At 45.6% G+C, this 62851-nt stretch overlaps 6 protein-coding genes across 10 annotated transcripts; all 6 read right to left on the minus strand.

The window, feature by feature from the left end:
* Positions 1-13658: 13658 nt before the first annotated feature.
* LOC120696119 lies at positions 13659-14412 on the minus strand. Its single transcript, XM_039979266.1, has one exon. The coding sequence runs from the start codon at positions 14251-14253 to the stop codon at positions 14002-14004; it is 252 nt and encodes an 83-aa protein (XP_039835200.1). The 5' UTR covers positions 14254-14412; the 3' UTR covers positions 13659-14001.
* A 6405-nt stretch (positions 14413-20817) lies between these two features.
* On the minus strand, positions 20818-25356 carry LOC120684042 (transcription factor RF2a-like). Of its 2 annotated transcripts, XM_039966148.1 has the most exons (5): positions 25196-25356; positions 24391-24958; positions 23407-23539; positions 21679-21763; positions 20818-21525 (listed from the first exon to the last, which is right to left on the minus strand). In XM_039966148.1, exons 2-5 carry the CDS (start codon positions 24948-24950, stop codon positions 21164-21166), a joined length of 1140 nt encoding a protein of 379 aa, XP_039822082.1. In that variant the 5' UTR covers positions 24951-24958; positions 25196-25356; the 3' UTR covers positions 20818-21163. The 2 variants fall into 2 exon arrangements, with proteins under 2 accessions (XP_039822082.1, XP_039822076.1); XM_039966142.1 differs by having other exon boundaries at positions 24391-25276.
* A 1140-nt stretch (positions 25357-26496) lies between these two features.
* Positions 26497-32656, minus strand: LOC120684058 (flowering time control protein FPA-like). 2 transcript variants are annotated; one of them, XM_039966166.1, is made up of 7 exons: positions 32207-32654; positions 31446-31688; positions 31274-31351; positions 30426-31165; positions 29700-30333; positions 28997-29576; positions 26497-26941 (listed from the first exon to the last, which is right to left on the minus strand). In XM_039966166.1, exons 1-6 carry the CDS (start codon positions 32537-32539, stop codon positions 29016-29018), a joined length of 2589 nt encoding a protein of 862 aa, XP_039822100.1. In that variant the 5' UTR covers positions 32540-32654; the 3' UTR covers positions 26497-26941; positions 28997-29015. The 2 variants fall into 2 exon arrangements, with proteins under 2 accessions (XP_039822100.1, XP_039822092.1); XM_039966158.1 differs by having other exon boundaries at positions 28997-30333; positions 32207-32656.
* Positions 32657-33807: 1151 nt separating this feature from the next.
* On the minus strand, positions 33808-38202 carry LOC120684071 (3beta-hydroxysteroid-dehydrogenase/decarboxylase-like). The gene is made up of 10 exons (XM_039966175.1): positions 37700-38202; positions 37422-37583; positions 36507-36623; positions 36350-36429; positions 36067-36265; positions 35763-35880; positions 35388-35562; positions 35107-35263; positions 34297-34363; positions 33808-34201 (listed from the first exon to the last, which is right to left on the minus strand). Exons 1-10 carry the CDS (start codon positions 38162-38164, stop codon positions 34050-34052), a joined length of 1692 nt encoding a protein of 563 aa, XP_039822109.1. The 5' UTR covers positions 38165-38202; the 3' UTR covers positions 33808-34049.
* A 994-nt stretch (positions 38203-39196) lies between these two features.
* LOC120684123 (probable hydroxyacylglutathione hydrolase 2, chloroplastic) lies at positions 39197-43496 on the minus strand. The gene is made up of 8 exons (XM_039966179.1): positions 43274-43496; positions 42717-42902; positions 41810-42013; positions 41310-41433; positions 40641-40741; positions 40068-40142; positions 39893-39991; positions 39197-39656 (listed from the first exon to the last, which is right to left on the minus strand). Exons 1-8 carry the CDS (start codon positions 43352-43354, stop codon positions 39510-39512), a joined length of 1017 nt encoding a protein of 338 aa, XP_039822113.1. The 5' UTR covers positions 43355-43496; the 3' UTR covers positions 39197-39509.
* A 787-nt stretch (positions 43497-44283) lies between these two features.
* On the minus strand, positions 44284-50522 carry LOC120684086 (proteoglycan 4-like). 3 transcript variants are annotated; one of them, XM_039966176.1, is made up of 5 exons: positions 49846-50522; positions 47883-48856; positions 47312-47581; positions 47095-47186; positions 44284-45476 (listed from the first exon to the last, which is right to left on the minus strand). In XM_039966176.1, exons 2-5 carry the CDS (start codon positions 48828-48830, stop codon positions 44549-44551), a joined length of 2238 nt encoding a protein of 745 aa, XP_039822110.1. In that variant the 5' UTR covers positions 48831-48856; positions 49846-50522; the 3' UTR covers positions 44284-44548. The 3 variants fall into 3 exon arrangements, with proteins under 3 accessions (XP_039822110.1, XP_039822111.1, XP_039822112.1); XM_039966177.1 differs by lacking the exon at positions 49846-50522 and adding an exon at positions 49521-49693; XM_039966178.1 differs by lacking the exon at positions 49846-50522 and adding an exon at positions 49190-49362.
* Positions 50523-62851: the final 12329 nt, after the last annotated feature.

Consider the following 62851-nt stretch of genomic DNA (forward strand, 5'->3'; position numbering starts at 1 on the left):
TCTATGTGTTTTGTTGTTGTTGAAGTTGACAATACCTGCATCGACCGCAAAATCTGCATACCTCTACTTTTCAATGCATAAGTCTGTTCAAGTTCATTTACTTTATTATGTGGTTGGTGCTGAATGCATAAGTCTTTATTTGGGGCCGACGAAAATCCAACAGAGCAGGCTTGTGGTATTCATTGCACTTTGGATACCCTGTAATCCCGGTTTGGTGGCCCCCTCGATGCATGCAACCTCAGCACCTACCACTATTTGCACCCTAGCTTGATTAGTAGACTTCATAGTTTTTTCTCGCTGTGGCACTCATAATTCATGGTCTTCTTGCAAGCAAGAATTATATGTGTTTTGTTGTTGTTGAAGTTGACAATATCTGCATCGACCGGTGAATCCGCAAATCTCTACTTGTCAAAATGATATGTTGCTGCTCCAAATCTACATAAGTTACTTGAGTTTCTTAATAATATGTTGCTGGTCTAATTTGATTTCCTGAATGTAATTAACAGGCCTCATCTGATGAATGGACAAATTCTAGCGAAGACGGTGCTGAAACAGAGGAGGAATATGATGTTTGCAATAGTAATGAAGAAGATTTGGTGGGTGATGGGTCTCAGGGTCAACAGAAGAGAGCTAGGACATCAACAAAGTGGCCAAAGGACATGATTGTAGTAACTGGGATTGATCGAGGGGGGATGCCAATAGAAAGGAACCAGAAGTTGAGGTATACGGACGCTGGCTGGTCTCATTGCAAGACAGAGGCTATCTCTAGTTATGCCATGTTTTAAATCCCTAAGTGACAAACAGAATTGGTTTTTGTTCGATAAATATGTGCAGCCTTTTTTGGAGTTCCCACCAGAGATGAAGCCATTTGGGTTTAGGCAGGTCATGAAGTCAACAGCCAAGACATGGAGAACCCACAAAAGCAAGCTCAAGGCACAATTTATCAAGAAAGGACTGACTCCATATCAGGAGCACCCATATATCGAACCGGAAGACTGGAAAGAGTTTGTCCAGTTCACAGAAACATAAGAAGCCAAAAAAGAGAGTGAAAGATACAAGTTGCTTCGAGAACAGTACAAGCACGAGCACTGCATGGGTTCGTGCGGTTATGAAGGGATGCAAGCACAATGGGATGAAGAGGACGCAAAGTTGGCTGCTCTAGGCATCCCCAACCCATATGAGGAGTACCTTGAAGGTCGGACATGGAATTGGCTGCGAGCAAGGAGTAAGCTGGTGATATCAGAAGGTGTTGCTACTATTGAGTGGAAGACAGATGCAACTAGGAGACTTTCAGAAGAAATCAAAGAAAAGTATGCAAATGCAGAATCTTCAGGTATCACTTGGATCAGGGAGAATGATGTGCTTACACAATGCTTGGGCCCCGAGCAACCTGGACGCGTGCGGGGTGTCTCCAGCTACAATGGCTGGAAGGAAGCATGGCCTGAGCACTCGGATATGTACAGGAAGATTAGAAAGATCAGCTTAGCAGACTTGCTGGCAATGAAGGAGACAATGAAGGAAGAACTCAAGGCTGAGCTGACCAAAGACATCCTCTCCATGCTTGCAGCACAGGGTTTGCAGATTGTGCCAATTTCTAGGAACACAAGCCCCGCACCCGGATGGAGGAGCAGCTGTGCGTCTGCCTCTGAGGCTGCTAAACAGCACAATGGTAGTCCTTCAGACCAGAAAGATGGAGATGGAAATGGAAATGAACATGAAGATGAAATTCCAGACCGGATGGACACAAATCATGATATTATAAGTGGCTTGAGTGATCCCACACCATGTGCCCTAATGCATACTGTTGGTGATCACTGATCTGAGGTTCTATGGGGTACGGTTTATCCAAGATAACTTGAGCTACATACAGTTCTGATTAATGCAGAATGTGCAGTGGTCAAAGTCGAGTTTGTAGCCGAGTAGCCTGATATGTTGCTTCCATTCCCTCCTAATGTTGAGATCTCAACTATTGGAGAAGCTGTCTTACAAAGGATACAGTGGCAACGGCGTGATATTGTGCTAAGGTTAAAGCGGATTTTTTCACAAACTATGGCAAAGGGAAACAAGAGGAGTGCATCAGATGCAGCCAAGACCATTGTATGTCACACTCGGTTTTAATGACAAAATCAAATGCATAACTATATGTATGTCAGGATCAAGTTTCATACATATAGAGACATTATAAGTGAATTATCAATAACAGTATCACGAAAAAAAGAATTAAAATAACTAAAAGACTATTAGAGTTATACAGCTTATCCTGGAAATGAAGGCTTCAAACTTCACAGGCAATCGACTGGGGGTTGCGTACGCCTAGAACTCAGCAAAATCTTCAATAGACTTCACCACAACTTTCTCCTTCCGAGCAGCAGTAAGCAAGGGTGAGTACACTTATGGTTGGTACTCAGCAAGGCCACAAGAAATAACTAGAAAATGATTTTAATCCATCTTTAAGTTAAATTAATCATGTGAGGGTCTAAGCCGCTCTTAACCGTGAGCACGGCTGATATATCAGTTTTACACTCTGCAGAGGTTGTACACTTTCACCACAATTCGCGTAAAATTTCCGAAGAACTTTGAACCCAACCACGCATATGTGCTGATCAGGCACAATACCACACTTTCGAGGTGTGATTACATAGGGACGCTACGAGGCCTTTCCAAAGAATCTCTATATGTACGCACTGGTCCCTTGCTTTCTGCAGTACCTTAGAAGACGAAGCTTTCTTCACACACTCCTCAAATTTTGGTAACCCAAATTCCACCAATCAAACGCCCCAGGCACGACATATAGATCATCTAATTACTTAGCCAAGACCAGAGCCATATGGTACTGTTGTTGCACTGTTTTCTTGGGTGGTTCTCCATGTTCCAATTAAATCAATTATTCTTGTAAATAAAGCATAGATAAAAGTATGGTTAGGGTCACTTGCCTTTCTCCAACAAAAAGCTACTCTTACTGCTCTTCAGCTCTGGCTCACTTGCAAATCTTGATCTTCAATCTTCAAACAGCGATCCTTCTACTCGAAGCAATCATTGAGCAAACATACAAACAAACAAGAAGTACATATAAGAACAATACATCAAAACAAAGAAAGGCTTTAAAAGAACGCACTAAAGGATAGGACTCGCTGCTACGGTTACGAGAACACAAGTAATGCGAAAAAAATGAGCTAGGATACGGAAACTATGAGATAAACGGTGAGTTAGGAAATCTAGACACTTTAAAGTGTGCTCACAAAGGATAACAAGGTGATAAAACTATTGCACACGTAACAAGGATCACATGAGCGCAAGAATCGATAAAAACGGAGCTAAAACGAAAAAGTTATGGCTAAAACAGGGTTCTAGGGGCTTATTTGTAAAAGATTTGAAAAGAACAGGAGCCCTGGGTGAAGAAACCAGGGACTAAAACATAATTAAACACTAAACGCAGGGGCTAGCTGGCAAAACTGTAGCTTAGGGATGGCGGGTTCTATTTTACAAAAGGACATGGGTTAAACTGAAAAGAAAAGGGCTTTTACAAAATTATTTTTGAACTACGTGGACCGTGGGTTGATTTCCAGATAGCTGAAGAGCTCTTTTGCAAAGAAGCCATGGTTGACTGGTATGGGAGCTGTTGACTCGGGCCAGATCCGATTTGGATCGTCGGATCCAGATCCGACGGCTCTGAGCGATCGGGCGGCGGGGCGGCGACGTTGTGATGCTGGTGGCGGCTTTCACGGCGGCAGAGCTCACCGGTGTTGGCCGAAACGGCCATCCGGGCTGGGTTTCGAGCGCGGGTCGGCCTGGGAGAGAGCGCGCGTTGCGACGAACTCGTATAGGGCATCGAGTGCGCGAGTTGGAGACCGGGTAGGGGCGCGCGGTGACGGGGCGGCGACACGGCGCTCCGACGAGCGATGCCCATGGCGAGAAAGCGTGAGGGAGAGGGAAAAGAGGCCGGCGAAGGTTCTCACCACAACGCGAACCTCCGGAGGTGACTTTTGGAGGCGAGGGAGCGACGAAGCGGCGAGTTGGCGTCGGCACCGAGCGCCACGAGCTCTAATGGCGGCCGCGGATAGGGTTTGAGGCGGCAAGAACGACGCGGGTCAGGGGAGAGGCCAAGGCGGGGTTGCGGCGCTATTTATGGGGCGGTCGAGGGTTGCCTTGGCGTACGGGCCAAGGAAGGCCGCAGGCCCGCGGCAGAGCGGGCGGCTCCCGGACTCTGCTCGAGTCCGGCTCCAGCACGGGGAGGAAGAGACGCCTAACGGGTGGGGCCCACCTGGCGGTGAGGGTGAGAGGTAGAGAGTGGAGCGGGCTGGGCTGGGGAGAAGGTGGGCCGGCGGGAGGTTTTCTGGGCCGCGGAATTGGGCCGCAGGGAGAGGAAAAGGTGGAAGGAGAAAAGGGAGTGCGGGAAAACAATTGGGCTGGGCCAAAAGAGAGAGGAAAAGGAATTTGGTTTTGCATTTTTTTTATTTGTAAATGATTCAAACACTTCAATTCAAATTTGAATTCAAAGAATTCAAATTTCAAATTGAAACTCAAACTGTAAAACCATGCGAGGCGACATGAATGCAACACATATAACAAATTAATTTAATTTATTTAGAAAACAACAAATTGTTTTAGTATTCATATACTAAATTCCCTGTAAAAAAATAAAGTGTTTGGAAAATTTTAAAATTATAAGAAAATTGTTGTTTTATTTTTACTTTTAATCATATCCTGAAATCCAAAAATTTCAGGGTGTGACAGAACTACCCCCCTTAAAAGGAATCTCATCCCGAGATTCACAAGGCTAGCAAGAGATAGAGGTTTAAGTGGGTAGCTTCCGACACGTATAACTTTCTTTCTAGGTCGTTCATTCTTACAATACCTCCTCAAACATGCTTCTTTATTCTTTGCAACTCACATGAAACACTTTATGGATACTTAGTCTACTTTAACCATCTATTCCTTCATCGGCTTCGTTGGCCCTTCTCTTGGAGATGTTCCTTTGTATCTTGGTAAAGTGATTTGAATAAAGCTGGACTGATTCTCTCAAGTCCTCATGATAGAGTGACGATCATAAACCAACGATAAAATTCCGATTCTTCCCAAACATCCTTAGGCATGCGCTACACTATGGAAACATGCTTTTCTTACTTTAGTATCTTGGCGACTCGCGGTGGCATGAGAATTGGACACTGACGACATTCTCATCTGGCTGAGGTATCCTGGCCATCCATCCTGGCAAGGGGACCGTCTGATGACGTCTGACCGAGTGTATGGCTATTGGAGCTTCAGTTCTTTGGTTGATCATCATCCTCCTTTTCACACCAACTGGCAAGGTGTCCATCTTCTCCACACTTGAGGCAGTATAATCCAAGATCACGTGACCTAGTCTTCTTACGCTTTGTTGGACATCTGTTAGAATAGTGGCCTTTTTCACCACATCTATAGCACACTACTCTTTTAACACGTCCATCCCGACTTTCTTTCTGCTCTATCTCCACTCTTGATGGAATGGATTGTGCGTCAGGATTCTTCTTGATAGAGTTGTCATATGGAGGTTGAACCACTTCAGTCTGTAGTTGGTTGGAACTGAGTTGCACACTTCTATCTGCCAATGGTTGTGGTAACTCTACCTTCTCTTGGCTTGCTTTACTAATTTACTCCTTGGACTGCTTGCTTCTTTTAGGCTGAAATTCTTTGAAAGAGATACTCCAATCCTCAAGGTTTATAGTCTGAGTACGGTCTTCATCTTGGGCAACTCTTTCTAGAACTGAATCTTGGGTAGATAGCTTCCTATTGATATCTGTATGATAACATTGTCTTGCTTCCACTGACATTAAGCTGTCTTCTTGGAGACATAGATGACCATAATGCTCGCAGCACTGACATGTTCCTGGAGTCTTATCAACCTGTTGTTGTTCTTCTATCAACGGGTTTGGTGCTTCATAGTTCCTCTTATGTTTTCCATTGTTCCATGCTTCAGCAACTTGCCTTTTCACTGGTTTGGTAGGAACCTTTGCTTTGGTCAACTCCATGCTATGAGGTGATGCTATATTAGGCCGCAACCTTCCTTGTAAGACACGAGCTTGCATAGCTAACAGCTTCTCTTTATCAAACGGTGGCAGATCGGTTGGGATTGGATGGTTATCACTGTTAACAGAGTTGTCGTCCCTGGGGAATGAGGTTTGCGCTGTGACATGCCGTTGGATGTTGACCCTGATTGGAACCATTGCTTGTACTCCCTGAGTTTGTGCTAAAATGTTGAGGTCTTCTCCATTGGCTCTATCTTCTCGATTTTTGTCCGGACTCGCCATCTGGTTGGTGGTAGGGATAAGGTCAGTAGAGAGAAGAAAGATTGAATAACAAGGCAAAATCCATGATATCCTCTTCACCAACTCTTAGTGGTCACAACTCAAATAAATCAAGGTGGAGGAGAAAAAGACATAGGGGTAACAGCAAGGAGAAGAGAGCATTCTTGTCTTCAACTTCTTTCATTTGTCGATCATTGTAGACGCTTGGGGATTTCTACTATTGCTGTCAATGTTGCCATGAACTCCTTTCTTGACATCCAAAGGATTAGGTAGAAAGACGAAGGATAACAAGGAGGAGGTATAAAAGAACCCATCTAGGCAACCGATGTTATTGTAGGTAGAAGACCCACAATACACCGACAATCATTACAAAGAAATGAATCAAATAAGGTCATAAAGACAAACATCATCATGCAAACACCGAATTCCACCAGTCAACACAGTCAAAGAACGATGCTAAACGCTGTTAATAAAGCTGCAAGGGGCACTCCTAAGCATGGTTATATCTTCCAGCTTTGTCATTAATGACACGTGACTCCTTCAATTTATCCAGTGTTGACTCCACCTTCGTGATTGTAGTGGTAATGAGAGTGTCATAACCTTGCTCGGTCTTGATTCTTTGGTGGTGCTCTGAATCTTTCATCCAACTTGATCAAAAATGTAGGCAAGTGATACAATTTCCAATTACTTTGACTTGACTCCTCATGATGATCTGGCAGCTCCAACCTTCAGATGACTTGGACGGACAATAGGATACGTGCATGGATCATCTAAATAATTTTGAATCAGAAGAGGTACTTTGGAATCCAAGTCAAGGGATGAATCCAAAACGATATTTATTTGGAAGGAAGAGGAGAGGCTCAACGGAGAAAGCTAGATAAAATAAAGAAAAGAAAGATATATTCACAAAGATAAATTTTTAAGAAAATCAAGGAGTGTCCAGGAGAGAGAAGAATAAACCGCGTCTCTTATTTGAAGCCTCCACGTGAAGCCACCTAAGATCTTAGGTGGACACCCTAAAAATTGAGTAACTCATAAAAAGTCTCTATATGAAGCAATGAGATAAATCATAGAAATTCTGTAAAAAAAATATATCTGGCCATTGGAGGCTCATTTGAAGCCTTCACGTGAAGCCACCTAAGATCTTAAGCGAACACCTAAAAATTGAGAAACTCATAAAAAAGTCTCTACATGAAGCCACCTATGATCCTACGTGGACACCCTAGAAAATGAGATAAATCATAGAAATTCTGTAAAAAAAATATATCTGGCCATCAATCTGTATAATGTAAACATAGTAACCTTTGGATCTACCTTGTAGCAGCTAGCAGATATGTACCCGTACGTACAGGTTGGTGAGCCGTTCATCAAATCATATTAGATGCAGGCACCTAAGCTGGACGGTCAAAAGGGAGAACCGATCCCCAACTGACGGATCAAATGGTTTTTATTGTGATCTCTTCGTTATTTAAATATCACAGAGAATCTTTATCTCTAAGGCTCGGTAGCTAATGCAACTAAGAAACAAATAAAGAGAGTTATAGCATCCTTCCAAAAAAAATCATATCTCTGCTTTGTACTGCTACTCTCCCTAAACCATATCACATATAAGCTAGCGCACCACTAACCGTTCTCACGTCGACTCCGCCGGCCGGAACAAACAACGGCCGTTCTCACGTAGAACCGAGGGTCCGAGGCTTCTGCAATCAATCAGGCCAGCATGTTGATCCCTAACCAGAACTAAGAATCAAAACTGAACGAAGGACCTATGCAATCAGTTTAGTGTCAACTAACATAGCTTGCAGTTTTAGATTCGTTTCATCATCTTAAGAACTAAAGCTTGTGAAATCTCATATTTTATATTTGTAACAAATCTATTTCACATTGTCGTTGTTTCCACCATAACTTTTGTATAGAAAAGCAGATCAATTTTATATTCATTCCAAATCTACTCTGTATAGAAAATAGTTTCAAATTTGTATTTCTTCTGAATCTATCTCGCAATATCGTTGTTCTTCTTGAATGATAGCAGCCCCATATGCTTGTATATACAATACTTATGTATAGAAAAATAGATGAATTGTATGGAGCAAGTCGCGATGAAAGTTTCAATCACAGTATGCACTACTACTGTATGGAGCAAGCTACCAAGAATAAAATAATCATCAATATATTATTTACTATTAAAATATTATGGATCTATGTTGCAAAATTTTATATTTTTAAAGAATTTAATGTTAACATCACCAACAGATGGTAGCCGTGCAATAGCACGGGTTGATGGACTAGTTTAACCTCTAATCATATTTGCCTTTTTTGTTTTTCATGTGAAGTTCAATTTTAAGTTCGGATTTTGTATAATATAGCGGTAGTGATGTCCTGTGTTACAAAAATATTGCTGCCCTGTGCCATGGGAGTTGGGAGCTAAAGAGTGCTGGACCTGGCCGGCAGCTAGCCTTGCCAGTTGCCACAAACATGGCCGCCGTCTCCCTGGCCTTCACCACCGGCGTCAAGCGGCAGGACCCGTGGCATGATGCCATGCCAACAACACAGTTCATGCTCGTGGCTGTGGCGGCGATGACGGCAAGCACAGGCCAACGACCCATGGCGCCAGCCACGAAACATTGCATTAATTTTGACCTCACCAACCGCATTCAAAGTGCACAGTAAACCTGGTTGCCTCGTCTATATATGCATACCCTCCTTTTGCCTCTTCCCGTGGTGGTCGAATGGTTAAACTCTAATTGCCCCCAGCAACCTTGCGGCAGCTAGAGAGGATGCCAGGAAGGGTGAGATGAGGGGAGAAGATGAACAAAGGCACAACTTCTGAAAACATGTTGATCGTAGGAATGGAAGGCACAAGGAACTTTGAGATAGCTATTGATGCCAAGAAATCAATTTTTGAAACCATGACTTCAGAATACAGTGATGTGTCTTCCTCTAGAAAATCCAAAGAATGGGTCACTGATGGAGAGTAAGAGAAGAAGGCGTATTCCAGGCGGGAAGACGCCTTTTCCTTAGTATTGGAGGGGAACCATTCTGGACCGTTCGAATCAAATCCTACGGCTCCGACTACTTACCGTTATCTAATCTAAATGTACTAATTGAACAGCCAGAGTGAGAGCTGTAACTATTTTTCAACCGTAAGTAGCAAGGGGGTATATCTGCGCTGGTGCCCCGGTTTGAGAGACAAGACATCAATATCATATCTGCTCATTCTTCTTTTCGCCTAGCAATAGAGCCCTGTTCTTCCTTATTTTGCATTATTGTTAATTAAGTCCCAGTAATTAGGGTAAGTTCAGTTGGGATTCTTCGGGATCTTGACAGACGGCGCGTAGTAGTCTAGTAGAACACCTAGCAATTGTGGCAAGGACAGGAACTGTTGAGCGGAGGATTCCACTGTCTCAGGCTGATTCCGGCCGCGCACCCGGGACGGCAACGACGCTGCGACACGCCGGTGCCTGATTCCCCCGCCGAGAGTGCGTCGCGCCGCCTGGTCAAAGTGCAGAGCAACAAATTTAATGCTCTAGTCAAATAGGTGTTCCTCTCCCTCTTATTCTTATAGGTGCTGTGTTTAGTTTCAAAATTTTTCTCTCCAAACTTCACTATTTACATATCACATCAAATCTCTTACCTTATGTATGGAGCATTAAATATAGATAAATAAAAAACTAATTATATAGTTTTGATGTACACGAGACGAATTTTTTGAGCCTAGTTAGGTCATAGTATGACAACAATTATCACAAATAAACGAAAAGTGCTACAGTGTCTGATGTGACTCTTTTTACCACTATTTTACGGATCTAAACACAACCAGGATGAAGATTGAAATTTGGAGCAATTTCTTCCCTTCTTAGATAGGTAGTAGCCTCTTGTTTTTTTTTTGTTAGATTCTCCATTCCCTGTGCTCCTATGTAATCTCTTCATACCTGTACATTGTTATTCTCTATATTCAATAAAGTTCAGGCACCCTAAGGGGTGTCATAGTTTCTTAAAAAAAATATTTCGTTTGGTGAAACCAAAATTACTCCATTATATTTTATTTACGACAAAATTATAATAAATGATTGTTTTTCAATATGAATATACAATAATCTTGTGTCAAAAATTTAATGGTAGAGTAATTATTGGTTGAAGGATCATCCTAAAGAAAACGAAATGAGCCTTATAATTTCAAAAGGAGGGAGCAAGCAAAGAGACTTTAAATACGCGCCCTTTGTCCCATATTACTAGTAGTCCCATATTTTGTAATAACTTCATGCAGCAACTAGTATACATATTCATCACTAACTCCAATACTAGCTAGGGCTGTTTTACTTGTCACAGCACCACCTGTTGTCCTACTGAACGTCTAGAGCACTGACCATATATATGAGTATGGGTATGGCGTGACAGATGTGTAAAAAGGTCTGAAGAAACAATATAATATATTTTCAGTCAATGGTTTCTCAAGAACGGCGTGAAGTGTTCTTGTTTCCTGGGAATAGAAGACACGGGGAAAAATTCATGAGAAGGGTGATACACACTGACCATACATGTATATGCTCAAAACTTTCGCTATTGCTCGTGATACAGATTACTAACGTCAAGTAACACCACCATTTGCAGTTGGTACGCGTCTACTTCAAAGGGGGCGATGGCTGCTGATGAAATGCCGATATGGAAGCCAGGTTGTGGTTCTAGCAGCATGCATTTTGTTCGTTTTTGCTGTAGTTCCCGGGGGCCTGGGGCGGTGGGGCCTGGGAGGTGGGCCATTTGTTTGGGTGTCATGTGTGGAGAAGGTGAACTTTTCTGTATTTCAGAGACCACAACCTGGCCGCTCATTGTCTGCTGTTGTGTGGCAGTAAAGATCAGTATTTAGTTCCTCACAAATGTTGAACAGAAGAGTGCAACCAACTGAGAGAAAAATTAATGGCCCGGGATTCGAATCCCAAATGTAATAACCTCATTTGTCCTGCAGGCTGCAGCTACTACGTAGTACTAGTACGTACTCCTATACTAGCTAGCTTGTTTACTTATTGAGCTACTGTCCACAGCACAGCTCCTTAGCTTGCCCTGCTGAACGTCCAGGAGCACTGACAGATATGTAGAGGTCTGTAGACCTGAAACAGTTCTAGTCGATAGTCTTACTAGACAGTTACAGAGATTTTTCGTGATAGTTCCTTTTTCCAGGGAATGGAAGGCACGCGGAAAAATTCGTGCGAAGGGTGACTACACTTAACCATAGGATCCAAACTTCCGTTATTTTGCACGTGATTACGGGTTACAATGCCGTCAGGTGACACCACCACTAGCAGATTTGGCGCATCTGCAGCGAAATGGCTGACTACCGGCGGCGAAACTACGATGTGGAAGCCAGGTTGTGGTTCTTGCCACTGCTGGAGACTGGAGAGGCCTGACTGCATCGACCATCGATGGATCTGAAAGCTCGGTGATGCTACCAAGAACGTGGAAACCCATGGAAAAAAATTAATATCTTGATGGACCTAGCTAGCACAAGGATTTGGGTGTCGAGATCAATTGATTTCCCGTGCAAGAATAATAAGATGATGCAAAAACGCTCAAAATGGTGTGCTACTACAGAAGACACCCTGAAACTCTCTGCAAGGAGACGCCTGAATTCCCTGAACCTCCCATCCCATGAATCCATCCATGATCGCCAAGCCCGGCATGTGTATATCGAAATCACAGTTCGTAAACACAACGAAAGAATCAATACAGCCGATCGAATCTTGCTAAACCATCCCCGCTTATGTACAAGACCCGAACGTACGGTCGATCCATGGCGCGCAGCTCGCTAAGCGCCTGGCATCAGTGCCCCGCGCCGCGGGGGCTGGACCCGGCCGGCAGCCTCGCCAGGAGCATGGCCGCCGCCGCCTCCCTAGCCTCCGCCGGCGGCCGTGGTGCCAAGCAGGCGGCGGCGGCGTCGCAGGGCGCCGCGCCCACGACGCGGCTCATCATACCCGCGGCGGCGGCGGCGAGAACGGTGGCAAGAACCAGAGCCACCACGGAACGAAGCGTCCATCTCCTCGGCGAGCCCATCGGCGCCGACGAGCCGGCGCCGACACCAACTGCTCTCTTGGACGATGACGACGACTAGCCTGCTATTTGTAGAAGCGCCCGTACGTGCGTTTGGTTGAACCATTGCTGCTGCACCGCCATCACCGTGTGGCTGCACTGCAGTACCAGGCGACGGGTTTAATTTCGAGGTGATTGAGGGTGCCTTGCAGCTAATTAAGCTCGTTTTTCTCCCCTCCATGTCAGCTTAAGATGAGGTGAATAGTTTCCGGATCAGCGAGAAGCAACAGGGGAACGAAGAAGGCGATGGTGAGGAAGATGACAGTAGCTCTTCACCGGTAGGACGGAGAAAGGATCGGAATGGCTTTCTGATCTGCGGGCTATGGTGGGTAGTTTCCTTCAGACCTTGTATAACCTGCAGCCGTGCGAGGTCCATGGTTCTGCTGCATTTCTACTCATTTTCACGGTACGCGATTTCTCAGGATTAATGTTATATGACACTGAATTGAAGGAATGAAGGGAATGCACGCAATATGTATGCAAATATGCAATGCCACGTGCCAGAGATCTCTTGTTTCTAGAGTACATCATCTATTTTTGTTGGTACCTGTTTTCTGTTGCAATGCAAGTATTATTCTGCCAGTGTGCTTGCATAGTATATATTTAGCAGCAGAAACGCAAGCCACATTTCGTCACTGGTTGGTGCGTGTTGAATTCTGCATTCTGCTGTTGCTGACTAGATGGCATTAAGCTAAATATTTAAGCTCATGCACATTTCTGGCGAGGTGGTGGTTCGTGTGGCTGTCATTTTTAAATGTCATTTTTAAGTTGCTCAACTTGGCACATGGATTTCACGCACTGAAGAAGAAAAAAATGACAGAAAACTGCAACCAACGCGCTCAGCATTCACATGGAGATCTTAAACAAGAGCTAGCTAGCACATGAAGACATGCTTGAAGCAGGCTAATAAATCGTACCTGTGCGTGGTGTAAGCACTAGTGCTTGGCCGATTTCACTGACCAACTTTTTGTACCCTTTCTTACAAGTCATCAAACTCTCTCTCTCTCTCTCTCTCTCTCTCTCTCTCTCTCTCTCTCTCTCTCTCTCTCTCTCTCTCTCTCTCTCTCTCTCTTGCGAAACAAGTCATCAAACTCGTGGTCAGCTTTCGGTCATTGGGTAATGGGTATGTAACTCACGATTTTCACGAGCGGCTGAGAGTTTTGCACGTCATCAAAGTTTGACGAACTACTACACCAATGGCGAGTCAATGAGGAAAGAGACGCATCTTCTGTTGATCCGATCGGCTGGTCGATCTTGCTGAGTAACAGAGTAGAGAAAGTTAGGCACGCAGCAATTGGGAGAATAAGAATTCCACCTTCAAATTTAATTTATACAATCTCATTGAGCAATAATGTGGAATATTGAAATGGAAGTTTTGTGCAAAACCTATGCTAGTACAGTACGTAAGTAGTAACCAAGAACTAAAAAGAAAAAAAAAGTGTCTCAAAGAATCTTGTAACCAAGACAAGACACCAGTGCAAGTACATGCCTCGGCAGCAGAGTATATACAGTTTAGTATGGCATCATCAACCTATGTATGTATGTATGTATATGCCACGTTCTCGTGTGGCCTCTGTATATACATCCTTGTAGTGATCGTAATCAGCCGCACACGGATCCGATATCCGAAGATCCCCTAGTGACCGGGGCCCCTGGGGCTGGGCCCCGCCGGCAGCCTCGCCATGAGCATCTCGACCGTCTCCCTCGCCTTGTCCACCACCGCCGCTGCCGAGTCCACCACCAGGTACGCCGCGGCCTCGCCCCCGCCGCCCATCCCGCCACCGCTCGCCGGCGCCGGCCTCGCGGCGCCGGCGACGCCCGCGAGGAAGACGACCGCGAGCACGGCGAAGACAACCGCGAGCAGCCGCCTCGACGACGACGAAGCCATCAGCCGATGCCGACACCGATCCCAGTAGCCGAGCTGCCGCGATAGATCGAGCGCGTCCTCCAGAGCCGATCGAACAGCAAGCAGGTGGGTGCGTGACCGTGCGCTTGTGTTGCTTGGCTGGCTGGATTGTACGCGAGCTCGCGCGGGTCTGGCAGTGCCCGGTCGGTGTGCGCGGCTACTTATAGAGGCCGTTGGGCGCCGGCCGGGTCGGTGGCGGGATGGGGGGTCAGTTGGATTGGATGGTGACGCGTTTGCTGATGCGATGCACACTATGCTAGAGAGTGCGCGGACGGTTGGTTGGTGCGGGATCGGAGGGTGCCCCGGTGGAAAGCGCAAAGCCGGGGGCCGGCCGTGGGAGCGCGTGGGTCTGCCGAGACGAGACGAGAACAGCTGCGTACGAGAGGAATCCCGCGTAGAGACATGTGTGTGTGTTGACCGGGGAAGCGGAGGGGAAAGAAAGCGAGACGACGGGGACGGGTCACGGGCGGGTTTTGGTGCGCTGGGAGGTTGCAGTGGGGGCGCATGGACTTGGACTTGGCAGATACGTTCGCACGCACTCGCCGTCGTTTCCAAAAAACCAAAATTCCAAATGGTCGTCGTCGAGTCAGATCAGACGGGTCATCACGGAGTTAGCCGCATTGGTTTTTTTTTTTGCTAGCGAAAACATGTCAAAATCGTGGGGGTTTTGTGATGAATAATTCATTCAAGCAAGCAGAGTCGGCGTGTCCAGTTTTCGGAGATCGGGTGATTCGACAGCTCTTGGGGTTGTGTTTCAGCTAGCGTCCGTCTGCAGGCTGGTTACTTTCCTGATTCCCCTGGAAAGACGTGGGCAGAAAGGGCGTGTGATCGCCTCGTCAGTACCATCCCATCCGGGTGCTTCGGTTTTGGATATTTGTGATTCCTTTCTTCTCATCGTCTCAAATCTGATTGTAAAGTGGCCAGACCGGATCTAGCTAGCTAGGAACCGAATTGTTTTTAGAGCATGACCGGCCGGCGGAGCAAGGACGTACGACGGAAGTACCGAAAGTTCCAGGAATTGCCAGGGGCCCGGGACGGACCACGACCGGCCGGCAGTGCGCTCTCTACTCTCGTAAAAGCCATGTCATTTGGAACAATATTGTTCACACATTTCCATGAAGTCATGTGTTAATTTGAAAGTTGTATATCCACATGACATATTTCTTGTAAAAGGATAGATAGTGATGGTTGTATTTGATATATAAAAGGATATGTACTAACGAAAGGATGAGATGATTAATGGATGTGCATTCTTAGTTGGAAAAGGATCTATGCTTAGCTCAACTCTGTGTTTTTCATAAATACATAAATAGATGAAAGAATTAGAGACTAGATAAAAGAATTAGAGTTTTGATAAAAACATAAATAGATAAAAAAAATTAGCTCAACTGAAAAAAAGTGTGTTTTTAAGATCAGCAAATCTGGATAGTTTGTTAATTAGTATCACTACAATTATAATACATATTATCTCACAGACTCCACATCATACAAATTGATAGGCATAACGTGTTTTGATTCTTTGTTTAGTGACTACAACCGGAAATTTAGAGGATTTATTATTTTTGTTAGATACATTGTAGTCCGAAGTTTGAGGTTCTATACCCCTGCGAGCAAGTTGTTGATCTTAAAAACACAAAGAAGCTACTACGACTTCCCCTTTGTGCAGGATGACCCTTAGGTTAGTTATATATAATAGTAGAATTTTCTAATTAATTTGAGTGTGGTAATTGTGGATTTAGGGTGTTAGTTTATGGCTCGAAGGCTAGAGTTGCTCATTTTATTTCAATAAATGTAGTAGTGCTAATCAAGATAACATTTGTTTGATGCTCCGAAAACATCTGGTACTTGTAGTGGCAGAGCTGGGGGTAGTGAGCAGCGGCTCTAGCTTCTTCCTAAAAAGAAACTTTTACCTCTGTCTTGCACTTTATATGTTTAGTATTGTTGGATCGAACAATCAATTTCTTCTTGTTTACATTGTCTTAAAAAAAATCGTTGCTCTAAAAAAAGTCCTTTACATGCTACTTGGGACTTGCCGGAGCTGAGGGTCTATCCAATATTTTGGTTTACGCATAACATGATCTGCTAGTCACCTTTATGTCCTATCTCCCCAAATTCTAAACCCTACTACAAGTCAAGACCTCACTTCACTCCAGTTGTTCAGCTTCCGAGTACTCTTGGCCTCCACTTGTAGTCCTACATGGCGACTGTAGGTCATCGGTAGCGAGTTAGGCCAGCAATCGTACATTGGTAATCTCTCCAGTCTCTAATCTCTCGTGAGCGCAAAATGCTTCTAGAGGTGATTGGTGATATCAATGATGTAGCTCTGATATATCATTGGGTCATCGGTCGTTGTTATAATCGTTTGGGAGCTATCCTTGGGTCTGATTTGTACAAGAAGGTGATGGTGTGTGTGACCCCCAAGGATGAGGAAGGGTTCAAGTGTATAATCTCATAATCAAGAAAGACTCAAACATCACTGTGAGCATCACAACACTGATGGTATGTTTCAATGCTCTTTATATTGTGCAAATTTTTATTGGATGAAATGTGGAATTTGATTTGTCTTCATCGCAAGTCGAGATACAGTACTCTATATTGCACAATAAGACATGGCGTGCTGTAGTTAGACATCACCCTCTATACAACATGTATCCCTTGTTCCTTAACAAGGTACAACCAGAACTTATACTCACTGACTCACTTTGACTTTTTATCAAACATTTGGATAGTAACTTTGCTAACTCATTTGTCATCTTTCAATTGGTAGACTCAGTAGCTAAATTCTCCATCAACCTTGACCTTGCATGCTTCTAAAGGTACTACTCGACGTCGAGCTTTCAGCTTCTAGTTTTTGCAGCAGTAAATATATCATACATGGTGATATGTTGTTGTTATCGAACACATGTCATGCCCACCCATGATACAGAGGATGGTGGAGAATCACGCTCTAGGTGTTGTGCGCCCGTATGAGGTTCTCTTGGATTTCTATGAGGTTTTGTCCTCTGGCGAGCAAGCTGCTAATCCTAAGAAGACAAAGGAGCTGCTGATGTGTTATGATATTCTTATGTGTAGACCTTGAGCCTCAGGTTAGTGACACAAAACAGTTGAGTTTTCTAATTGATTCAAGTGATGTTACTAACTTCGTGTATTTGCAGGATTATATTTTCGGGGCAGGTGCTATTGATGCTAAGGATCTACTACTTTTGTTCGGGGCACGTGGATTTAGGGTGTTAGTTAATGGCTGGAAGGCTAGAGTTACTCATTTTATTTCAATAAATGTAGTAGTGCTAATCAAGATGATATTTGTTTGATGCTCCGAAAATTTTGTTATACCTCTCGTAGTGGCGGAGCTAGGGTGGTGAGCAGTCCTAAAAAAATTTACATATGTCTTGCACTTGATAGATTTAACACTGTTGGATCTATACAATTAATTTCTTCTTGTCTACATTATTATAAAAAATTATTGCAATAAAAAAGGTCCTTCATATGCTACTTGACACTTGCCAGAGCTGAGGGCCCATCCCATTTCTTTTTGTTTACGCACAGCATGAACCGCTCATCACATTTGTGTCTGTCTATCTCTCCCCAAATTCCAGACCCTATTGCAAATCACCTAGAGGTGGGACTTGCCGTGCTATTTCTTGGCGGGCCGCGGCATGATCGTTTGGCACGACTCAAAACACGGCACGACACAAAATATTTTGAGCCGTGCCGGCATAACACGAACACGAGGGCCGTGTCATGCCTAGGGTCTCAGCACGACGAGCTGTATGGCATGGCTGGCCGGCACGGCATGAAAACAGCCCATCGGCCGGTATGTAGCCCATTGTTCTACTATGGTAGTTAATCTTTCTTTCTAATTAACAGCAATCATGGAAGAAAATATTGTTGATTTAAGAAAATCATCCTACCATCAATAGTTTATATGCTTCCTAATTGCAATAGTATCATTTCTGCATCGATACATATAAATCCAATTGCAAGTATCCGGAGGGCCGTGCTTAGCCGGCAAGGCACGAAGACGTGCCGGCGTGCTGTGGGCTGTGCTTGGGCTTGATAATAAACTTGTCGTGGCAGCACGGCACAGCATGATGTGCCGATCGTGTTTAGAAATCTAGACCCAACACGGCACGAAGCACGAGAGGGCCGGGCCGGCACGGCACGGCACGGCCCCAAGTCCCAGCTCTATTCGTGCAGTGTCAGTGCATCAAGCCGTCTCCAGGAAGCGGGTAGCAGCACAAGGTAAGCATAAGCAACCAGTGCAACACCCAGAACAAACATGTACCAAGTACTACCAAAAGAATCATAGCTGCATGCATATTTTCATTTATAAGAAAATGTGATACACCATCTGAGAAACACCGTAGGCATGAATTGATCGCTTACATCATACACCGTGGCACCGTCGCTGGTCATATACTCAAGCGTTGTATAGGTGCAGCCGTGCAGCTCGTTCGTCATGTGCTCACAAAGTTTACTCTGTACACAGCGCATATACACCACGCCTTTGCTCGTAGCAGGTCACCGCTTAACGGCAGGCGTAGTAGCACGCGCCCATCACGCGTAGCCGTGCAGGTAGTACTTGCGGTGGTGGTGGTGCCCGGCGCCGAAGCAGCCGAGCAGCAGGGGATGGTCGGCGGCGCGCGGCCTCCACCCGCGCCACGCCCTGGCCAGCCCGGCGCCCGCCCACCACCGCGCGCGCCCGGCCGCCCGCGCCACGGCCCCGCCCGCCTCGCGCAGCCGCCGCAGCAGGCGGCCGCGCCGCGCCTCCCACTGCGGCCGCCGGTCGTCCTCGCCGTCGTCCACCGAGAACCGGTAGCTCTGCAGGACCAGCGCCCGCCGCTGCCGCTCCGCCGCGCCCAGCGGCACGTACCCCGCCCGCGCCGCCGCCTCCGGCATCGCGAGAGGGTCGCGCGCGCGCCGCCCGGCCGTGAGGCGTGAGCTGCTAGCAGGTGCGGGTGCACGAGCGGTTATATGGCGGGTCGGGGTGGTGTGATAGGACTAGTGGTTGAACCAGAAACTGTAAACAAGGGCTTGTTTGGGGGCGATGGGTGCACCCGGCCGCACCAACCCGCGCCAGGATATTGCTGGTGCGCCCCCGGTTGGTCCAGTTTGGTCGGCATCGGCAGCGATGTGGTCAGGACTCTGGGCAACCTGGGTACGTAGACAAGTTACAGTCCTGGTTAACACAGAGCAGCGGGTGGGAGTGGAGCTGGATCGGAGCTGGCAGCTTGATCCTGGTGGTTGTGGAATATCTGGTGGATGCCTCCAAACGGATCTAGTTCCTCAGAAGTAGCTCAAGCTACCTCAGAGGGAGATAAGTTGTTGCTGGGCATTCGATTGGCATCCAACGGCCCCGTCGTCAAACATGGGACTTGCTTCATATATTCAACGCATATTGGTGAGTTGGTCATATAGCCCGTGAACAAAATAACCCATCTGTTTGCCAACACACAAAAGAAAAAAAACAGCAAGAATGGAGGGAAATTGTGGAACGACACGCGAGCGAAGATGACTGACTATCGTCTTGCTGGACGGAACAAGCTTCTCTGCACGGCAATCTTTGGCAAAATCTAAGTAATATAATATTCCCTTTTGAGGCTTCTTTTCTCGTAAATGACTCATTGTAATTAATCAAATTATCACTCTCATATGACTTGCTCCATATATTCAGCCCATGTTGATTGGCCACCTATCCGGACCGGGGCGGATCCAGAAAAAAAAAGTAGGGGGCTGAACATATTAAGAGTAAATGACGATCATCAGCTTATTATTTCTCATACTCCGTACTAAACATAGGTTGGAATTGGACCTAAATGTTCACGTATGATTGACAGTTAAATCATCACACAATGCCTAATAATTATTTTTTTGTTCTGCATTAATCTTTTTTTGTTGCTAGAACAATTGTTATTGTTCGTGCAATAAATAAAAATTGTTTCGCAATAAAAATAATTTGTTCCGAAATAATTTTGACTGAATTATACATGTGAACCTGTTTATTAGACTGATTTAGACCCAAAACACAGAATCTAAAGTGCGCATTACCCCAACGCGACACGAATTGGATTGCAGTATATTGTGGCAATTGTGCACACGGCTTACCTTGATTATTAGAGCTAAGGTTTTTGGGCCTAGCAATTGGGCTTGTGGCTGTGGGCCGAGACGTGTACATTGATGTCAATGTAATTTATCACGACATGGTTGCCCTTACAAGGCTTGATGAGGGTGTAAATGTCACTCGATATACCTGCTACAGAATATGCAATTATGCATGCTTTGCTATTCTCAGAACGAATGTTCGATACTGAAATATACAGGTATGCCCTCCAGAACGAATTCGATTCAGAATGAACGGTTGTATATGTAGCGGCAGTGGCTGTGCTTGGATATGTAACAGAATACAGAAAGGCGTTGTGCTTGGCATGTCGAATTCTAGGTATACCACCATCTTATGCAGCTTGGCATGTCCTTCACTTTTGCTGCCAAAATAACAAACGGTGTGGGTATAGACATCTAGCAAGCTGTGCAAAACTGAAGACATCATAAAATAACACCACCAAAATGCAATACATCTGGTACCGTGCTGCCTTAGTACATGATGAAACGGGAGATTCCATCCGAAACCTTTAATTTCGAACCATTTTTTTAACCCCTTAACTAAGGAGAAATACAAAAAAAATCCAGCAGATGAACATCTGTGATCATCCGACTGTCTGTAGTTGCAGCTGAACTGTGCTTACAGATAACCAAGTTAACGATAAACTGAAGCTGAACTGAGCCTATAGATAGATGACTGAGTTAACGATCACTACAGTTGCACAACATCATCCCCGAAACAGCCATCTTCACTTCTAACCACCACTTACACCAAGCTTTCAGAACCAGCTGCTTAACTACCGCTGCTCCCAGACTTCCCGTCTCCCCACTGGCCCTGGGAGCCCAGATGCCCTTTCATCTTGAGGTCTCTCGCCGCCTGCTGCAGCTGTTGTACCTGCAGCGGGTGTAGTGGCTGCTGCTGGTGCTGAGGACGCAGTGCCTGCTGCTGAGGCTGGGAGTGGAGCTGAAGCTGCTGCAGCTGCTGAGTGGCCAGCATGGATTGCATCCCTTGGCTGTTCTGAAACATCTGCTGGTTGCCCCCAAACGGGCGTGGCATGGCGCCAAAGTTCATCATCATACTTCCACCACCATTGGCCACCTGTCCTGTTGCCACCTTCAGCCGCTGGACCTCCGATTTCAGAGTGTCGTTCAAGGCTGCACCAAGAAAAGCAAACACTAATGAATAATGCTTCTATATTTCGCATGCATGCAGGCACAGCATTATCCAAAGGAAATGGTCAGCAGACCTAATAACAAAATGTTGGACAGGGCAAAATCCATCAATCATGGGGGTCAAATGAATATTACCATCTTGTAAGTGGACTTGCTGTTCCATGGTCTGCAGCCGTATCTTCAACTCACTATTCTCAGTTGTTAACCCAGTGGTATCTCTCTGATATAGCAACACAATGAGAAGATTAATAGTTAGTTATCTGAAGCAAAAGCAAGGTAAATAAGCAGAATAATCACATGAGCATAGTGAAACACAAGTATCTAGGTGCCTTCCACAAGTAAGCGTAGTAAAACATTAATTGGTAGCTCCAGAAAGGAATAATGCTCCATAAGAAAAGAGAGAGAAGAAGTTACTAACTTACTAAAAGTGGGAACTAAAGCTTTAACATGTCAAAACTTTTGTATACTGGCATACTTTTTTATACATAGCATAGCTGTGGTCCCTTCAGGATGATATGAGGAAGATGTAGTCAGATCACTCTGACATAAGAAAATATATAAGATATCCTCAGGATTTTCATCTGAACATTATATCCACCTAGGGAACACCAAACAGCAACTCCTATTAATTGGGTAACTATGTGTATGGTATAAAGACCTAACAAGTAAGTGAAGCGAATAACAATTAGTAGTCACTTGCAGCAACAAGTAACATCCTACATCAATTAATAGGAGTTTCTGTTTGGTGTTCCCTAACAAGTAAGTGAAGCGAATAACAATTAGTAGTCACTTGCAGACCTGATGAAGGGTAACTATGTGTATGGTATAAAGACCTAACAAGTAAGTGAAGCGAATAACAATTAGTAGTCACTTGCAGCAACAAGTAACATCCTACATGATACTGTCAAGCCATCCAAAACTAGCATGGCATAGCACTACAGTTGCATTTGATCAACAGTTTCACACCACAGGAATATGAGATATAACAACTTGTAATATGAACCTTCCAAGTTATATATCATAACTTGTGGGTGTGTGTCTATACTGTATTAGAAAACATGAATGTGATATTGTTTTCTGCAATGCAAGGACAAATATATCGAACAGACCAAAAGGCACTGAACAGTTAGTTCCACTTGAACACACTGTTCAAAACAGACCTGAGAGGTGGTTCACACACGAAAGTAAAACTGGCAGCTTGTACGGCATGTAAATAAGGAAAACAAACTTGCCCGTACTAATTTTGTTTTATTAAAAATCAGGCGAAAAACGATCAGTGGATAGAGCCCTGACCTCTCCAAAATCCCAAGTTGCACTCAGGAAACACTAATTGTGGTTATGACAATGGGAAAAAAAAACTAAACTTCACTTTGGATAAAATAGCATTAAGTATTTTGCAGTCAACCAACCATGGAAGGTGCCCAAAATTTGCTTATCATGCATGTGACAAGGCAATACATAGTATGGATTAGAAGTCATTCATGTCGATGGCAGTCAAAATATCCTTAAAATCAAGCCTCGAAGAGAGTACAATGCAAGTCCTGGGCTCCTGCGCACATGGAAGCAGGGAGCATGGAGCTAGACTCCATTCTATGGATATATATCAGGCATTGAACATAATCAGAACTGCGGCTCAACTACCAAACTGTCCGAACACGAAATTGTGAGAGTGAGCAGCTCAGTGACCAATTTGGTGTTTTTATAATCATGCTTTCTAAATATTCATTGATTTTCTATCAGTTCCAAAACCTTGACGATCTCAGGGAGAACCCAATAGCTGGTTTAAGACATATATACCATGCAGGTTGATCTAACTATAAACCAGAAAAATCCATAAGAGAACTCCAGAAAAATAGTGCCTACCTGCAGCAATGCCAACTGAGCTGACAATGTTGTGGCTTCTGTTTGCAGAGTTTGAACCTTGCGCTCGAGTTCAGCAATATAGCGCATCTTCCTTTCCTTCGATCTTGCAGCAGATTGTCTATTAGCCCAAATCCTGTCAGACAATAGATACCAATAATGAATCACCATAAGCATCCTTGTTCACGACATAAAATTCACTTTTTCTTGAAGAATGATGCATCCTGAAAGAAGGCAGTAGGACTCTGAGACTGAGGAAGCAGATGCCACTTGCACATTTTGAGTGTTGGGCCGCCTGCATGTGATATTTCTTTGTTTTCTCACCTGCCTATGAAACAACTTTCTTCAATGACCTATTCTGTGAAGCAACACCTTGAATACTTATACCATTTACATTCATTTATAATTCCATACAACCATCACATAGTAAATTTCTCTTTGCTAAAATCTCTCAGAGAAGAATTTCTAGACTCGACTATTTGAAGTGAAATGATCAAACAGATAATACAGTCATCCAAGGTAAACCTGACCAACCAAACCGATTTGCATGTAAAAAGACTATATATAGAACAAAACATCAAGCTCTGAGAATAAAACATTTTCACCCTCAACACTATTTGTGCAAAGCAAAACCCAATACTTGTCTTTGCATCTAAAAGTCAGATCCTTAGCTAAAGTTCACTGTGCAATTTCCCCTCAAGTCTCACCTACTGATCTAGTTTGCCTCTCACTGAACCTACTCCATGAAGCAAACCTAGAGGCTAGAGCAACTAAACCATGCCATTCATTCATACTGCACTGCGCATTAAGCCTTCCTTTAGCTAAGAATCATGTGGATAGCAAATGACCAACAAATAATGCAACCAATTCCACAAAAACATAGCCAATGCCAATCACGTTTCAAAAATAAACCTGGCCAACCAAACTAAGTAGCATGTGAAAAGCTTACATAATAGATGAAATTTTACAAGAACAAGCATACTATACCTTTTTGCCCTCTTTGGGTCAACAAGAGCAAGCTCAGCCAGCTTCGCCGCAGACACTGCTTTCTTCGCCTCTGCAGACGACATCCCCTCCATTCCCTGCGCCGCCGCCAGCTGCTCCGCCTTGATCGACATGGACCCGTCCATGGACTGGCTGTGCTGATGTCTTGGCCTAGGCGCGTGGCCCAGCTCAGCCCCCTCACCCCCGCCGCCTGCCGCGGACGACGACTCGGCCTCGGCCTCCGACGATGCCCCGCACGACGCGTTCAGCTTGTCCACGTCAAGGAACATGGAGAAGAGCTCCTCGTCGTTCTCGTCCGACAGCGAAGGCCCGTCGCCGCCTCCGGGGGCGCTGAGGTCGAGGTCGTCGGGCAGGCTCAGGATCTCGGAGTGCGCGCGCCGGTGGCCGGCGTTCCGCGGAGGGAAGTCCGGCATGCGGCTGATGTCGAACTCCGGCGGCGGGGTCGACGACGAGGGCGGCGCCCCGGCACGGCGCGTGGCCTGCGGCGGCAAGCCGTCGCCTGAGCCGCCGTCCCCCGGCCTCGGAGCCTTGTCTTTGTTCATCTTCTTGGCTACAACCCAAGATTCGGGGGGGTCAAAGATTGCGCCGCAAAAGAATTTTGGGATTGAATTGCTATGCGGCGCGAGAACAGAAACCGGAGAGCTCGAGGAGAGATTCTCGTCCACGAATAAGATCTACGCGCTGGGTTCCCAGAACACGAAACCGAGCATAAGCGAGAGGAAATGATGAGAGGATTGGAGGGGGAAGGGCTCTGATCTCGTTTGCCTGAGATTTGAGCTTTGCTTACCTCTAGTTGATCTGCTCGGCTGCTCCCCTGGTCTGTCAGGTTATCCCTTCGGTTTCGGCATTTTTCGCGTGAGGTAGATGGACATGGAATGCAACAAGCAAACAACTAAACTCTACACATGAAAGGAGAGTTTTATATCCTGTTTTCTTCTAAGAAAAAGGATAAAATGGGAGAGATTTGGGTCATTTGTTTCGTGTGAACGAGGATACTCCGGTTTTTCTTTTTGCTCAAAGAGAATATGCCAATACAATAGTTTGCTTGTATGTTGATCAACGGTTATTTCTTATTTGAGTTTGATTGCAATTGTGGTCATAATGATAATAATAGTTCAATATAGCTCAAGCAACAAATGCGGCGAACACATTTTTGTATGGAAGATTTTTAATGTCAAGTGTAGTAGAGAGCTTGTGATAAAATAACGAGCGTGACAATAACGGTAAAAATAAATTGTCGATGGACAAGTTTTTTGAAGGGGTATCAGTGGATAATGTCAAGGATAGGTGGCTGATATTCAAGTAGAGGACGACTAGCTCATCTAAATTAGCGAAAAATACAACACATGGAGTGGTTCATTTCAATCAGCAATGGAGGAAACAATGTTAATTGTCAAGAGGTTCAAGAAAACAGTGTAAACAAATAGAACATGAGAGACCACAACTTGGGCTGCGCAAGAAACATGAATTTGTTCAGGTAAAAATTTTCTCTTTTTTTTTACTTTGAGGGAAAAAAAGATAAAAAGAAACCAAGTAAATGTTGCTGATGTCAGGCCTTGATCTTCCAAAATCTTCCCTCATAAAAGTTCATCAATTTATTCTTTATTTGGCATACAGTCCAAGATTAGCAACTCGAAGGCTAGTATGGCTGACTCTTTCATACTTTTATATGGTAATAACATCAGTTTTTGTGGCGGTCAGTCATACACCATGTCTGCCAATTTCAGCAATTTTTCCATTGGGATGCTTTAAAATGATCCTTTGCTGTCAGCAATCTTCCTGTTGTATGTAACCTGAGGAGGAAAAACTTCCTATAACGGAACAAGAGCCACCCAAGTTGAGTTGACGAGAAAGGAGAAAAGGAAAAAAGGGCGAAAAACGGTGGTGCTGCGGTCATCTTCTGGTACCACTCGCGACTAGACAAGCTGTAGTGTCCCGCCCCTCTGCCCGTGCAGATCCTGTGACAGCTCGAGATGCAAGTTATTTTTTTTTCGAAAACAAGAATGAGATGCAAGTTCTCAAGTCAACCCTCGGAGCGATGCGAGTGTGCCTTGGTTCGACTATAGACAATGTTTTCTTCCGTCACGATAAAAAAACAGCAAAAAATACACAGCACAGTAGTGTTACATGACATGACATGATATATGATCTCAAAAGAAGTATACAAAACACCACCAGGCCACACAAAGGGCCATGCAAACATAAGGCTAGAAAGCCCAGACTGAAACATCTATATCAAAATAGTACATGAAAATAAAACGGAGAAAGAGAAAACGTTTCTGGTAAAGCTTGTCTTCAAAGAAAAGCGGAATTGGGATAACTACGATTATTCCGTCGCTGTCCGGTAGGTGGGTATCAACTACATCCATGCCGGGAGGGTAGCGAGTAGCCACTGACACCATGGGCCGCTTCCGTTGTGCGAGCTGCAGGAGAGGAGATGAGGCATAACGAGTTGGGATTATCGTTCTCTCTTCCTTTTTTTTTCCCTGTTTGTCTTAGACAACCCGAAATGGGATTTGACTTTTGAGGGTACCTACACACAAACGTACGCTACTGTCAGGCATATAATGCTGAAGAATGAGTTGCGTATGGATAAAGAGAAACGATTATTGAACGCATAGCATATTTGTTAATCAAGAATGTACTCGATTGCAGAAAACGCATCATCAAAAATTCAACAAGCAAGTGCATCTTGTCAGCCATTTTGAAGTCGCAAGTTTAAAAACCCGGCAGAAGCCTAAGCGTATGCAACATTTATTTGCCTGGACAGAGAGGTTAGAGCTGAAGCCTAAACAGTTGGGTCACGCTAGCGCTGCAGCTTCATTTGCCACATCGCATAGACACCACACGGTCTAGTGATGAGCCCAGTTTGACTTTGGACCTCAAGAGACAGTAGCACGAGCACGACTGGGATCCAAAGCTTTTCGCTGGCATTGTTTTGCCGATTTATTACACCCAAACGACCGAGAAAAGAAAGTCGCGTCTTCGTTATTCGGTAATTACCCTGCAAACGAGAGGTTCGGGCGTTCGGCCGTACGATTAGCGGAAGTGGAGTATATCCCACCTGCAGAACGAAAGAGATTGTGCCCAGCGAGACCGAGGGAGCAGCAAAGGGGTCGAAAGAGCGTGCGCCGCACGAACCGAATTGTTTAGCCGGCAAGCTCTGCGCACATACGATTTTTTATGATTTCGGGAGTCAGATCCACGCCACAGGATGACACGCGCCCCGGATAGTTCTACAGATGAGGAACGCAGCAGTGGAACGAACGCAGCTTGACGGGTCGGCGCACAGACGGATATCCCCGGAACGAGCGAATAACGGGCAGTACGGAAAATGCCATCAGGAGTAGACAGAGAAAACGGACACGGTTGATTTTGTTGCGTATAGCCGCTAATTACCAAAGAATTTTGCACTTTCGCTGGGTGCTAAATCCGCTTGCTTATACAGTGGCTTGAACAGGAACGAAACTGGTTCTCAGAAGGTTAAAACTTAAAACGTGCAGGTTGCGATAAAAAGGCGCCCTTGGCCCTAAGCTGTACCTCGGGGTTGCAGATCGATGGCTAGCTATCGACGCAAAAGCAAGTTCAGTCGAGATCAAGCTCGCAGTCCACTGGTTGTTCACTATGCAGTTTCAGTGAATCAAGAAACTCGTTGCCTTAATAGAAAGGCTTGGAAAGTTGATGAAATGTTCTACAAGGCCTGAGCAGGTGATCTGGAAAGCACATTGTTGTACGATCAGGCACCTTGTTCAGTATATTCATTGTCATAAGGTTAGCGCAAGGTCAGATGGTCGGTCCTACATGGTCAATGTGTGAGTACCCCAAACGACAGCAGGGCTAGCAGAGGGCGATGTAAGTGCTGTTGTGGTTAGATGGTTTCTCATCGTGGCATGAGAAATGTCTATTTCCACTGAAAAGCATGAGAACCAAAAACGGTGTGCCACGCTGTTGAAGAATGCTTTTCGTGTTGTTTTGTTTCATTGTACCCCAAGCTTCTCGAGTATAGATATCACAAAGCCATTACATTAAAGATGTCCATACACTTACCAAATCTAATTTCTAAAGAGCTAATATTGCCTCAAGTAAGGTATGCAGTGTTTTAGCATGCCTCTGTCATACTGGGTTTACTGTAATGCTAAAACTCTCAAAAAAAGATTATGCATATATCAACATTTATGCAAGCAACCTCACAAAAAATAAGTGGTATGCAAGCAAATACTATTAAAGAAAGTGTGAAAAAATGGTTTAACTTAACATGACTTTTAACTGTCTGTTATTGCAGCTAAACGTTGCTAATCAGAAGTGATATAAACCCTTGTGTCACGTTTCAGTGTGTTTGATGTGCCTTGTGCCTAATAAGCGAACTTAACATCACCTATCGATGCTAAGCAATGGACATTTTCTGATGGTTCTGCTATATTGTCTAAAAATAACTATTTTGTATACATTCGTATTTTTAATTTTTAACTTAATAAATGCATGGTCCTTGTTGGGATTAAGATTAAGTAAACAATGATTAGCTTAACCTTGCATATAAGCAGACAGGATATATAACAACCAAAAATATCAGATGGAGTGGGGGACTTGCCTGAAGCAATAGTTAGGTCTCATGACTGATTTCCAGATTGACGCTGTATCTGAAGCAGTAGGTTTTGAGCCAACTGGAGGGTCGCCTGGTACTTCTTACTTTTATCTGCCTCATCTGGAGCTTGTGCAGTACCAGGAGCAAAATGCTGTTGTTGTCCATGAGATGATGGCTGGAGCTGGGGCAAATTTCCCATCTGATTATTTGCTGGAGGTCCAGGGTTTACTTGCCGAAGGGGAGGGGCAAGGTTGTTAGCATTGCTGGCTTGAAGGTTAGAATGGCTACCGGTGGCTAATGGACCATAGTTGCTTTGTGGCACATAATACTGCTCTGGCTGATAAAGCTGCTGGTTCAGCTGTGTGGGCAAACTGTGTCCACCTTGAGATGGTAATGTAATAGAACTGTGTGTTGGTGTAGGAATTGGTGGTGGTGGTGGTGGTGGTAGGTTCAAAGCAACTTCGGGGTTGTAAGCAGTATGCTGTGTTGAGTGCTCTGGAGCACCCACCATGTTCCCATAGTTTGTCAGATGAGTAGCTGAAGCTTGCCTGCTGAACTGCTGCCCTGGCTGCTGAAGATTAGCAATCTGCCCAAAGGATAAATTTGAAGCTGAAGATTGATTTTCAGGATTCCATGCTTTAGAAAGCATAGATGGATCATGCATCTGTGATTGTCTGTCTGTGGAGTTCATAGGCATCTGACCACTTACCAGAGTTGATGATTGCACACTTGGCATAAGCTTTGCCAGGGTAGCCATAATATCAGGCTTGACTGGAGGTTGAACTTGCGTTGCAGCTGTTTGATTTGTTGGAAACCCTGCAAGAGCTGGCTGAACTGCTTGGCCTTCATCCATCCGAGGCCTTCCAGATATTTGCCCCAAATGATGCATCGACTCCTCACGTAAAGATCCACGGTAATCAGCATCATGATGGCCATTGTCACTGGGAGAAATGATACTATACTTTCTTTGTGAAGTAGGCAGAGTTTCCCTTTCATCATAGTAAGGCTGCAGTTCTGGCCCAGTCAATTGGGGCCTGAGAGCAGCAGCAGCAGACATTTGTGGAATATGCAATACTACACCATAAAGGCGCTCTGGGCCGTCAACTTGCAATACATTTGTCAAGAAATCTGATGGTGGTACCAAAAATAAAGTAGTCCCTGCATCAACCTTTACAACCCCTGCTCGGCTTTTTGAGCCCAAGTAGCGCAAGAACTCAGTATAAGAAATAAAGTCATCTTCATTATCTGGTAAGAAAAAGACAACATCAAATCCAGTAGCATCTGCATAGTGTTTCGCCAGCATATCCAATCCCGTCCTAGCTGAACAATTAATAACGTCTGGTCTGCAAAATTTAAAAATAGCAAACTAAGATCATCAACATGCACAATCAGCTCAATAAAACAATAACATTTGTAAAGTGATGATTGGACTTACAGAGGTATATCACTGCCCTTTGTTATAGGCAAACAACGAGCACGGCAAACAGGAGATCCACCTTTGGCGATATTGCCACGCCAAAAATGCTCAAGGTATGACGTTCGATGCACTGTGCCTCGGACTCGAATAGCAGGAGTTGAACTCCCCTCGGCATGCACAGAGCTGTCACGATTGCGTAACCCAGTAGAATAAAGACTTGTGCTGCCTGCCCTTACATCATAAGGGTCAACACCAGCATCCAGCCTCATTCTTTTTGCTTCTCTTGGATCAAATGGTTCAGGTGGTGGAAGGATTCCACCTGGAGTAGGTAAACCACCATAATCCAAATGTCTTGATCTTCCTCCTCTTGGTGGATCATACCCTTGCAAAGTACCACTGCCAAGACCATGACGGCCATCACTGGAATACATTTCTGATGATCTAGGAAATCCAGAAACCGATGTTGTGTTATCTAATTTATTTGGTGCAAGCTCACTGTTTGAGAAAAGAATCTGAATCCTGGGATCATCGAAAAGATGGCCATCTAGATTCGTCTTAGCATTATAAGCTTCCACAACGCTTGCAAACTCAACAAAAGCATACTGCCTTGACTGGAAAATTTTTATCTTTGTAACCACACCAAATGCTGACATAGCTTGCTTGAGCGCCTCCTCATCAATAACTTTATACGAACCAGGAAAACCAACCCAGAGAACATTGGTAGGTTGTGCTTCTCGCGTCCGTGTTCCAGCAGAACCCTGGAAGACAAACAGACCACAATAATGAGCAACAGCTGATAAGGGAGAAAAACAACCAGCACAAAAGAGAAGAGAGCGAGCAACTATATAAATCTAAACAGAGCATACCTTTAGAGGGGCAGTGGCTCTCTTGTCACCTGGCAGCCCTGATACTCTACCATTGAAGCTGCTCGCTTCTGACCATTCCTGTACAAATCAGTAAAAATAGGTTGTCATGAGAAAATCCTGCCATAAACTTTCAGTAGAGGAAATACAAATCCAGTAGATAATGGGTACACACCGCTCTTCCCTTAGACCTCTGGAAATCGACACACAATTCTTTGCCACCTAAAGTTCTTCCATTCAAAGACCTGTGAGCAGAAATTGCATCTTCCAGTTTCTCGAAATCGACGTAAGCTGATGTCTGATCATTGGAGAATGCAACACCTTCAACTTTTCCAAACTTTTGGAACTCCTCCTCTAGCTCCTCCTTTGAAACCGACGGGCTAATGCCACCAACCCACAGATTCCTAACAGCTCTGGCCTGTAAAAACCAAATCAACAAACAAAATCCATAAGGCCTGGTGTTCTTTCCAGTTCCAGCAAAACAATGGAAATATATGACCCTCGTCAAATCCTGTATTATAACGAAATAGCTACGAAAATCCAAGTCTAACCTAACATGAACCGTGTCATTAGGCTATGCACTAAATCTTCAAAGTAAGTTAGATGCTGACTATGCATCATCCTGCATTCGTGCACAGAGAATGAATACTGCGTAAGAAATTGCACCCTACGTAAGCATCATCCCTTAGAACAAGGACCTAATCAGCCTGACTGCAAATAGATTACGGCCAGTATCCTCGACCAACACTGCCTGCTGCATACCAGCAGCTCCAGATTACAGATCAATCTCTACCATCACACATTAATTAGGCGGACCTTTCCTAGGTAGCACAGAAATCACGTCACGGAAAACACAAATCGCAGCAAAACAACGAGGGGAAATCTAGGGTGGGAAGGAGCAGATCCCAGCGTGGGGCAAAGCAAGAGAGGAATTACCGGCCGCGCGAACTCGGTGCGCATGGCGGCGCCCTTGACCTTTTCGCCCCGGGTGGCCTCGACGGCCGCGCGAGCCTCGGCGGGGGTGCGGAAGAGGATGAACGCGTAGCTGCGGGAGCCGGCTCGGGCGAGGGCGCAATCGAGCGCGCCGTGCGGCGCGAACAGCGCCATCAGGTCGCCCTCGCTCACATGGGCGGGCAGGTTGCCCACCCAGAGCGTGTTCGTCTCCAGGACCCCAGCAGCGGCGCCGCCCCCGCTGGCCACGGCGTCCTTCGGAGGGGATGCGGAGGCGGGCGCCTCCGGGGAATCCGCGGGCGGCGGCTCCGACGACATCGCAGGCGCGGCGGGGCGGGGAGGGAGGGGAAGGAGATCGCGTGAACCCTAGGAGAGGATGGGGAATTTTGGGTTCGGTTTTCAGGCGAGGCGAGAGCGGCCTTCGGGCCTGGGCTATGGACGGCGGGTCGGGTGATTGGGTCGTACTTATGGATCGGGTCGCGTCTGTGTTCCAGTCGGACCAGGTTCGCCAACTTTCCCGCGCCGCACCTGGGTCTGGGTACAGGTGCTCGTGTGCTGTACAGGTGACTGCTCCCACCATGGTCCTACTCCCTCCGGTTTCAAATCATAAATCGTTTGATATTTTTGACATCAAATTTAATAACTTATTTTTTAAAAAAAATTGTGCAAATATAATTAAATTTAAGCTATTCTTAAAAAAAAAGTTGTATTGATAAAGGAGGTCACAGTAAAAGAAGTGATATTTTGCATAAATTTTTGAATAAAACGAGTTATCAAATTTAGAATAAAAAATCAAATAACCTATAATTTGAAACGGATGGAGTAAAATACAAATCCCAAAATATAAGTTATTATAGAAATTCTAGAACAACAAGAAGGTGAAGTGATCATATTTATCTCTATTTATTATCTATACTTAGCACTAATTAATTTATGCATGCACATTCACTTTTCTAAATAGGGTAAAATAATTTAGTTTTTAGACAAATTTTAAATTCTAAAGTGACTTATCTTTTGAAATGGAGGGAGTAGATATTTGTAAATGTCTCCTGCACTTTTTTGAATGGAAAATGTCTTGTGCACTTGTGTCCTGTATATAGCCATATACTCAAACCCTTGATATGCGTCACTCGAGAACCGTGTATCGCTCACAAACACAACTCCCAAGCGATACATGCCACTCTATTCTGCCGGCAACCAGCATACATGCCACTCTATTCTGCTGGTAACCAACAGCAATATTTTTTTCTCACATCAAATCAACACCAGCCACTAGTCACTAGCCAGCTAGCAGCATTTTTCTCTCACAGCAAATCTAAATGTACATGAACACTACCCCTATGAGCATTTTTGAAGACTGAGCCGATAAATCCTCAAAATTTATAACGTCACCTAGCTCTGAAAACACAATGCTGTTAAATCCTAGAAAATTCGTTTCCATATAGAGCCGAACCCAAAACCTAATGTGCTACTGAGACTCTTGTAACCGCTAAGCTACATGCCCTTTCGCGACTCAGCTAGTTGTTTTGTTTTTTTTTTTTTGAAAAACACAGCAGCTAATCAACATTGTGAAATCTCATAACAAATTAACAAATGGAGCGACGTTTGCACCACCCATAAACTTTGCATTGCATCTTGCTGCATGTCAACTCACCAATTCTAACACAGCAGTAAGCAAATTCGGGTAAATTGTAACACGTTAGCATAAAAGAACTAAGGCCTTTTTACAGACAAACGCAATGGCAGCAACACCTTCAAAGAGTATGTGAAATGTGTTCTAGCAACAAAGCATAACTAGGTCATGGACTCATGGTCATGGATGTCTCCTCTAGGATATATATGTCTTCAAAGAAGCCGGCAAACGATCGACTACTCTGTCCATTAGCCACTTGATTTTGACAGAAGCATTTGACACCAAGCTGTCAATTTCTTCCTCGCATTGTTCGTAGACAATGAAGACGATGAACAAGGATGCCAATACTGCATACAGAAGAAGACAGTCAGATGATAAATTTGTCCTACGGCAGTAAATGTACAATTGAGTACAACTTAGTACGTAGCAAAATATCACTTACCAAGACCCATCAGCACTCTGAATTGAAAGTTCAACAATAGCTTGACACTGTACAAAAATGCAAATACCTGCAACACAGAAGAAACTGTGGGTTAATCATTTATAAAACATTTTTTTGTCACAACTATACCATTCTTACACCAATAGCTACATTTTCCCTGGCATTTATGGATCAGTTATTGATTTGCAGTGAATTTCTTCAATAAACCATATCCTTTGGTCAAGGAAACCTGTCGCTATTTTGTGGATCATTCTAAACACCACTAGTCAAGAAGGATTATTTAAAAAGGGTGAGTTATTAACTGACTGAGATGGAATAAATGATTGCTTCTAACAATAACTAGACTGAGTAGCTTACAAACATTAACCAAACATGATGAAAAAAAACAGTGAATTATAGATACATGAAGGCAGTTTACCCCAGAAATATCACTTTTGGCTCAACAGAAGCCAAACAATATATCCATCTAACCAATGCCTTAGATCACTTAACATGACTGCACATACATCTGTTTTACCCAAAAAAAAATGCAGAAACATCTAGAATGTAAAAGTTTGCATATATTAAAATTTGTTTAAAACAACTGAACCTAATCCCATAACTATCAGAAAAATAAAAGACGGTTTATGAATATGCTTGACATAGACCACTGATAGCAAACACCAAAGTAGATCAAATTCAAATGCCAAATGTGGACTCAAGGAGCCCAAACTTAACAGTTAGTACCTATAGTAAAATGACACATAAGATTGGGTATTCTAATGAAATAAAGCTTCCATGAGTCAATTCTCAATAAAGCTGAACACCAACCTTTAAAAGGGTACTCCAGTCTTCACCTTCTGCTAGAACCCTCAGTTTATGAATGCTTCCATTCCATGCATAAGCCAGGCACATAAGTGAATTCCTCAATGCTGAGTGTGATAATTCAAAATGATCAGAGGTAACCTTCTCAATTGTAAAACCAAAGCTGCAATAGGAGCTCAAATTCAGTACTCAACCATAATACACTGTAGAATTCTTCTGAGTGAAGTAAGGAACACCCACATTAGATTAGTCTACTCAAAAGATAGCTGAACAACCAAAATACGTACACTTGTGAAGGCAGTACACCATGGATGAAAAGAGCAAGGGAAATCACTAGAAGAAATTTGGCAGCCGACGAGACAAAAGTTCTGTCTGAAAGCAGGAACCAGTAGAAAAGCAGGAACAATACTGTCACAAATGAAAAGGTTCTCTTTTCATCCCTCCAAAGAAGAATATCAGCAGCTGCAGTAGAAAAGTTACATGTCAACAGGGAAAGAAGATATATATATATATATATATATATCACTATGTAACGAACAATGAAAAGTATTCTACACAGCTGCATAAAAAAAAAGGTATCCAAGGCTCTTGTTCATTCAGTTTGGTGGAAAGCTGAAAAATATGAGAGATATTTTTTTTCTAAAGAAGAGGGATTGTGTCACCTGTTCCACTTCCTAGCAGCTTATCTGCCTTCGATGGTCCACAGGAGCGTTGCTTCCTTGAGAAGCCCAAATTATCTGATAATTCTGAAAATGACCCCACAGTTCTCATAATTCCATCCTGATACATGTTAAACATTAGAATATATTAGCTATCAACATCTCCATTGCAAGAAACAAAAAGTCTTTGTAGAGGTCTCATGTCCTTTTATGAGAAATATATCAAGCAATACAGGTGGGGAGTACCACAAATGATCAAAGGAAGCGTATGTAATTGCAATACAGCATGGTAAGAAAACAAGCTCACCTCCAATGATACAATTGGGTAGCACCCAAGTAATTTTCTAGCTTTTGAAGTGTTAAAAATTCTTGTGCGTGACAAGAAGTATATTGTATCTGGATGCAGAAGAGGAGTTGAAAACATTTGAAAACCAAGCCTGTGATGAATCATATTGGAGAACAAGGACACAAACAATAACATCTTGGCAGGAAGATTAATCCTGGGCCTAAATGGATGAGAAACCATAGCACATGTTAACTTCACGATGACTTCAAAGAGTATAGAGGGGCCAAGAGGGAGGGAGAAATACCTCTGAAAACCCATAGCTTCAATTATGCAGTTCATAAACTCCCATGTTTCCATAGGTTCACCATTGGTAACAAAAAAAGGCTGTAAAAGTACGGTGCACAGAATTAGCTGTAAAGGTAATATTGTGGAGGCATTGCCCTTTATCTATAAAAACGTACCTTCCCAGCAACAGAAGCTGCATTTGTACACAAGGCTTGCTCAGCACAAATATTGGCATGGGCCACATTTTCCACACAGGTAAAGTCAGACATGTTACCGCCACCACCTATTACAAACTGAAAGGAACTGCATAAGAAAGCCATTATTTCATAGATCAAAGAGGCTTGCGGAAAGTTTGCAGTTCATGTTTTATAATAGCAAATCCCAGATTGGAGTTGTGGAAACGGCAAATATGCATTTTTCTCTCCAGAAGATGCAGCGGAAGCAACTGCGTCAGCTAAAAGGATCCTAAAAATTGAAAAGAAAAAGTAAATAGAAATCCACATCGCATATCCCACACATAAACCAAGACTGCTCTAGGTCCATTACAATTGCCAAAGATTACAGCTACTGATATCATCTGCTTAAGTGACCCATTTACTAAGAGATGTTAGCCAGAACCAACTGGGAGAGTAATGTTAATTCTAGCAGATCCATTAATTCAAATGGCAACCAAGAATTCATGATCTGAAATCACTACTGATCAACGAAACGGAAAAATTCTAGAAGAATTACCACCAACCTACGAACTCTGTACGTGCTTTCTAGCATGCTCTTGTAACCGCAGAAATGCAATATGAATTGTAACATAATTCTTGATCACATATTGGGATGGTAAATTATAGGTTTCTACAGCAAAGCTCTATGTATATTCAACAAATTACCAATTATGGCACATAAAACTACATGCTATAAATAACACGTACTGCATCCATGCAGTTTAGCTCCACTCGGTTCATTAGCCATGCTACACGCAAAACAGAATCTTAATCGATTTCAATTACATGTAGTTCTTCCACAACGAAATAGAGGTGCCAAAATCTGAATTGTGGAGACAGGAAGAACATAAACCAGTAGTTTTCAGTTTGGAATACCTTGCCCAAGGGAGACCTTGCATATCCAGCAACAAACCGCACCAGGCTCGAATCGCCAGGCCCGAACAGATTGCTTGGGCGCAGCACGCACGTCCGCACCCCGTCCGCACTCAGCACCATCATCTCCACCTGCGCCCTCAGCTCGCTCACTGCGTTCCCAAACTGCGCCCACAAGCAAAAACCAAGCACCCATCACTCCACGACACCTCCTCCAAAACCAAGGATCCCAAAACCGATCGGATCACGCCGAGGAAATGCAATGTCGCGAGTCAGCACACCTTGTCAGGGTAGGACACGGAGTCCTCGTCGGCATTGACTACATCCCGGGGGCCGGCGGCCACCACGTCGGCCGAGCCGGTGTACACAACCCTCCCCACGCCGGCCGCGCGGCAGGCCGCGAGGAGCCGCCTCGTGCCCTCGGCAGCGAGGCGGTGGAGGGAGAGGAAGGACCCGTCGCTCCCGGGGGCGGCTGCCGTCGTCGCGTCCACATGGAAGACGGCCGCGGCGCCGGCGAGCGCGGAGGCGAGTCGCGCGGGGTCGGAGAGGTCGACGGCGTGGTGGCGGACTAGGGGGGAGGCCGGCGGTGGGGGAGGGGAAGGGGAAGGGTCGAGGACGGCGACGGCCGACCAGCGGCCGGAGGCGGCGAGCGCGGCGGCGAGGTGGCGGCCGAGGAGGGTGGAGCGGCCGAAGGTAACGGCGCAGGCGGGCTTGCCCGTGGTCGGGCCGGCCTCGGCGGTCGCCATCGCTGGTGGGGTGGGAGTGGGGTGGGGGACGGAGGTGGGGGATACAGCGCCGCGAAATGGGGAGGGGCACAAGGGGTTATCAGCTGATTTTGTTTTGTCCTGAAATTAACTTTCGCCCTGTTTATGTTTAGTTACCACACCATGAACCCCGTAAATACAAAAAAAACATCACATCGAATGTTTCGACACATGCATAGAGTACTAAATAAAATCTATTTATAAAAATTTTTGCATGGATGGGCTGTAAATCGCGAGACGAATCTAATGAGCCTACTTAAGCCATGATTTGCAACATTGATGCTACAGTATCTATTCGCTAATTATTAATTAATCATAGATTAATTAGCATCATTAGATTCGTCTCGCGATTTACAACCCATCTGTGCAAAAAAATTTGTAAATAGACTTCATTTAATACTTCAAATTAGCAAGATTCCATTGCAAAATTTTTTTGCAAACCATCTAAACACGGCCTTTATTTGCTTGCCACTGTGAAAAAACTGGAGCATGCCTGGAGTACATCAGGCTGGAACCCGTCTGGAGCCTGGACTTGTGCTTCACCAACAGCTCATGGAATCAAGCTTTCTTTCGACAACCAAAGAGTAATCTGCCTCGTGCTTTCAGCGAAAACAATTGCTAAGCTGATGCAACTTTTGGCTGGTTCGGGGATGAACTGTCAATTAGACAATTTGGTCGTCGGCGAAAAGCTTTCATACTACAGGCCAAGAGTTAAGCGACGGAAACACATCGAGCGGCTTGTGTTATGCTTCCTCTTTCAGCGACGCATCACATCGAGAAAGGTTGATGACTGATCACCACTATCTATCAAAACGTGACGTAAACTCCAAGCTTGGCATTCACGCCATCAAGCAAAGGACACAGTATAAAACAGCCGAGAAGTTCAGTACCAAGCATTGCAATGGGAACTCGAACCCATGTGGCTTCAAAGATACATACTGGATTCATGCAATGTCACATCGTCAGTACATTCAGCGAGTAATCACCATTGCCAAACAGACCATCAAGGCAACACAAACACAGCAAAGTTAATAATGTATTGAACTGCAAGAATTGAAATTAACTATCGAACAACTAACTCACATTTTTTTACAGCGTAGATGATAGCAGAACATGTTTATTTGTAGTAGACAAAAAAAAAATCACTGGCTGCTATAGACAAGCACTGCCAAGCTACATACACTCAGACACAATTTTGCCGAAGCATTTCAAAATCTAAGCCCAAACTTATATACCTTTCTTTCCTACATTTCTTGTGTCTCGGGTGTTTCTTTGTCCGAACTTTAACAAGATAGTTGGCCATGTCACAAGAATTTCCTTTTGTTAGTCAGAAGTTATCTTTTGTTCGACGGACAACTTCAAGTACACGGTCTTCATCGAAATGATCCGGAATGGACAGAGTTCTCTTAATTTCTGGATTGGAGGTCCGCAGGAAAGGATTGCACCGCTTCTCTCTCCCAATTGTTGTTGGCACCTGGTAAACATGAAACTTGGATTAAAGTCAGGGAAGAGGTGGAAATATGGTCCACCGTCCACTTGTGTATCATTCAGTAATCCCATCAATGTAATATTGTACGCATCATGCTTTCAGAAATGTACACAAGAAAGAAGGAATCAAGGAATTCTTAAGTATCCGAAGCAATAAATGTATAATATCATGTTTAAGAAGTACTAGATTATCAAATGAAGACTAGGAATAAGCGATATTACCGTGGGTATATTCTTATTGCGCAACTCAGCTACATTTGCAGCATATTCCTGTAATTCTTTATTTCCTGGTTCTACACTCAGGGCAAATTTTGAATTACTCTGCATAGAGGAATATTATGGATTAAATAGCGGGTCAATGCAGGAATTTCTTGACCTGAAATGAAGAATTACTGACCAAAGTATATTCATGTCCACAGTATACTTTCGTCTCATCAGGCAAAGCTATAATTTTCTGAAGTGAGGAATACATCTGCAGTAAGATAAGGATAAGATGGTCACATAAATCTATGCAAAAGGAAAATGCACTGAGCCATTGATGATCAACAAAACTACCAAGAGTTCACAACCTTATAAATTCATATTAAATGATTGAAATCTGACATCTCAGTAGTTAGATTTGATCACAACCATCCCCAATTGATGTTCAAATAAATGTAAGTACAGTACTGAGCATAACGTGCGAAGGACTCAGTGATTCAAGTTCATAGACCTTTCTTAACCTTTCAGGTCCGTATAATGTATTTTACTTGCTCATTGTTTACAGGTTTTAATAGTTGCAGTTAAGATATAATTAAAATCATACTGAAAAAATGATGAGCTCCAACAATATGTGCATTGGTCGCAATTACAACAGAACTAGCTTGTTACTAAGTCCAGTAGAAAGCATGAACCACACATACCAGAATTTTACATATCTTACTACAATATACATGATTATGGAAGCATTTGCTAGACAGTAAAAACAAACCTGCTGTGGAGTCCCTTCAAAAAGCTTTCCGCATGATAGACTGAACAAAGTGTCACCTGTAAATATGGCTCCAGAACCAGCAAAATAATAGCACACATGACCTGATAGAAATACATGGATAGTCAACAGAGTGAAAGAAATTGCATTAGTAACTTCTTTAGCCAAAAAAAGAAGCATAAGATGTATATTGTCTGTTTGCTTTTTTCTAAGAAATACGAGCCTCGATTGCTACGGACATGTTTTGTAACAATCATTGGCTGTCTGCAACAACTTACATATTTTAACTTAGCAACAAGAGAAAAGTAGTGTTTAGAACAACTTATACATTTTCAAAGAAGCGCGGGGGGGGGGGGGGGGGGGGGGGATCCCTCAGCTTCCATGAACTGAACCACATTTTTCTCCTAATGTTAATGCAAAATATATCTCCCATGCAATATGAAGGCACTCATGTTTCATTTTTCATATTTCATTAGTTTTCCCTTTTTTGCTGGTGCCTTATATAAGTTTATCCTTTCACTTACCCCAAATTACTTGGGAGTAAAAGGCTTTGTTGTTGTTGATGTAATGAGAAGCTTAGCTTTGTGTACATTGCAGGAGTTACACTTAAAACATTCAAAATGAACAAAAGAGCAAACATAGATCAGTTAGAAGAAATCTCTAATTAAAAACCTGATGTATGCCCAGGAGTTTCCAGTACAAGAACCTGATGACCAGCAAACATCCATGTGTCACCCTCCTTAAGACTGATGTCAATGCCAGGAATTCTATCCCTGTCCTTTTCAGAACCAATAACCTAATTCAAAATTGTTTATGATTATTAGAAGATGAAAGCAGATGACATATCTATCAACACTTCACATTACGTATTTGACTACTCGAGGAACAACCATTATTATCTGCTGGATTATAAACTTCAGCTACCTTGAAAATTATCAACCAGCCTGAATTTTTTTCTCAAATAATCAGCTTGAATTTTACAGATACATTACTGATATTATAATGGATGGCAATATAAGAACGTCATTGTATGCTCATCCTTGAGAATAGACCTATAGGATTTAGTTCAGCAGCTCATAACAATACATTTTGATTGTGCCATGCCACTGTCTCAGAGTTGCTAAACAATGGAAGAAAAGAATAGAAGAAATGAAAGAGCCCAAAATTTATACCTTTGCACCATATTTTGCCTTCAGTTCCAAGTTCCCACCTGTATGGTCATAGTGATGATGGGTATTCAGTATATAGGTCAAGTTCTGATTTCTCTTTTCCAATGCATTTATAATAGGCATAGCCTCAGAAGGGTCCACCACTCCAACTGTTCCAGTATCAACATCATGCAGGATATATGCATAGTTATCTTGAAGGCATGGTACCTGCACAGAAACAACAATAGTTGCTGATGAATACTTAGGGACGCTCAGTAATATGATTGAAGTACAAGAAATCTACAGGTAGCTGGAAGAGCAATATGTAAAGAGAAACAAACTTGTACTAAAAACTGATAACTAAGTCTTTTGGAAAATGAATTGTTTGTCATTCTTTTATAGTTTTTTGTATTTGTAACAATGCATGCAATTTCTTTCTATATTATGAAGGGTAGCCAGTCTGTGTGGAAGAAGCTATGACCAAATGATTTGCACACTATGCGGCCCACCAATGTATGCTTGACAATGTCAGTCATAAAGATGCATTCTAAGGTACCTAGTCCATATCACCGTGGTTAGGTAGAGGATAGATGAAAAGCCAAGCATGAGTAAAGGAATAAATGATGGAATGGAAAAAGAATAAGAGAGACTTCAGTTCATGAATAAGAGCTCTTTCCTGAATCCTGATACAAATGGCATTATGACATTGTGTTTCTTCCTACAAAGAAATGGCATCCAATCCAAAGAGAAACATAAAAACTAGTTTCAAAAGTCATCAAAATGACTGTTTTGACTGCTGATTTCTCTCCTGCAGAGCACTACTATTTCAATAAAGCAACGAGGCACTTACATTGATAAGTGTTATGCAAATATCAGCAACGTTAAGTCTGAAATAACAGCTCATTTGTTGGGTACGCATAGGAGCACTTACAAGCTCAATTTGAAGGGATGATGAGACGCTGGTCATGTTGCAGAGGAACCGCCCTGCGCCAAACACCCGCCACACTCCGTGCAGCGTCCTCAGCGGCATGACCAACAGGGAGCCGATTCCGTACAGCAGCGGCTTCCCGAGCCATTGCTTCCGCACGCTCGGCAGCAAGGACGGCTGCCCCCTCATCTGCAAAACAGCAGAACCAGACCAAAATTTCTCACAACTGAGAACTCGCGGAGAACTACAGACGCAGCGAAGCTACGGCGGCTAAACACTAATCCCACCTCCATACCGCGCAAATCCACACAAAAATAGCTAGAGCCAAAGCTTCAAAGGAAACAACTACAGAAGACGATAAACGACTGGGCGCATTCCGCGATTACGCGGGAAGCCAGGGGCCGGCGTGCGAAACAGCCAAGTTCCGTTGGCTGCAACCGAGGCAGTTGCAGTCCGCGGCAACGCGCGCCCACGGAAACCCCGACCACCCCAGATCCGAACCCCCGCCGAGGACCACCGCGGAAAAGGAAGAGGGATAGAGAGATAGAGAGAGGGGCGACCGTGGGGGCGGCGGAGGAGGAGGAGCAGCGCGGGAGGGAGGAGGCCACGATCGAGCACGCCTTCGACAGCATCCTCATCATCCCCGCTCCCTCCCTCCCCCTTCCCGTGCCCGCGGGGCGCTGCCGGCTTCCGAGGAGACGAGGCGATACGTGGCGTGGGGAGCGAGGAGAGAGACAGAGGAGAGGAGGGGCGGGGTGGGACGGCACGGCGAGGAGAGGAGAGTAGTGGGAACGGAGGCAGAGGGGGTTGGCCGGCTGTGATGGCGCTGGCTCGCCCGCGCCGGGCCCACACGGGCACCCGGGCCCGCTTCGATCCGGACGGTCCGTGGGCTCATCGACGGCGGCGGCGGCGGCGGCGGGCGGGGCGCCAAGCGGTGCGTGGCGTGGGGCCGACGTCAGGCGCCCGTGATCGTTCCTCGGTTGGGACAGTTGGACCGAGCCGCGTGTTCTCCAAGGGCGCCGTGCCACAACTTTTTAGACGGGGGGAATTGTGTGCGCCTGGTGGCCAAGTGCCGCCGCCTCGCGCTCGCAACCAAGCCAAGGAATTTTTTTTTTGCCCACACGAGTTTGCGGCGATTCGCTTCGAATTTCCTACGCGCAAAAGCTCTGGTGGACTCGGTCTTTTCGTCTTCAGGATGCTCCGTGCTCCCATATGGCCCCATACCGTACACACACACACACACATTTTTTTTGGTGCTCTTTTGGTAATGAAAAATTACGAATGCCCTGCCACGGTGACTAGAGGTGTGAAGCTTGACCTCGTTTAATACTTCGCTGGGCTCGAATTATCAACGGTACCGCAGAGTTAAGTGAGCATGTTCCGTGCGATTGTGCGAAGTGGCTGACACTTGGCGTGCTCGGATCAGCACGTGACAGAACTAAGAGACTTTCCTCGGTTACTCCAAAGGTCAAAGAGGGTTTATTTACTTTTCCGAAAGGTGGATTAGGTGGAGGGCGAATCACGAACGGTCCATATTCTTCAGGCAAAGAATCACTTTCCAGCCTCGAAAGATCAGAAGCAACCCATCCGATCGAGCAATATAATTAATTCAGAGTCACCCAGTGGACATCAGTGATAAATACAAGTCAATTTTTCATCACCTTTTTCTTTTCTCTGTAAACCCCTTCAAGAAAGAAGAAACGGAAACTAGAGAAAATCGCAAAAGCCCAGTAAAAAACAAAAGGAAGCCTACATTAAACTAGTCAAGCCCATTTTTTGGCCCAATCAAATTTCACACTGCTAATGGGCCCAGTAAGGCCCTCCCACCCCATGCCTCAGCCCTTCTTCCCGTTCGCCGGCGGGGTCGGCCCGCCGCCGCCGCCGAGCATTGCGGCGGCGGAGTCGACGTTGGTGAGGAGATACTCGTAGATCTTCTTCCTTAGCCGCTCGATCGTCTCCTCGGGAACGCCGCAACAGCCGTTAGCGGCGACGGGGGCGGTGCTTGCGGCTGTCGCCTCACCGTCCGCTTCCGAGTGCGGCGGGGTAGGAGCCTCGCTGCGCTTCCCGATCTCGCCGAGCCAGTCGTTGACGCGCTTCAGCTGCGGGAGCATCCTGGCCGCGCGCTCGCGGTCCCATGGCGCGGCCGCCGCCACGTCCGCGTCCAGGAACCGCTCCACGAAGCCGAGGAACCAGCCCCTCGACTCCTCCCCGAGCCGCCTCGCCAGCTCACCCCTCTCCTCCGCGCCTCCTCCCCTCTCCCACTCCGGCGGCGCGGGCTTCGTCGTCAGCGCCGCTGCGGCCGCCGTAGCGCCAGGGCCCGTCCTTGCCTTCCCCTTCGCTGGGGACATCCGTGACTTAGGCGACGGCGACGACTTCGTCGGCGTGGCCGCGGCCGCAGCCGGCTTCGATGACTCGTCGACGACCACCACGGCCAGCGGCGAGGAGACCGTGGCGGGGGCAGGTTTGAGGTTGTACAGGCCGAAGGCGGACAGGTCTGTAGCCAGAGCGGCGCTCACCCATGATGTTGCTCGTCTCCTGCGCTCGGCCGCGACTGCCGCAGCCTCTTCGTCGGTGGTGGAGGCCACCGTTCCGGCGTCACTGGCCGCCGAGCGGTCCGGCGACGACGCAGAGGTGGTGGTAGGCTTCGCGAGGGTGTCGGTGATCACTGTTGCCCGCGAAAGAGCGGCGTGGAGGGTGAGAAACTGCTCCACCGCCGGCTGAGGGTTCTGTTCCTCCGCCGTGGAGCTCACCTCGGCGTACGAACTGCTCGAGCCAACACAAGTTACACAAGGCAGACAAGGTCAGTGTACCAGATTACCAGAACCGGGGGGGGGGGGGGGGGGGTACAGCTAAGCATGGCATAGCGCTAGTGCTAGAGCTCTAGCTGTAAACTTCCCGACACATTTCTGTAACACGAGTTCAGCATCGAGTTGAAATCTAGACATTTTACAGAGAATTCAACACAGCAATCACATGATTAACGTGATAATATACTGGAGCTAGCAATTTAAACAAGGTATTTTTAGTAGAAGATAACAGCACGGAGCTCCTCCAAAGTACAGCAGGAGAAACTTCCTGTTTGTTCAGTGCAACATCTGTAAGCATCGTTATACAGTGCAATAGCATGGTTCACGGAGACAGTTCGATAACCAAATTTATGTTAGTTTAGTTAATCTTCTGTAAAAACATTCACAGCTAACACCTACCCTCAGATCAGAAAAAGAAGATGGGAAAGAAGGGACCACATCAGCATGGGTCTCGAGTTCCAAAAGGGAGCAACCAAGCTGGTTGATAGCATTATTGCGACATGCTGGACAGCTTGAACTGAGACATTTGGGGGCCGTTTAGTTCCTTGGGTGAAAATTTTTGGATGTCAAATCGACTGTTTGACCAGATGTCGGGAGGGCTTTTCGGATACTAATTAAAAAACTAATTTCAGAACTCACTTGGAAACCGCGAGACGAATCTTTTGAGGTCTTTGACCGCATCATTAGAACATGTGGGTTACTGTAGCACTTATGGCTAATTATGCAATAATTAGGCTTAAAAGATTCGTCTCGTCGTGTACATCCAAACTGTGTAATTAGTTTTGTTTATTTAATTATATTTAGTGCTTCATACATGTGTTTAAAGGGGAGGTGAAAATTTTTGGGAACTAAACGGCCCCTTGGACCATGAGACCAACGGGCTATATTCATGATCTTGCCCCAGTGAGGTGCAAGCAGAAACCAACCATGTGACCATGAACAGCAGGCTTTGCTAAAAGCACAGCTGATACTACGTGTCCTGGCGCCGGATCACCTGTTCTGTGTATCTAGCATGTTCGTCAGCACGGGAAGGCAATCAAGGCTGTCTACGGCCAGATGCATGTGATACCCTTGAAGGCTTAGTAAGACTTTGCCCTTGATGCATAGTTGACTCATTCCTATGAGAGGATTTCCAGAATACTGGAATAGCAGAAGATGCAGTATTTGCACTACAGTGATGTAGTTGGAGAGCACAGAAGTGCAAGTCCAACTTGGAAGTTCATATCGAGAAATTTTCTAGTTTGAATTAACTGGAGGTAGAGTACGCTGACACCACAAGGTGCCATATCTTTGCATAATTGGATAGAAGCTAGCAAATTGTGCCAGATTTCCCAATCAAATCACAAGATTCTCTCTACTATTATATTTTAATAGACAGATCATCAACCATGTAATGCCATCTAAGTGTCAACATGCCTCTATAATAGGCAGGAACGGATTGAATAGCAGAGTCATGGGGAATATATCAAACGGTATGTCGCAGTCTACCAATTAAAAAAATGTACCTAGAACTAGTTAGAAAACATACAAAACTTGTCATGATTGCAGGGCTTGTGTCCAGAAGAAAAAAGTACCTCAAACATCTGAGCAAGCTCTCCGCAGCTGAAGCTTCTTGCATGGCTTCAACAGCAGCCATTTGTGCTGATTCCCTGTACCTCAGAAGCTCCTATCACATAGGACATGGTACGCCAATTTAAAATTAAAACGCCCAGCAATGCTTGATCTTTCAAACTATTGTGCAAGCAAAAGCTTAAATACCAAACCAATTGTGTCAATGAACTTTTGCCATACCTTTCCTAGTTTGGCAAGAGATGGAGGGAGTGAAGTCCACGAAGTGCTTGCATCTGTTAGCTTTTTGCTGTTGGGAGGAATCTTGACTAAATTTGTAACATTTGAGTTGCCCAAAACCCCAGAAGTTCTCTTTACAGGAGTATGCTTCTTAACTGTTTTGTCAGCATCATCTGAAGGAGCACTTGCGGTGCTCTTCCTAGCAGCTTTCTGAATCACACTGGCATCTCTGTGTGACACTTTCTCATCCATTGGTGATTTTCGTCTAGGAGTCTGCATATTAAAAATGGACATATTATCTTTTTAACATTTTGAGGAAAATAAGTGGCAAATGCAAATGGGGGAAAAAGAAGAATGACATCACATTTCCTTGCTACGCACGATGTTATAGATGAGACACTAATAAACAGACATGATGGGATACAGGTTCTATTATTTATTGACACTGGAAATTCTAAAAGTTGAACCAGCCTCGAGAAAGTAGTGAATATCACTGATCCTTATCACATACTCAAGTTAAATGCATAGGGTGCAATTATCAATATAACCAACGGAGAGTCAATGTATTACATACCACAGGGATCTTGTTATCAGACTTCCTGTCAGGTTTCACAGTCTTTGATTCTGAATTGCCTTTTCCTTTAATATCCATGTTTCCTTCCCAGCTTCTTCTTAAGGCCTTTGGCCCTGATCCAATACTCAACACAGAGCTACTGATCGGATTACTGGCAGAGGACTTCCTCCCGGCAGTAGTAACCTTCAAAACAGAAGCAGCCTTTTCTAACAAGGAAAGCCTAGAAGATGATGCTTTTTCAGCCCCTTTTACTTTGTTTCTCTGTTTCAGATCATTAGAGAATCTGTCGAATGATGCAGGTAGAGAATAGACACTGGTTGGAGATGAAGGTGTTGACCGAGTAATAGCTGGTTTCACCTTTGATCTAACTGATTCCTTCTTACCACCAATCCCATTCAAAGCTTGTTTTGACAGTGAAGAGTTTGATTTGGTTAGCACCGGCTTCTTATTTTCCGGCCCAGTAGGCTTGCGTGATGCATTTATTTTCTCCAATTTGCTTGTTTCCTTTTCTAGAGACAAGCTGCTGGCATCCTTCAATCCATTTGATGGTTGCGTCCTCTTGCTGCCATGAAAATTCGAGGAGCTGGTTAGCACAAGATCCTCAGGTGTGCCAACACAAGCATGGCGACCAGGAACTGGCCGAACTCCTCTAAGGATGGGAACTGGAGTGGCTGCCTCTAGGCGGTCCACATGGATGAACTGACCCAACTGAATCTTGTCGCTCAAGATGAGATCATGCTGCTCCTCTGGAAGGGAAACATAGGTCGCATGGGATGAATCCGACACCTTGAGGTAGAACCCTTGATTGGTAAAAAGATCGCTCCCGGCGAGTGCTGGAACAATGCTGACAACCTGGAGGAGCGAGGACCGATGCTCTCCGGCGACTTTAACATCGGTGTTCATATGCTGCAGGAGCTTCACAAGGACACCAGGTACCAATGAAGCCATTGTCGTAACTCCTTAAGCGCATTACTCTGCACAAACCCACAATGGAATTATCAAAATAAAGGCATGGAAAAATGGAACTAGATCTGGCAGGCAGTCTGGTTATTCCTAACAAAAGTGAAACCCAACACCCCCTGAATACAATAAAGGTTGCAACTTTTTCGTGGGTGTAATGTGCAGAAACCTGGCTCACAAGGCACTGCGGATTGCATTTACTACTCATACCAAGAATCACAGGGCAATGCAAGTACGGGATGGAATCTTAAGAATGCACAGCGGCAACCAATAATTTCAAAAAGGGTACGAAGAAGAAAATCGAGCAAGAAATGCTCGGGGGCAAACATTAGTTTCAGAAAGCATACTAGGAAGAAAATTGAGCAAACCAATCCAATGGAAATGACCGAAGTGCCCAGAATCGTCCTGAAACGCGCGCGTCGGTGAAAATGCAAGAGATGACGCTGCTAGGAATGAAGGTTAGGGAGTACGTCTGGGGAGTATGTGTCTTTGCTTGTAAGGAATTGAATTGGGTCCGAACCGAAACATACTCAACAAACACCAAGAGATACTTAACAATCATGGCATCAAATTCAATGTGGGCGGCGGTGGTCCTGTCGTTTCCAAGCCAGCTTTTCTCACGACAAGAAAATCTTGAAAAGAGAGAGAGCAGTGAGAAAGTGGAAGAACATCACCAACCAAAATCTTGCGCAAAGTACTACCACTGGTGGTTGCCCTATCAATTCCGGCAACCTTAAACAACCGCCAAATTCGAAGCAAAGCGATTAGCAGAGGGGTAACAAGGAGCAGACACTTCGCAATCAACCGTCCGCTTCATTCTTCAGGCTTCAGCCCTCCAACCACATACCAGCAAAGAGAAATCTTCCAGGGGAATTCGGTCCCTGGCGTGGCAAGCGCTGGAACAGGAAAGGGGAGGGAGAAACCTCGGAACGCGGGGGGGGGGGGGGGGGGGGGGACCACTGATTAGCATCACGACACGAGGAATCGGAGGAAGAAAGCGAACCTCTCAGCGGAACTCCAGGCGCCAAAGCGGTCACTCCGCCGCCGCCGCTCTCTTCCAAGGAGGAGCAGCCGGGGGAACCCGGTGCGCTGGGGCGGGGTTGTCCTTCCGCCGGCACCACTCGCGCCGGGACACTCGGCGCGCAGCTCCGCCCACCGCTGCTTCGCTGAGGAGCCGAGACGGGACCCCGGAAGGCGCAGCGGCGGCACTTGTGGGCTTGTGGCCGCGGCCTTGTAGGAGCTGGAGCGCGGGGCAGGGCGCGACGGCGCAGAGGGAGGGGGCGCGGCGCGGCTGCCCCCTCGTCACATCCGAGAGAACCAACAAGTCAAGGATTCTCCTCCCGCTCCGGACCTCAGGTCTCCACTCCCTCCCTCCCTTTGGCTCGCTCCGGCCCTGGACCGCTCCGTTGGCCGCGCCTGCCCGCTCGCTCGGGAGAACCAGAGCGAGACGAGTCTCTCCCTTTCCCCTCCTCCTTGCCTGGGGTGGAGTGGAGAGATCGCAGCGAGAGAGAGAGAGAGTGGGGGGGCCAGCTAGCAGTAGTAACCGTAGCGAGCTGACAGCCTGACACACGCAAGCCAGCCCAGCCAGCGGGCGCGTCGTCGTCCACTGTGCTTGCGCGCGGAGCAGCAGGGCAGTCACCCCTCGTGGGCGGCCTGCCCTGCCTCTGCCTGCGTGGTGTGCGGTGCAGGAGGCGGCGGTAGTGGGTGACGGGGGGTGACTGGGTGGTCGTAACGGGAAATGTTGCGGTGAGCCGTTGCTTTCCTCGGGCGGGCCAGGGGCAAGCGCGCAAGCTGGAGGGGAGACGGGGAGAGCCCCCATTCTTTATTCACCCAACACCTTTACTATCCGCTCGAGGAGAAACGGAGAAAGAAACGAAGAAAAGAGAGCGAGCCTGCCTTGTGATCTTTGCCCAAATCTCGCGCGAGTTCGCTCCGCGGAATTCCGACCGGGGCAGCCGAATCCAAATCCGCGCCCCGTTGCGTTACGGGGGTGAAGCTCCTGAGCCAGCCCGGCGCTGCCAACGGCCCGGATGGAAATGATTAGCGGCGGCGATAATATAATGATGGCGACGAGGGCAGCGGAGCCGGCGAGGGATTGGCACCCCGTAACCACCCCCACCCCCCGCGTAATGCCGCGCCGGCCGGTGGATTACACGTAGTGATCATCAGTCGGTACGGCTACTAGTCGTCGACACGGGACAGAATAGTATTCTGCCTGCGTGTCCACCTGCCGTCGTCGTGCGCTGGAGCCGGCCCGGCCTGCCATTCCTTCCTTGTATAGCTCTGTTTAGTTCCTAAAAAAATTTCTATAGTACCTGTCACGTCGAATATTCGAACATATGCATGGAACATTAAATGTAGTTAAAAAATAACTAATTACACAACCTAGCTGATTAGTACGAGATGAATCTTTTAAATTTAATTAGTTTATAATTGGACATTATTTATCAAATAACAATAAAATATACTACAGTACCAAAACCCAAATTTTTTCGCGAACTAAATAGGGAGTACCCACCAACCGCTGGTGCTAGGCGCTAGCTCGTGCCGCAACGGTGAGCCATGTGCCCCAGCTTACAAGAGTTCGTTAGCCTGCTCCCGGCCAGCCAAGTGGCAGCGCGCGGTACTCGTACCTGCGTGGTCCGTCGCCACTTGTTCTCTTCCCGTTCCCCCTACCATGCCGGAGGTGGGGGGGGGGGGGGCGAAGAGTGTTGAGAACCTGGGTGCTAGCGGATTTCACGCGGAACTTCCGTTCCATACGATTTGCAGAACGATCAATGTTTCTGGCATCCAAGTCGTCGCAGGCATGTGCGCATGTCTCCAAGACTCCGACTCCCTGGCTCGGCCTAAACTCATCGAGCCGGGGGAGAGGAACTCCTGCGCTCACGAGTTGCCCCGGGCCGTGGCCCACTTACAGGGACCTGCCGAAAGGGACGGCGGCGACTGCAGCCAGCGACCGAGTGAAGGGTGCGGTCCTGCGGTTGGTGTGGATACCGTACGCCTTTCGGGCCGTTCGTGCGCGACACCTAGCTACAAACACACGGTTTGCCTTGGCCTGGCTGGCGCGGCGCGGGGCGGCCCCGACGTCCACGCTTCGCGCGCGCGCGTGGCCGTGTACAGCGTGGGGGCCCGGTCCAGGGACACGCGAGAGCGAGACGAGGTGGTTGGTTACGTGCGCGTCAGGAAGCGCGAGGTCGCCCGCGCTCGGAAGGAAGTCGGGAACCAGCCTGCAGCAGCAGCAACCAGCAATGGTGTGCTTGCTCCTGGTTGAATCATGTGACGTAGGATGACCACGCGCCAAGGATGAGACGAGATGAAACAGCAGCAGTGACAACAACAACGCAACGCCCTGCGCGCGCATCAGCAGGTCCCACGTGACGTGACGGTAGAACAAGACAAGATCCGGGCCCTGTTACCGAGCGCTTAGCCGGCAAATCTCTCGAGGGTGTGTTTAGATACCACAAAATTTCCAAACTTTCCATCACATTCTCTATCACATCGAAACATTAAATATAACAAATGATCCATGCATAGAGTACTAAATGTAGTTAAATAAAAATAATAATTACATAATTTTGATGTACGTTGCGAGACGAATCTTTTGAGCCTAGTTAAATCATGATAGGACAATATTTACAACAAACAAAAAAAATACTACAATAACCGATGTGACTTCTTCTCCCACTTTTCCCATCTAAACACAGCAAGACGGGACGAGGGAGCGCCTGAGCCCAAGCAAGCCGGTCGGGAACTAAACTAAGGGCCCGTTTAGTTTCCAAAAATTTTCACATAAAAATGTAATTAAATAACAAAGCTAATTACATAGTTTGGATGTACACGACGAGACGAATCTTTTGAGCCTAATTAAGGTATCATTAGACATAAATGCTACAGTAACCCACATGTGCTAATGATGCGGTCAAAGTCCTCAAAAGATTCGTCTTGCGGTTTTCAAGTGAGTTCTGAAATTAGTTTTTTAATTAGTATTCGAAAAACCCTCCCGACATCTGGTCAAACGCTAATGTGACACTCAAAATTTGCCCCTAACCCCGTACGGTACGGCCCGGTGGGAGGGGGGAGGCCGTATGGTTCTGGATAGAAAACGGTCGCCTTTCTGCTCCGCCCATGCCCCTAACCCCGTACGGTACGGCCCGGTGGGAGGGGGGAGGCCGTATGGTTCTGGATAGAAAACGGTCGCCTTTCTGCTCCGCCCATGCCCGCCGCCACCGTATCGCCACCAGTGTTGCAACAGCGTGGTGCTTGTCCGCACTCGTTTGCACTCTAGGCAAGGCGGCAGATTCCTTCTTGCTCGAGACGAGATGCCAATATCCTATGGCCCTACTACTAGGGCTTTGTTTAGTTGCGTAAAGATTTGGGTGTAAAACACTGTAGCACTTTCGTTTGTATTTGATAATTATTGTCCCGTCATGAGTTAACTAGGCTCAAAAGATTCGTCTCGCAAATTACAATCTAACTGTGTAATTAGTTATTTTATTTAGCTACATTTAATACTTCATGCATGTGTTGAAACATTCGATGTGATAGGAAATCTTGTAAAATTTTGGAATTTTGAAGGGAACTAAACAGAGCCTAGTGTTGAATGCCCTACTCAGCTAGACCTAGGCGAGCCCGTTTGTACCAGCGTTAAGACCTGTTTAGATCCGATCCCCTAAACTCCATAAACACAAAAAAAAACATCATATCAAATATTTCGACACATACATAGAGTACTAAATGAAGTCTATTTACAAAACTTTTTGCATAGATGAGCTGTAAATTGCGAGACGAATCTAATGAGCCTACTTAATCCATGATTTGTAACAGTAATGCTACAGTAACCATCCGCTAATTATAGATTAGTTAGCATCATTAGATTCGTCTCGTAATTTACAACCCATCTGTGCAAAAAAAATTATAAATAGACTTCATTTAATACTTCAAATTAGTAAGATTCCTTTGAAAAAATTTGCAACGAAACTAACCACTGCCTAAGATACAAAGGCCTTGATTGGTTAGGGGTGAAAAAAAATTCATAATTTTTTCTCTTTTAATCACTAATTAGAGATATTAAATAAAGTCTAATTACAAAACAACATCCACAATTATGATACTGTAGCATGTATTGTAGCTAATAAGCCCTTTGACTGTATGATTAGATGATGATTATGGGCAGTTACTGTAGTATCACTATAGCAATTATGGTGGAACTTGGCTCATTAGATTCGTTTCGAAAAGTTACACCCATCCGTGAAAAAATTTCGTAAATAAACTTTATTTAGTACTTCATGCATACAAAAAACATGGCCAAAATCAAAAGGCTAAACATTCTGTTGTAGTAGATGCAGACTTGTAGAGTAGTACTCCTAGATTAAGGCTGAACAAGGCAACAAGCAAAAACTATGCTCGGACTCGCTCCACTATATGTTCCTGAATTTCATTGTGCTGGCACACCGGATGGGTTGTAAAGGTAAGGTCAAAACAGTCGCATTCGAATTCCCGTTTCTCCATTACGGCGCGAACTATAAAGCTGTGTTTAGATACTGCGAAATCTTGCAAAATTGGCAGTGCAGTGAACTGTAGCATTTTTCGTTTGTTTGTGGTAAATATTATCCTACTATAGGGTAACTAGGCTCAAAAGATTCGTCTCGAAATGTACATCTAAATTGTGAAATTAGTTATTTTATTTACCTACATTTCATACTTCATGCATGCGTCTTTTGTTACATTTAATGATTCCATGTTATGTGAATTTTGGAAATTTTGGAGTAATTTGGGAAACTAAACACAGCCTAAGTTGGGTCCCAGAGTGTATCAGCATTGCTGTGTGGTCCAACCGTCCAAGCTTCTGGCCAGATGTACGTCGTGCTAATGTGGTAGGCTGGTAGCAGGAGCCCTGGCGCTGGTACAAAGTACTACAAACTACAGAGGCACGAGGACGAGTCCAAGGTCCAACAACTGTCCAAGCTCGGGTGGTGCCGGTCAACAGGCCATGATGGCCTGGACCCTGGGCCTGGAGTGAGTTTGGCCGCGAGAGGGTGTGTTTAGTTCCGCTCCGTAAACGTAAAACAACCGTAAACACATTAAAATAAAAAAAATTTTACTAATTTGAAGTACTAAATGAAGTCTATTTATAAAACTTTTTGCATGGATAGGCTGTAAATCGCAAAACGAATCTAATGAGCCTACTTAATCCATAATTCGCAATAGTGATGCTACAATAACCATTCGCTAATTATTGATTAATCATGAATTAATTAGCATCATTAGATTCGTCTCGCGATTTACAACCCATCTGTGCAAAAAGTTTTGTGAAAAGACTTCATTTAGTGCTTCAAATTGAGAAGATTCGAAACGCAATTTTTTTTGCGTTTACACCCTACCGAACTAAACACGGCCTCTATAAATTTGTAAACACAAAAAAAAAACATCACATCGAATATTTCAATACATGCATGAAGTACTAAATGAAGTTTATTTATAAAACTTTTTGCATGGACGGGTTGTAAATCGCGAGACGAATCTAATGAGCCTAATTAATTCGTGATTTGCAATAGTGATGCTACAGTAACCATCCGCTAATTATTAATTAATTATGGATTAATTAGTATTATTAGATTTGTCTCGCGATTTACAACCCATCTGTGCAAAAAGTTTTATAAATAGACTTCATTTAGTACTTCAAATTAGTAAAAATCAATCGCAACAAATTTTTGCGTTCCAACTAAATACGGCCTTTATGTTATGGCTCTGAACTGCTAACGGCCAGTGACCGAAAGGAGCACGCGGTACGTTGACGCTCAAGCTACCGAAAGGAGCAACTCGAAGCAAGGATCTCTCGCCTTTCCTCTCCTCGTCTGAACGTGGACAGCCGACGACTGAACAACGCGTCGTGCTTGCAATTGGTGATGCGATGCGACTGGCCCAGCACTAGACCTGGCCGGAATGGCCGAGCGCCCTGGGCCACCCCGTCCGCTGGCGTCGAGCCGTCGGCTTCGAGCACATGGAGTGATCAGTGCTGCGCTGTGCTGGCCGGCTGCCGGCGTCGGCGCACGCGACCGGGAGCGGGCCGCCTGCTGCGCGCGCGAGGCTTCAATGCCGCCGCGGCCGGGAACGGGCCCGGAGCCAGAGATCCAGGCTGAGACGTGTCTCGTGTTTCCCACAACGGATTGGGCCATCGCGTTATCTGCGGGCGCTGGCATTCCTGCGGTCCTGCCCGGTATGGTTCACTATGCTCTTGTACTCATGTTTAGAAAACAGCTATGCAATCTATCTCCTGTGTGTAATGCGAATGGCGAATGCCAGGCGGGCATTCTGATACACGATGCAATTTCGGCGACATGGAACCACCGGATTCCTTCAGATATCCATGTAGATCTGACGCATGGAAAATACATCACAACTGTTACAACGGTATCGACCTCAACAGTAAAAGGTATCACGGATGAGAGAAATCAGTATAGATACGGTCATCTGAGTGGGACGGGATTGGTCTCCCCGGTCCCCGCACACAAAACTGGCGATAATATTAATCCATGGCGAAGTCGACATTGTTCACAGGCCAAAAGTTTCTCAAAATTCAGAGGACTTCTGATGCTGGCAAGAAAAAGCTTCCCGCTACACCACCATCTCTCTCTTGCTTGAGTCTTCAGACTTGTTGGACAGTCAAACCTACACAGATAACGGATGTATCAGTCGCAGAATTTACTTGCATAGAGACTCTTAATAGCAGCATATCAGAACCGAAGCAATGATGAACTAGACATTCTGATCTAAAAAGGGAGAAGTGCAAAGAAAGCATATTTTTGCCTTCATGTTCTCCAAAACAAAGGTACATTCAAGATCCCATTAGCCAATACACCCGCAAGTTTAATATTATAGATTTAACTCAAATTCACCACGGCATGGGAATAAAACTTTGTATTCAAGGTGTATAATCATATCCCTTAGGTTCCATATCAGTACTCTCCCATCACTGATTAAACTACTCAAATGTATCCAAGGAAAGGATTCATTGACAAGATTAATAGATGAGGATATGGTTTGATGTTAACATCAATCCAAAAAAAATCTCTTAAATAAACATCATGATCGTTGGGACAAAATTGAGACCACAGAAAGAATGCGATTAAGACAGTAAATTTACAAGGCCGCCAGAAGATTCAATTTTGTGAAAGGTAAAAGCAATCATCAGCGGGAGACACCTCAACATGGTCAATCAAAGTGAGGTTACATAAATAATGCTGTGCTAACCTGGGGGGAGGGATTGCTTCAACTTGTTAGCCTTCTCCGCGTCGAAGACACAGAGGGTGTACAGGTACTTGGAGCAGCGCACCTTGAACTTCACAACATCTTTGCTCCTCTTGATTTTCACAGAGCGAGCATCCTTCCTTCTAGCAGTAAGGAGGAAGTCCTTGATTTCATGGATCTGCTTCGGCTGCAGCAACAAGTAGTAGTATGATCAGAGGATGGCGAACAATAGTAACTGTTCAGACAGCAGAGTGTAAGTAACTAAGCACAAGTGAGCAAAAGCTAACATCTGATAGTGCGTACAGTCTAAAAGAATAAACGTAGCACTAGCATACTAAAAGATTAAACATACATTCAAATCTGATTGCATTTCAATGCAGAAACATGATTTCACAGTTGTAATGAACACATAGTATGAAAACAAGCTGAAATGATTGCGATAACTTTATACTTAAAGAGAAAGTTTGCACAAATACTCAATACTCACTCAGACCAACTACTTTTCGTTTCTCGCTACAGGTGATTCAATTCCATACTCATCACATTTATTAAAAGCATAACCATAATTAAATTACATCTGGACATCTGGTTCATTAAGTGTTGGAGAACTCAATGCGTTCACATAGTACTGCATCTATGTGGAACGAAGTTCAGAACAACAGTTCATTCGAAATTCTACTTTGCCAAGCAAAACTAAAGTTTACTCACCAGTAAGATTAAGCATGGATCAAGTTTTATTTTTAGTTAATCAACTTTGTGTATAATTGTATACTGTTTTGCTCCAGTATCAGTGACCTAACTAGCAGTTTTCATACAACCACCACAAGCCATCTAACAAAAGGTAACTTGAAACTGAAACTACATGTATCCAACATGAAGATATCCAGTCTCAGCAACCTTAGCGTAGTTCCTGAGAAACTATGCTTAGATGCATTGAAATGGCACACAACTACGCCTAAGATAATGTAGCAACCGACTTGCCGACCCAAACAAACAGGCGGACACGAAACACTCCCAATTGAATCCACCATTGTACAATCCGCCCACATTTCAAATTCCTTCCCCCAACACACAATTATCTAACGATACAATGCCCAGAGACAAATCTCTCACATAGAAGTAACTGGTCAATCGAAAGAGGCAAGATTTGAGCCACTCCTACGTCAGAAAGCACGGATCCTTGTTGAAAGGATCTTGGTGATGCTTAGAGGGAGGGGGTGTGAATAGGCGAACCTGTGAAAAACCTAAAAAATTCTTCGCAGTGGATTAGTCTGTCGGAACTTCCGACCCTGTGAGGGGAGTTCCGATGTACGGAACTTCCTACACTGTGAAGGAACTTCCGACGAGAGTAAGAATTTGAACGAATTACAAGTTTCAAGGAGAACCTAGGAAAAGTGTTTGAATCAAAAGTTCACCAGTAGTTCCTACTTCCAAGAGTAACCTGCAAGTGGTCTAGCACAAAGGAACACTCCACAAAAATAGATCGGGACAAAACGAGCTCAAGGTCAACAAGAAAGAGATATAAACAATAAGAACAAGAGACACTCGATTTGTTTCCCGAAGTTCACATCCAAAAGGTGCTACGTCTCCGTTGAGGAAGAATTCAAGAGACGACGCTCAAGAACCCCTATGTTCCTCCCTAAGAGCGAGATCACCTCTCAAGCCCAAGGTCACTTACTATGAGATGTTGTAGTACAAACTTCCCGGGGCGCACACACGAGAGGACGCTCCACGGGCGACGCCTAACCGTCTAGAAGCAAGCTTCAAGAGTAACAAACGCGAATCGATAGGAGAAGATGCTTCTAGTGCTCTTGAGATGGGATTGGCTGCTCACACAAGTCAAATGCTCAAGCTCACACTCAAATATTGCTCTCACCCAAGCCCTAGCTCAAATCCTCATAAAGTTTAGCTCTTGGAAGGATTGGGGAGAAGTTTTGGAAGCTCTAGAGTGTGTTTAGTTCGCGGAGGCAGCAACAAATGAGTGAGGGGGCCGAAGGGGTATCTATATACCCGCGGCCCAAAAACTAGTCGTTGCTGTGCTGTTAATGTGTTTGTCGGAACTTCCGACACCATATCGGAACTCCCAACGAAAATAAAACCCATTGGCCGAGCACCCTCGGTCGGAGGTAGCGTTAAACTTGTGAGGGGGGTCGGAACTTCCGACCCCATATCGGAACTCCCAACAAAATTAAATCCCCAGGTCGAGGACCCTCGGATGGAGATAACAGCGAACTTCTAGTGAGGGTCGGAACTTCCGACCCCATGAGGGGACTTCCGACCTATACAAAAACTGTAGATTTAAGTGCTCATGTGAGTGCTTCGTGTCTCTCAAGTTTATGTTAGCATCTCAAGGGCACTTTGGCATCTTCAACCTGACTTTTCGCATCCCTCTCAATAGTACAGTGTTTTCTATACTCAAATTCAAAATAGAAATTTATAAAGGATCTTCAATGTAGCTCTAAACACCATCTCAATAGCAAATATGACGTCGTTCATTGCTCTTTTGCATTTCAATGATTTTTGAACCTGCTCATCACTTGATAAACACATTAGCTCCTTAATTGTGCATGTCATTAACACCAAAACCAACATAGGGGGCCAAATGCACTTTCACTTGTCACATCGCACGAGGCATTGAAAAACTAGTGGACTACCTAGCTAAATCGAAATGGGAACGAAGGTAGCGAGCTCACCATCTTTCCTCGTGGACTGGTAATCGCGGCGGCGGAGCGTCCAGGGATGCCACTGTGGCGGCGCGCGGAGAGGGAGAGTCTATTTATACGGGTAGAGAGAAACCCTATCTGTGGGTATTGGGGTTTCCAAAAATGCCCCGCGGGGGTGGGGAGTGTTCCCATGGGGACGCGACAAGTGGGCCACTTTTATACCACGTAAGCATTTCAGTCCATCGTAAGCCTACTCGTACTGACGGCCGCTACCGCAATCTGCAGGACGTGGATAACGTTTTGACGCCGCACCGGCATCGGCTACGTGTCCTAAATCGAGTTGAGCAGACCGGCGCGCGTCCTCCAAACCAAACAGAGTCGCGAGCAAAAGCTACGCCTGCGTCGGCCCCACCTCACCTCCATCCGCGCCACACGCGCTGCCGCTCTGCATTGTCGCGGCCGCACTCCCAACGCTGCTTTGTGGTACTCGCCTACTCAGAAGCAACCGCTACGCCCTGCCATGGCCGTCGCCGCCATGGACTCGAACAATTAGAGAGAGAGAGAGACATCGTAGACCTGCATGGACACCGCCGCCGCCAGGGCCCCCGAGAGAGAACCGCTACCGTGGACCCGTCATAGCCGCCGCCAGGAGGGACCTGCGTGGGTTTTTGCCTCCGGCCCTGCCATGGCTCCACGTGGATATGGTCGCCACCGCCATGGCCCTACGCAGATCCGGTCGTCGCCGCCATGTCCACCACGAGGAGCTGGTGTGGAATGGGAGGCGGAGAAGGCGAAGCCGCCAAGGGGAGGGATGAGAGGTGTGCCGATGACCGGTGCGAGGAGAGAGGACGGGCGCGCGCCGCTGGTGGGGCCGACGTAGGGAGGGGTGAGATATGGGAGTACTCAAGATATGGCCGGGTTGCGAGATGCGGCACGGGAGGTGACATCGAGAAGCAGAGACAGAGGTGCGGTGGAGGTGAGGTGAGGCTGACCGCCCAGCCATGTCTAGGCGCTGATCGTTGGGCTCGAGCTGAGGGCTTCTCGTACAGCTCACGCACGGAGGCGGTTGCGCTGACTGGGACAGGATCAGGAGGAGAGGCAAGGGTAGGGGGAGTGGAGGTAGACGGGCTATGGGGGTTGGAGGAGGAGAGGAGGAAGCGAAGGGACGGGTCCTGCACTGTCGAGGAGGGGCAACACATCGCGTGGAGAGAAGGAAAAGTTGGCTAGTGTTGGCGCTGTTCTCATCAGCAGGCAGAGGAATTTTGTGTGCGGCGAGGATGACCTCGGTGTCGGCGAGGCGATGACTAGAAGAAGGGGAAGAAGTAGAAGAGGCACAAGAGGAAGCTTCGCGCAGTGTTAGGGACCGTATCGAACCGGGCGGCGATGGTGGGGTACACGAAGATGAGGAGACAGGGCGGCATGGCGCCCTCGATGGGAGCATCAACGATTCTAAAGGTGAGGTAGATATTTCGGAGGGCACTGTTGGGGGAGGCTGATGGGCCGGCGGTAGGAGTCGAGAAGCTTTCAGCCAATGTGGTGGCGACACGCAGGACCAGGGAGGGCGAGGGTGGGAGGCAAATGTTAGGTGTTACACGTATGACTAGCAGTCAAATTATCACATAAGACGGAACAATTTTCTTTGTTGTGGAACAAGTTTATATGCTGCTGGAAAAATTATTCTAGTATAAATAAAATATTGTTCCACGACAAAAAAAATTATTCCAGCAACAAAACATGAGCGAGCCGGTTTGTTGGACCGATTTTAAGCTCAAAACACGAAATTCTAAAGGAGTAGGTTGCGGTGATAGGTCTACTCGGGGACCCCGCGGGCGGGAGGCATCGGGGGAGGGGGGAGTCCTATTTGTCTTCCAGATTGTAGTAATTTTATATATCTTTAATCCACCAACAGCCCAACCGGTCTCAAAACAGCCCATGTTATCTAGAGTCCTATACAGTTTCCGCATGTTGTATATTCAAAATAGGCAGCGCATACGGAGTCTAGACTAATTATAGGTTGATTAGCAGGGCACATCCAGGTGAACTGACGTGGCTAATAAAAAAAGTACTATTCAACATTCTTTTATTAAACATTTTCTTATAGTAGGTTCAACATCTCTTGACAATATATTTAACATTTCTAAAAAAATAGTTCAACATGTTATCCGATAATGTTGGTACAGTATATCTAGAATGTTGAAGTAGTATATCTAAATTGTTGAACTAGAATAATTATATTGTTGAATTTATTAGAAAATAAAAGTATAGGCATATGTGATCTTATTTTGTGAAGAAAATTCAAAGAAGAATTATGGTTTAAACGGAATTGAAATTGGATGAAGCATTAGAGAGAAAATAAAATTGAAGTTTGAAACCTTATGACGGTAGAATATGTCCCATCAGGGCTTTACACATAATGGCTTCCCAGGTTGCACGTGCTGTGCGCCGGGTCCCAGCCAGTCGATGGCATGATATCTCAGCGCGGAGGAGCGAGAGAGATGGGAGAACTGTCTCATCCACCGCACAACTCTTAAACTCTTAAACTCTTAAAGTGGAAGATGTTTACTCTTTTCACCTTCCGGAAAATACATTGAATTTCCGGCATCGGGGAGGCGCGTCACGAACCGTCCGATGGACATCGCGCGGGCCAAATTAATTTCGCTACCGTGGATACGCTGAGAGGGCACTGAGCGTGAAGTTTTGGCCCAGCCCAAGTAACCTGGGCCGTGTAATCAGAGTTGCCGACAACACATACGGAGCCCAGATCGTGGCCCACTCGGCGTTCCTAGTTGATTTCCGATCGATTTCGATGGCTCGGACGAGCACGATATATAATGCCGGGCAAGAGGGAGAGGGAGGCAGGGAGAACCAGATTGCGACAAAAAAGAGATTAAAAGACTTGGACGCACAGCAAGGCAAGGCGACGCAACCGCTCGCATACAATCGTCAGCTATCGCCCGCCGTGCCTGCAGTATCAGGGGGGTTGATTATAGCTGCGAACAGCTTGGTCAAAACTCAGATAATCGTTCAAAAAAAAACTCAGATGGCCGAGGCGCGGCGGCGATTGGCGGCGGCTGCCATGAGGCGAAGAAGAGGAAGGAT

The sequence above is a fragment of the Panicum virgatum genome, chromosome 2K, assembly GCF_016808335.1.
Source record: "Panicum virgatum strain AP13 chromosome 2K, P.virgatum_v5, whole genome shotgun sequence".
NCBI lineage: Eukaryota > Viridiplantae > Streptophyta > Magnoliopsida > Poales > Poaceae > Panicum > Panicum virgatum.

Coding starts and splice junctions, on each gene's coding strand:
- LOC120696119 (XM_039979266.1), bottom strand. CDS start 14,253: ATGGCTTCGTCGTCGTCGAGGCGGCTGCTCGCGGTTGTCTTCGCCGTG.
- LOC120684042 (XM_039966148.1), bottom strand. CDS start 24,950: ATGAACAAAGACAAGGCTCCGAGGCCGGGGGACGGCGGCTCAGGCGAC. Junction 23,540..24,390: donor GACCCAAAGAGGGCAAAAAG/GTATAGTATGCT, acceptor ATTGTCTGACAG/GATTTGGGCTAATAGACAAT. Junction 21,764..23,406: donor CTCAGTTGGCATTGCTGCAG/GTAGGCACTATT, acceptor TTGCTATATCAG/AGAGATACCACTGGGTTAAC.
- LOC120684058 (XM_039966158.1), bottom strand. CDS start 32,539: ATGTCGTCGGAGCCGCCGCCCGCGGATTCCCCGGAGGCGCCCGCCTCC. Junction 31,166..31,273: donor GAGCCACTGCCCCTCTAAAG/GTATGCTCTGTT, acceptor TTTGTCTTCCAG/GGTTCTGCTGGAACACGGAC. Junction 30,334..30,425: donor AAGGGCAGTGATATACCTCT/GTAAGTCCAATC, acceptor TAAATTTTGCAG/ACCAGACGTTATTAATTGTT.
- LOC120684071 (XM_039966175.1), bottom strand. CDS start 38,164: ATGGCGACCGCCGAGGCCGGCCCGACCACGGGCAAGCCCGCCTGCGCC. Junction 35,563..35,762: donor GCTGCTAGGAAGTGGAACAG/GTGACACAATCC, acceptor TTTCTACTGCAG/CTGCTGATATTCTTCTTTGG. Junction 34,364..35,106: donor ACTGGAGTACCCTTTTAAAG/GTTGGTGTTCAG, acceptor TCTGTGTTGCAG/GTATTTGCATTTTTGTACAG.
- LOC120684123 (XM_039966179.1), bottom strand. CDS start 43,354: ATGATGAGGATGCTGTCGAAGGCGTGCTCGATCGTGGCCTCCTCCCTC. Junction 40,742..41,309: donor AACTCCTGGGCATACATCAG/GTTTTTAATTAG, acceptor TATTTCTATCAG/GTCATGTGTGCTATTATTTT. Junction 40,143..40,640: donor TTGAAGGGACTCCACAGCAG/GTTTGTTTTTAC, acceptor ATCTTACTGCAG/ATGTATTCCTCACTTCAGAA.
- LOC120684086 (XM_039966176.1), bottom strand. CDS start 48,830: ATGGCTTCATTGGTACCTGGTGTCCTTGTGAAGCTCCTGCAGCATATG. Junction 47,582..47,882: donor CTGATAACAAGATCCCTGTG/GTATGTAATACA, acceptor TTTAATATGCAG/ACTCCTAGACGAAAATCACC. Junction 47,187..47,311: donor CTCTTGCCAAACTAGGAAAG/GTATGGCAAAAG, acceptor CCTATGTGATAG/GAGCTTCTGAGGTACAGGGA.